Source organism: Alligator mississippiensis, chromosome 2 (assembly GCF_030867095.1).
Source record: "Alligator mississippiensis isolate rAllMis1 chromosome 2, rAllMis1, whole genome shotgun sequence".
NCBI classification, from domain to species: Eukaryota; Metazoa; Chordata; order Crocodylia; family Alligatoridae; genus Alligator; species Alligator mississippiensis.
Genome location: NC_081825.1, coordinates 169,766,394 through 169,824,969, shown reverse-complemented (window position 1 = coordinate 169,824,969; position 58,576 = coordinate 169,766,394). Strand labels below are relative to the sequence as shown.

The 58,576-nt window shown below is 46.2% G+C and overlaps 1 protein-coding gene across 1 annotated transcript; it reads right to left on the bottom strand.

Moving 5' to 3' along the window:
• Positions 1-19,759: 19,759 nt before the first annotated feature.
• MAJIN (membrane anchored junction protein) lies at positions 19,760-46,287 on the bottom strand. Its single transcript, XM_059721311.1, has 9 exons — positions 46,176-46,287; positions 43,879-43,924; positions 42,261-42,336; positions 36,023-36,148; positions 35,470-35,522; positions 30,583-30,728; positions 22,933-22,992; positions 22,281-22,335; positions 19,760-19,849 (listed from the first exon to the last, which is right to left on the bottom strand). The coding sequence occupies exons 1-9, from the start codon at positions 46,271-46,273 to the stop codon at positions 19,760-19,762; spliced, it is 750 nt and encodes a 249-aa protein (XP_059577294.1). The 5' UTR covers positions 46,274-46,287.
• Between the last annotated feature and the right edge of the window lie 12,289 nt (positions 46,288-58,576).

Here is a 58,576-nt window from a genome sequence, read left to right as displayed (position 1 = left end):
TCCTGGTTGGGGGGGGGGGAGAGAGATGAGCTGGGCTGTGCTCAGGGCAGGCAGCAGTAAGTGTTGGGAGGGGGCTCCTGCGAATTTTCAGATGGCTGCAGCCCCCACCTCCACCATAATCCCCTCCCAGCACCACTGCCACCCACCCTGGGTGCAGCCTGGCCTAGCCGGGAAGAGCTCGGCACTGCCCCAGCCTGCCCTTGTCCTGCACACAGATCCAGGGGCACATGCCCTGCCATGCCCTCCCAGGGTGCATGCAGCAGCAGGAACAGCCCCTGTGCTCACCCCTCCAGACAAGTCTCTCTCAGCTCCATCCCGCACTCCACCCTAGCTGTGCAGCCCCTGCCCCAGCCCCACTTCCTCCCTTGTTGTGGGGGCCTCGATCTGCCCCCCCATGCCCCTTCCCTTGTCCCTTCCCCCACAACAGACTTACCAGTTGGACACCACTCTCCATGCTGGCCGGCTCCATATAGGAATCAGGTCGGTATCAGCCAGTATGGCTTGTTAAAAGTCAACCATCGGTATCGGCCCAAAAATTCTCTCTTGGTGCACCCTTAAAAGTATTGAATTTAGGGGTGGTGGATGGGAGGAGATTACAATTTTCTTTTGATCCTAATGTGAAATTTGAGTCTTGACTTATGTTAATAGCACTGAGACGCTGCCTGTTCTGATGTTTGATGCGGCAACCTGTGAGTTTAATAATAAACACATTTCTGGATTCTCCCACTCCTTTGTCACAACTTTTTGAAAGGGAAAGGCAACTTTGAAGTGGTGTTGACTTGCTTCCACCTCTGTCTCTGCTACCATACACAGCTGTTAACAGAAAGAGCATGTATTTATTTTTCCTGGCATGTAGAGAGGTGAGAGATGCATGAAGTTCAGTGTCTGACCATGTACAGCTAGAGCAATTGGGTGTTACTCACAGTGCAGTGAAGTGTTCTTAATAGACTATTAAGGCACTATTTCTCAATCAACAACAAAACTAAATTAAGACCATGGCTTGATTTTCCTCTAGGCTCACAGGAGAGTTCCAGAACAGGATTAACTCAAAGTGAAAGGTGAATGCATTCAAGGGTGTGGGGATCAGATCCTCATTGCTTTAAAGTAGGATAATGCTGCTGGTCTTCATGTATCTGCAACAAAGAACACCAGCTGCAAGTTCTGTGTACATTTTATTTATCCCATTACACACTGCCATCTTTGTACAAAGAGCTGAAAAATTTTTGCCTGTCTTTTATGCTTGGTTTTCTGTCCGGTTTTGCTTATTCAGTCCGTGAGAGGATTAAGTACTATCACAGCACCTGGGAGCCCCACAGATGCTAATCGAACTCCATATTAAGAGCTCTAGTAAAGTGTACTTGTTATGTTGATGACCTAGCTCTCCTTCAACTTTCTTGTAGAGGACAATGTGCGTTCAACTTATTAGACTAGAAAACTGGGCTAGAGGCAACAGATGGAGTTCAGCCTTTTGTAGAATCATTATAGAATCATAGAAAATGAGGGTTGGAAGGGACCCCAGGAGGTCATCTAGTCCAACCCCCTGCTAAAAGCACGGCCATCCACAACTAGATCATCCCAGCCAAGGCTTTGTTTAGCTGGGTCTTAAAAACCTCCAAGGATGGAGCTTCCATCACCTCTCTGGGTAACCTGTTCCAATGTTTTACTACTCCCCTAGCGAGAAAGTTTTTCCTTATATCTAACCTAAGCTTCCCTTGCTGCAACTGGAGACCATTGCTCCTTGTTCTGTCATCTGCCACCACTGAGAACAGTCCAGCTCCATCCTGATCAGAACCACCCTCAGGTAGTTCTCTAGACTAAATAAGCCCTCAGTTTGTGCCCCAGCCCCCTCACCATTTTTGTTGTCCTCTGCTAGACTCCAATTTGTCCACATCCTTTCTGTAGTGGGGGGCTCAAAACTGGACACAGTATTCCAGATGTGGCCTCACCAGTGCCAAATTGGGGGAAATAATCACTTCCCTTGACTTCCTGGCAACACAGCTACCAATACAGCCCAGTATGCTGTTAGTCTTCTTGGCAACAAGGGCACACTGTTGGCTTATATTCAGCGTATTGTCCACTGTAACCCCCACAGTCCTTTTCTGCAGAGCTGCTGCCCAGCCAGTCAGCCCCCAGCCTGCCCTGGTGCGTGGGATTGTTCTGTCCTAAGTGCAGGACTTTGCACTTGTCCTTGTTGAACCTCATGAGATTCCTTTTGGCCTAATGAATATGAGCCAGCAATGTGATGCAGTAACCAGTAGGGCCAATAAAACTGGCATGCAGCAATTGATGCATCTCCAGTAAAACCAAAGAAGTGATTCTTCCGCTTTACTCAACATTGGTGCAGCCGCAGATGGAGTATTGCATCCAGTTCTGGGTGCTGCACTTCAACAAGGACGTGCTAAAGCTTGAGAGGGTCCAGAGAAGGGCCACCCATATAATCAAGGATTTGCATGGCAAGCCATACAAGAAGAGGCTGAGGGATCTCGGACTCTTCAGCGTTAAAAAAAGGCTGAAAGGGGACCTGATTGCAGCTTACTACTATATCAGAGATGTACATCAGGGGCTCAGTGAGCAACTATTCACCAGGGCACCCTGGGGGAAAACTAGAAACAATGGCCACAAAGTCCTGGAAGATAGTTTCAGGCTGAACATTAGGAAAAACAACTTGCTGAGTATACACTCTATAACATCTTCCAGGTTGTTAAGATATTTAACAAAACCAGTCCCTGGACCAACCCTAGGGCATTCCACTTGATACTGGCTGCCAACTAGACATAGAGCTATTGATGACTACCCTCTGAGCCTGATGCTCCAGACAGTTTTCTGTCCACCTTACAGTCTATTCATTCAGCCCATATTTCTTTAGCTTGCCTGTGAGAGACTGTATCAAAAGCCTTGGTAAAATCACGGTATATACTACATTCACCGGTCTCCCCGTATCTACAAAGCAAGTCATCTCATCACAGAAGGCAATCAGGTTGGTCAGGCATGACCTGCCCTCGGTGAATCCATGCTGACTGTTCCGAATCGCTGCCTTCTCCTCCAAGTGTTTCGAAATGGGTTCCTTGAGGATCTGCTCCATTTTTCGTGGACTGAGGTGAAGCTGACTGGTCTAGTTTCCTGGATCCTCCTTTTTTCCTTTCTTAAACATGGGCACTATGTTTGCCCTTTTCGAATCATCCAGGACCTCTCCCAATTGCCATGAGTTTTCAAAGCTGATGGACAGTGTCTCTACAATCACATCAACGAACTCCCTCAGCACCTTCAGGTGCATCCCATCGAGCCCCCTGGATGTGTACACATCCAGCTTTTCTAGGTAGTCCCCAACCTGGCCTGCCCTGCATGCAGATCTAGGGGCATGTGCCCTCAATGCCCTCTCAGGCTGGACCCCCCACCCTCCTGTACTCCCTGGATGAGCTGCTTGTGGCTCCATCCCATGCTCTGCCCTGGCTGTGCAGGACCTGCCCCTGCTCCACTCCCTCACTCACCATCATGGGAGGGTGGGGGACAGATCAAGGCCCCAGCAGTGAAGGAGGGAGTGGGGCACAGGCAGCAGCATAGGCTGGGGGGATTGGGAGACAAGCAGAGGCCTGGGGGGCATTTGCCTCCCGGGCCTCCGCTTGTCCCACTACCCAGCCTAGCCAGGGCCCCACTGCCCCCAGCCCATGCTCCTTGTGCCCTGCTCCCTCCTTCACTCCTGGGGTCTCGATCTGCACCTCCTGCCATCACCCCTTCCCCACAGACTTACCTGGTGGGAGGCTGTGCCCCAAAATGTTTTCTCTGGCTCAATCTGCCTCTCCCCACAGACTGACCTGCGGGGAGGGTGGCGACACATGGTAGATTTTGGGTTCCCTTTTCATTCAAAAAGTGATCTCCTACCCTAAAAAGTTGGAGGCCACTGCTCTAGTGGATGTTCACCTTCTGGCAAAATCACAATGATTGACTTGGATTTGGCCAAGCTGTAGGACAAAAGATAGGTGCATTTTTCAAATATGCTAGGGGGCTTGATCCAATGCCCTTTGAAGTCAATGGAAAGATCTTTGCCCTCTTAATTTCAGTGGGTTTTAGACCTGGCACTGATGAGGAAGAAAATGAACAACATCCAGTTCACCATTCCCCCAGCAACATTTACTTCGGTGCAAAGTGGATGAAAATCACTATCCAATGCATTGGCATGTCACCTGTTCTTCCCTCGTTGCCCCTACATCCCAGCCTGCCCAGCTGCAAACTGGCATTCCAGACCTGGCCATAGCACTATGAGACCAGCTGTTTGTGTCCCTCTGACTATGGCATTGTCAAACCAGTGAGGAAATGGATGGCAGCACTGAATAATGAAGCATCGTTTCCAGGTATGATGTATGTATACCGCAAGGCTCCACTGACATAATGAAATGAAGTGATGACACGATCTGCCTGTCAGTATTTACCATTTAGGGCATAGTTCTTCAAAGGGCTGAATGTTTGATTTCCTCCTCCCACCCCACAATGTAACTTTAAGCAAGTACATGACTTTTACTGAAATACTGACAATGAACACTATAATAAACATTTAACGTTAAACTTTGGGGATGAACTGCAATTAAGTGGGGCTTTTTTGTCACAGACTTTCATTGGAGCAAGGATATCCTCTTTCTACAAAGTAAAGCTTATTTCAGTTCTGTTCAAACCCATACTCAGACCAGGCACCAGTGAACTACTAATACTGCCTTTGAAAGGATCTCTATTCGATATACGGGCTAGAAATACTGGATGCCAAGTACTTGGCACAGAAGGTATATCAGAATATCTGAAAGTCTTATATCCTCAAATGGGCACAAGCAGCAATCCCCTTTTAGGTATTTCTTTGAAATTGTGGTGGGAAACAAATCCAAGTGAAATGGACCCCTTTTTTCCCTTGCAATGCCTTTTTGCATAGTCTCTGTCATCAGTACTGTAGTTTTCACTGATGTGGTTGGAGTAGTGCCATCTGTTGAAAAAGATTGTGTGAATCAGTCACATCATTCATTTACCATTATTGAACTCTGATTCTTCTCTCACTCTATGGCTTTTCCTAGTGTTTTTTCTACAATCGAGCCAAAGTAATCCTGGTGTTTGGAATTCAGACTGGAAAAAAAAGTCCTCTTTGGAGTGTGACATGTCATGACACAGCTGATGCACTTCACAGACATTTCACAGACATTGTCAGGCTGTCATTCCCCAGGGTCAGTTCCCTGCCCCTCCCATGGCTTCAAGTGCCCAGTCCCATAGAGGTTCTCCCCTCTGTGTTTGCAGACCCAGCTCAGGGGAATCTCTCTATAGGGGATTCAAGCATGGACTCCCATAGAGTCCCTCCCTCTCTGTGTTTGTACACTGTGCCCTAATCCTCCCACACATCCACAGGTACACACCATACCCAGGGAGAGGAGTGCAGGCCTAAGATACCATGATAGCACAGCCCCGGCCCTTTCCCCACCATGCTCCCTGGGGCATGCATGCAGTTGGTGCCAGCAATGAACAAAGCCAGGGCTCTGGACCCTGGTGCAGCCACTTGCAGGCTCATGGATGCCTGCTGTGAGCAGCCTGGGCTCTGTCAGGACCACAGAACAGACAGAAGGGAGCTGCTTTTCACCTATAAGGGTGTTCCCTGGGTTTTTTGTTTTTTTGTTTTTTTGAACCAAAATGGCTGTGTTTGCAGTTACTCCTTGACATCACGGAAGGACCTGCCACCCCCCCACTACCTCTGATAATGGTGTATTCCCTGCAACCTGGAGTTCTGCGTTCCTGGAGACAAATTATGTCTATTATAATTTGCCCCAGGCAGGAAAAGATCCCTGTCCATCTCTGAGGGTTCCTTATACTTCCCACATTCACATTCACTTTGGTGTTTATAATCAGCATCATCAGTTCAATGACTAGCGCCTGGTTAATTAACCAAGCTATGTCCTCCATCTTGTCCTTCTCCTTCCTCCTTTGCCATCATCTTTGCAGGGACCTTGCAGGCATCAAAACCTGTCTCTTTGGCATGGCTGGTTGCAGGAGCTGGTGCCAGTGTAACGGAATTCCTCAGAAGGTTGATTTCCAGGAACAGGAAGTTGGCAACAAACAGCAGGCAAGAAATGTGAGCAAGGCTAGCAAAACAGCAGAAGGGAGCTTAGTCAGCACTGGCATCGCTGAGCCCAGGGTGACCTACAGGTTTCTTACCTGCCAGCAATTCCTTTCCAGCCAGTGGCTACCTTCTTGTAAGGTATAGTGGGGATCCTACCATATTACAAAGGAAAGGGGCACCAGCTCTTTAAGACAGAATGTTTTACATGGAGACAAGAAGAGGTGAATCTAAAATATATAAATGCAGCTACAGAGTAGGAGAGGGTCAGTCTAGCCCAGGTAGCAGGGTAGGAAGGAGGTCCCTACAGCACTGTGAGACTGATGACTGAGGAGAGCCTGGGGAGCGAGTTCCCAGGAGACAGTAGGGGAGGGCAGGAGGAAAGGCATCATAGAAAGGCTGGGTTGTGTTTTTTGGAGTTCATGTTTTTGTTTGTCTATTCATGTTTTGGGGCAAAAGGAAGGCACAAGGGAGGGACCTTAGGGCAGGGGTGGGCAAAATGTGGCCCACGGGCCGGATGCGGCCCACCAGGCCATTCTCTCCGGCCCACGGGGCCCCTAAAAAATTTAGAAAATGAATATTTATCTGCCCCTGGCTGCCTGTCTTGTGGCCCTCAATGGCTTGCCAAAACTTAGTAAGCAGCCCTCTGCCCCAAATAATTGCCCTTCCCTGCCTTAAGGGAAATGGGAGGCCACTTAGCTTCCTCTGCCCCAGGGGGAGCCAGGAACAGACAGCAGCAGACAGGGAAGGAGGAGAATGGGAGGGAGGGAAGGGAAAATTCTTACCTGCTTTGGGGACTTTATGTCCGTGGCTGCTGCTTCTGTGGTATGGTCCAAAAGGGGAGTGCAATTGCATCATCACATCCACTCTAGATCTGACTCTGCCTTCTACCTGCTATCATCCCACATATTCATAGTACTCATCCACCATGAGTGGCAGAAAGAGGCCTTTTTGCATCCTGAATTTGGACCTTTGGATTATACGTGCGCTCCATTCTTCTGTGTCCTGGACTTCACGAACCACCTACAGTTGTGTGGAGCACTAGGCCCTTGTAGATCACCCAAGCAACCATTGATGCAGACATGGTAGAGGGAGTCCACAATAGAAATGACCTGAGACCTCCTTTAGTTTCTCTAGATCTGTGGTGTCCTTGGGCAGGAACACTGCCAGCTTTTGATGCAGCGTTTCGTCTGGAGGACCCTGTTGAAAATATTTGAGAGGGTGGCCAGCGCATTAGGACATTTCTTCCAGGCTGCAATGAACATCCGGTTTGGCCTTGGGGCAGAGGCCAAATGTGCTCAGGCCAGTGCTTCCTGGATGTCCATCTTCTTAAGATGTCACTGTCACTGCTCACTGATGGGTCCATAAAACTCAGGGTAGCTTAAGTATGCAGTGAGGCTGGATGCTCAGCTGGCTTCCTGAAGACCTCCTCCACTTGTGGGTCAGTGTGTCCAGGGACACAACTGGAACAATTCTTTTTCACCCATCACTTTCTAGAAACACTTCCTGATGTCCATGAAGAAAAGTCAAGAGAGGTGAAATGCCTCATTATAGGGCAGCTGGTGGCTTCTGGAAAGTCTTTCAGCCTCCCCAATAGTTTGGATGATGTGGCAAGGCAAAGCAGGTATGAAAGGTGGGGAGCTGAATGAATCCACTCCTCATAGCTTTCATCAAAGCCTTAAGAAAAGCATACTGGGCCCCAGCACACCTATTATGATGTCACACCCCAGGTCAGGGCTGTCAGTAGTGGTAGGCTATCAAAAAGGGGTCCCCAGGTCCAAAGCCCCAGCCCAGCTCATTGCTGGCACTGGCTATGTTTGTGCTTCCAGGAAGCATGGTGGAGAAAGGGCTGGGGCTGCACTGACCCCAGCCGCTTCCTCCGTGTGGACCCTGAGGTGCACATGCAGCCACTGCTAACACAGAACCTGGGCTGCTTGCAGCAGGCAGACTGCAAACAGCTGCACTAGGGTCCAGAGCCCTGGCCTGGCTGTGTGGCAGTGGTGGAGGCACATGTGCCTCAGGGCTCATGGCAGGGAAGGGGCCTGGGAAGGTGCAACCCTGGCTTCTTCCCCACCATGTGCCCCAAAGTGTGTGTGCAAGTGCTGTCGCCATGAAGCCAGGCTGAGACTTCAGACACTGGGGCAGCTGTTTGCATAGCTCCAAAATCATAGAAACACAACCATGGACAATCCAACACAGCCCAAGAGCTCACCTCCCAGTCCAGCCCACCCAGGAGCTGAGTCAACGCCTGCAAGCTATACGGATGAATGAGTAAACGTTTCAGGATCACTTGCCTGCTGAAATCAAGTTGTTTCATAATGAGTTTCCTAGTCTCGTTCCTAAACTCAAACACAAGGTATCATCATCCTCCATCTGCCATTCCACCCATTGTTATTGCCTCTCCTTGGTGGATGAATGTGGGCCAGCTAGTCACCCCTACAGTTGCTGATTCTTTCATCAGCTCTGCCATGACAGCTCCTGGAGTCCCTCAGCAGACCTTCAGGCAGAACTGTTGGTTGGCTTGCAGTTTGTTGCTACAGGTGGATTTAAAAGTAATTTTAAATTTTAAAATGCATCAGCAGATGCATGACAAATAGGTCCAAGGAGGTGATACTTCCCTCTCTATCGGGCGCTGGTCAGACCGCAGTTGGAGTACTGCATGCAATTCTGAGCGCCGCAATTCAAGAGGGATGCAGATAACCTGGAGAGGGTCCAGAGAAGGGCCACTCGTATGGTTAAGGGCCTGCAGTCCAAGCCCTACGAGGAGAGACTAGAGAAACGACCTTTTCAGCCTCCGCAAGAGAAGGTTGAGAGGCGACCTTGTGGCTGCCTATAAGTTCATCACGGGGGCACAGAAGGGAATTGGTGAGGTTTTATTCACCAAGGCGCCCCCGGGGGTTACAAGAAACAATGGCCACAAGCTAGCAGAGAGCAGATTTAGCCTGGACATTAGGAAGAACTTCTTCACAGTTCGAGTGGCCAGGGTCTGGAACAGGCTCCCAAGGGAGGTGGTGCTCTCCCCTACCCTGGGGGTCTTCAAGAGGAGGTTAGATGAGTATCTAGCTGGGGTCATCTAGACCCAGCACTCTTTCCTGCTTATGCAGGGGGTCGGACTCGATGATCTATTGAGGTCCCTTCCGGCCCTAACATCTATGAATCTATGAAAAGGGGAGGTTGCTATCCCCAGAAGCCAACCGGGAAACACTATCAGTGGCCAGCTGATATATCAGCAGGCTTAGGCTACCAGTTACAGTCTCTGGCAGGTTTGGCCACCTGAGCAATTAGTCCAGGCTGAGCTGCCTTTAAGAGCCCTTGACAATATAGCCTATGGAAAAAGGTGTTGGAGAATGCACAGCTGTTTGTGTACATACCTGTGGTATATGGACACAGTGAGCACATCTATATGTGTGTATTAACACACAGCAATAAACTCCGGTGCATATAATGCCGGAATTTATTGCTCCCAGGCACTGCATTTAGACGGGAGTCCAGGACCAGCATGTTGAGCTGGGTCAGAGCAGCCCCAGCTGTCAGGGGGTCAGTCTGTCAGCCTGGGGCTGCTCCAACTCAGTTCAACATGCTGCGGTGGGGCTGGCTGAGGGACAAAGATGCTCCAGGACAGGGCTAGCCAGCAGACAGCCTCCCCACTGAAACACCCTCATAAAAAAAGCATAAAAAAATTATCTGCTTCTGCTTGGGGGATTGGAGGGAAGACATGTATGGTGTCTAAAGATCTGTTTTCTTGTCAGCTGCACAATGGTGAATCTGTTACATGGGACTGGCTTATTTACTTACCATCTATTGGAAATGTCTACTGCTTTCCCTGCAAACTTATTTCTACCAAAGTGCATGCATTTATCCAAGGATTGATGACTGGAAACACCCTGAATGCCTATCAGAACATGACAGAAGTCTACAACTTTGGAACTGTACACTGGCATGGATACGGCATGCAAAGGCAACAGATATGGTAGCTGCAGATCTAAGATGACAATTTCAGTCAGAGAGTCACTACTGGTGAGATGTCCTTAAGCGTGTTTTAGCAGTTATCAAATTCCTAAGTGAACATGGACTTGCATTCTGTAGGCACGATGAGCTGTTAGGATCACCACGTAATGGAAACTATTTGGGGATTTGGGAGTTGATTGCTCAATTTGATCCATTTTTGGCAGATCATATGGCTAAATTCAGACAGAAGGGTAAAGGTGAGAAGGGTAAAAGTGAGAAGCCCCACAGTCCAGATTAGGCCTACTAACTTCTTTGAGTTTGATGTCCCCAGTTTAATCAATACCAGTCCCTCCTTGAACACTTACATGCCTGATGAGAATATATTTTTCCATCTCAATTTCCTAAAGGCATTTTGTAGTTCCTTGTTCCTCAGAATAAAAATAGTAGGGCTCAGTAAAGGGTATATAGTATTAGTATTAATAAGTAGTACATAAATCACTTCCCCTCATTTCAACACCTGATACTCCACCCCTATGCATTCAGTCCTTCTACGGTACTTTGCGTTGGTCTTTCATCAGTCCAATGGGACCGCCCTGCCTAGCAAGACATGGGATAGCCAGGGTGAGGGTGTATTTATACCCAGCATTGATCTAGTAAAGGATCACCTTGAGAGGCTGGACGCTTTCAAATCAGCTGGTCCTGACAGATTACATCCTAGGGTACTCAAGGAGCCGGCAGGTGTCATAGCCCAACCATTGGCAAAATATTTGAAAATTTGTGGCACTCAGGTGAAGTACCTGAAGACTGGAAGAAGGCCAATGTGGTAGCCATCTTCAAGAAAGGGTGGAAAGTAGATCCCAGGAATTACAGGCCAATCAGCTTGACCTCAATCCCTCGTAACATTCTTGAGAAAGTTATCAAGGAGATACTTCTGGATAAGCTGGCTGATGGTAACATCCTGAGGGACAGCCAGAATGGGTTTGTCGTGGGTAGGTCTTGCCTGACCAATCTCATCTCCTTCTATGACCAGATGATGTATCACCTGGGCAAGGGAGAAGAGATTGATGTCATATACCTTGACTTTAAAAAGGCCTTTAATCTGGTGTCCCATGATCTCCTCACGGAAAAATTGGTGAACTGTGGCCTCGGCTACACCACAGTCTGATGGCTGGGAAGTTGGCTCTGAGGTCAGATCCAGAGAGTAGTGGTCGATGACAGCGAATCATTATGGCACTCTGTGACCAGTAGTGTCCCCCAAGGCTTTGTCCTTGGACAAGTTCTCTTTAACATCTTTCTCAATGGTATGGACATTGGTGTCAGAAGCGCACTGGCTAAGTTCGTTGATGACACTAAACTTTGGGGCATTGCGTCCACACCCGAGGACAGGCTAGTAATCCAGGATGATTTAGATAAGCTTAGTAAGTGGGTGGACATAAACCTGATGACATTCAATACCGATGAATGCAAGGTACTCCACCTCGGAAAAAAAACCCCACAGCATACTTATAGGCTCAGCAGTGCAACACTTGCCAGCACCACTGCTGAAAGAGACTTGGGGGTCATGACTGACCACAAGATGAACATGAGCCACTAATGCGATGTCACAGCTGGCAAAGCAAATAAAACCCTGGCTTGCATCTATAGATGCTTCTCAAGTAAATCTGAGGATATCATCCTCCCTCTGTACTCAGCCTTGGTGAGGATGCAGCTGGAGTACTGCATCCAATTCTGGATTCTGCAATTCAAGAAGGATGTGGAGAAGCTTGAGAGAGTCCAGAGGAGAGCCATGCACATGATTAGAGGACAAGAGAATAGGTCTTATGAAGAGAGGCTGAGAGCCATGGGACTCTTCAGCCTGGAAAAGCGCAGGCTCAGGGGGGACCCGGTAGCTGCATTTAAGTACACAAGGGGTGTTCATCAGGATCTGGGGGGACGTCTGTTCACCAAAGCGCCCCAAGGAAAAACAAGGACCAATGGTCATAAACTCCTACAAGACTGTTTTAGGCCGGGCATAAGAAAAAATGTCTTTACTGTCTGAGCCCCCAGGACCTGGAATAGACTCCCTCCAGAAGTAGTGCAGGCACCTACTTTGGACTCATTCAAGAAACACTTGGATACTGATCTTGCTGGGGTCCTTTGAACCTAGCTGACTTCCTGCCCCTGGTGTAGTGGGCTGGACTTGATGATCTTCGAGGTCCCTTCCAGTCCTAATGTCTATGAAATCTATGAAACATGGTATCCCCAACAATCACTGTCCCCTCCCCCTCAGCGCCAACACCTGACACTGCTTCACTGATCCTCCCCTCACAGTGATGCCATCATGACACCCCCTCACTGCTCCTCCTCTCATCATAACATTAGTATTACACTCTGTCCCTCACTCACACTGATACCTCACTGCCTCTATTCTCCCAGTGATGCCCTTATGATTCCTCCACCTCACAGCTCCTCCTCTTACAAGGCCCTTAATGACTTTAGCAGTAATTCCTGTATCAAGCTGTTACTTCTGCAGAAGACAAATGGGGCTAATTATCTACTCATGTATAAATGTTATCAAGAGTGCACCAACAAGACAAAAGGGTGAGTAACTATGTAAGGATAAGGAAGTGAAAAAATAATTCCCAAAATGCTTCAGCCATCTCTATTTTCTACAGTTCTGCAAAACATGGGGCAGAAATTGATCTAATAAATGTCTACATCATCCCAGTAAAAATAACTGATACTTCGCTCTTAATAAGAATTTTTATTAGAACTTTGTAGGCTGAAGACATTTTAAATAGTAATATCCTATGCTTGGCACATTTAAAAAACTAAGACACATTCACGCATATTCTTTATTTTAAAGGAAATATAATACCTAACATAGCTCCTTAAAAAAATCCCAAATAGCTGAAGTAATTACTTTCACTAACCAAGAAAGAAACATTTTTAAGTTGTATTTTTGGGGAAAAGGTCCTGAAGCTACAAATTCACCTTCCACAAGAATGAATGTTTACAAAGTCAGTTGCTTCCACCAAAAATGCGCTGTAGTGGAGGGAAGAGTGTGCTGTGGCAAAACAAAGAAAACAGATTATGCTTTCTATACATCTGTGCAAACTCAAATCACCTACAAGAGCTTTTCCAGAAGGAGAAAAATCCTAGAACCAGATACCTTAGGTACCTACAGATGTTTAGGGCTCCACTCTAACTCATGGCATTTTACACAGATGTAACCCAGCACCGCTCCTCCTCCCCACCTCTCTCCTCCCTCCTTTTCATCTCAGCCTTTTGTATTCAAATCACTCTCTCCATTTGATACGCCGCTCTGAGCACGTTCTTTCATAGCATCTAATGAAGTGAACAGGGGTCACGGAAGCTCATGCTAAACATGAAGTTGTGGGTGATAGGCAAGGTACCAAAGGACAGGAAAAGAGCCAACATAGTGCCCCTCTTTAAAAAAAGGCAAAAAGGAGACCCTGTGGAACTACAGAGTGGTTAGCTTTACCACAATACCTGGGAAGTTACTAGGACATACTCCAAGGAAATCCATTTGCAAGCATCTGGAGAATGAAAGCCTGATCACAAGCAGCCACCATGGATTTACAAAGAAAAATCATGTAAAACAAAACTGAACTTCTACTTTGACAAAGTTACACTTAGGTGGATGAAGGGAATGCTGTAGATATAGTGTACCTGGATTTCAGCAAGGCTTTTGACAAAGTCCTATGTGACTTCCTTATAAACAAATCCGAGAAACGCGGGCTAGACAAAACTACAAGGTGGATAGACAGCTGGCTCAACAGCCGAAAGCAAAGGGCAATTATAAATAGATCTGTGTCATAATGGCAGGTTTTCAGTGGAGTCCCACAGGGGTCGGTCCTGGGTCTAGTGCTGTTCAGTGTGTTTATTAATGGCTTGGATGCTGGCATACAAAGCTTCTTGAGCAAGTTTGTGGACAACTGGGAAGGATTGTAAATAAGGAGGACGGGAGCATAATTCAGAAGGATCTCAACAGATTGAAAAGCTGGGCTAGAGCTAACAAGCTGAAGTTCAATGCTAATAAATACAGGGTGTTACGCCTTGGGAAGAATAATAAAAAAATACACATACAAAATGGGTGAAGCCTGGTGGATGGCAGTACTATGGAGAAGGATCTGTGTGCCTTGGCAGATTACAGACTCAATATGGTAAATGTGGATTTTGGATGCATCAATAGAAACATTAGCTGCAAGATAGGGGAAGTGATAGTGCCTTTCTACTTGGTACTGGTTAGGCCTCATCTATAATACTGTGTGCAGTGCTGGACTCCACATTTTAAGAAGGACATGGAGAAGTTAGAGAGGGTCCAAAGGTGGGTGACAAAAATGATAAAGGGTTTGTAAAGCAAGTCATATGAAGTGAGACTGAAGGAGCTAGGTGTGTTCAGCTTGCAAAAAAGAGCTTAAAAGGGGACATGATAGCAGTCTTCAAATACTTGAAGGGCTGCCATAAAGAGGGAAGGTACCTTTTCTCTCTTGTTGCAGAGAGTATGATGTGGACCAATGGCTTGAAGTTGCAGCAAAGTAAGTTTAGGTTGGCTATCAGGAGAAACTGATTTGCTGTAGTGGGACAGTGAAATAGACTGCCTAAGGAAGCTGTGGACTCACCATCACTGGAGATGTTCTAGAAGAGGTTGGACAACCGCTGGTTGGGGATGATGCCTATGTTCTACTATGGGTATTTTCCATGCTTCTTGGCTTTACTGGTTGCTTCTGCATTCCTCTTTCTGCTACATGTGTTAGGGTATTTTTAAGTCTCCCTCAGAGGCACTGGGTGTTGGCTACAGTCAAGGCGGGGGATTTTAGTAAGGTTTGTCAGTGCTTCTGCTAGGACTTAAAGCTGGAGGTTCCTGGCTAGAGGGTCTTACCTTTCTACTTAGGATCAGACTGATTGCCATATTTGGGGTCAGGAAGGAATTTTACCCCATGATCAGATTGGTATGGATTGTAAGGGTTTGGCCTTCCTCTGTAGTGGGGGGTTTGACCCTCTTCCTGGGATTTTTTGAGTTTATATTAACAACCTTTTAAAGCACCAGGACTTTGGGCACTGTGGTCCCCCTGCTTTACTGTGGTAGGTTAGGGCATTATGCCTTGTGTTGATTGTTGTTTGCTAGGAGGTTAAACAATGGATTTGTGTAGGATGGTTTGGACAGGGATGGTCCTGCCTCAGGCAGGGGGTTGAATTAGATGACCTATGGAGAGGTCCCTTCAAGCTCTACTTTTCTATGATTCTATGATAGGTGCTTTATAGCTAGTGTAGTACCTTTTCCATAATTCAAGAAAACCTCTTCCTTTAGACTCCACACTTCTTTCATTCTCACTTGGGCTGACTGGCTGCAGCAATAGCATTCTATTTTCCCACTGGCCGTTTTCTGATGTATTTGGTTCAGCACTATTTTCCACAGGTTCCCCTACAACAGCTAAGAATAAGAATAGATAGTGTGATTCAGGATGAGGAGTACTTACCTTGGGCCAGAATCTCAGCTGGTACCTGCTGATTTTACTAGCAAAGACTCTGGCTCTTGTGTTACCTCTCAGCTCTGTGTTCTTGGGGAACCCTAGCACAGTACGCAGCCTGTCTGACTCATGAAGGACTTCCCCCCCCTCCCCCCCCGAACTGGAACTGATCAGAGGAAGGACTTACAAAGGACAATGAAGATGCAATGGGAGACACTCCTAAATCCCTCTGAACAAGGGTGATAGGAGTAAGGCAACTCCTGTAGTCTCATTTACACCAAAGATGGAACAAGGAGGTATCTCCATTAGCATTCAGGATGGAGAACAGAGATTCCAAGGCAAGGACTGCACTGAACTCTGGGACCAGAGAAGTAGGGGAGCACTGCATGATGGAGGATCTCTGCTCCAAATGCTAATCAACCCACGTCTGCACACAACCAGCTTAGCATTTATCAGACCATTTCTAGTGATGACTCCTTTATTGGTACCCAACACACTGAATCTGCCTGTTTGCATTGCAAGTTCCCTCAGAGTAACAGATGCCCATAGCCAGGAATGATCAGCTCCTATTGTCCAGTATAACAAAACAACTCAGGTATACTTCCTTAAGCCATCATTTACCTATAAAGAAACCTAGTGTTCTCCCTTGAAGCATTGTTGTTTCCCTACAAACCCCCTACCAAGCTCAAGTTTCTGTTCTGGTGCTTGGATCCAAATGCTGTACCAGTTACACTGGGATTTCACCTTCTCCTTTCCTGCCTGGAATACCTCCACTGATCGTGCTGGGGGCTCTGCTTGTCTCAAGCACTCTGGACCTGAAACTGAACAGTTTGTCTATAAGCTCCAACAAACACCTGGAGCCTTGACCAGTTCAAGCTTCATGGAGTGGTGAGACCCCAAATCTCTCTCTCTTTCTCTCTCTCTGTTTAAGCCCACTTTCAGACTTGATTTAATCTCTCTTTCTCCTTCTCTCTTACTCCAGGCATAACCTTATAAACCTGACTTTTGTTGATCAGACTTGAGCTAGATTTCCCAAAATACCCAACTGAAGTCGTGTTATACTGTAACTGTTTTGGTTGTTTTTCCCTGTATGGCTATTACTACTACTATTATAAGTTTCATATACCTGGTAATAAAATAACTTATGGTTGAGCTGTTTGCCATACTCTCTCTCCGAACCTCGTTTACTCTTTCTTCTCCTCGACCCCCCTCACTCCCCATTTGCTCTGCAGCAATGCTTCTTTTACCTATGCCAAACATCCCTGTGAAGCCCCAAAATCCTGTGGGGTCTGCTCATCAAGGGAGTTACTACCAGGACAATTGGGACAACAGATTGGGAAGTGCTGAGCTGTGGCATATAAGGGTGTCAGCCTCTAAATGCTGGGTAACCCTGCCCGCTCAGGTGTGCTCTGTTAACCTGTGTGCATGTGGCTGACTGCATTTTATTGTTGCCCTTCTGAACTGCTGTGCTGAGTCTGTGGCATATGAGGGTGTCAGCCTGTAAATGCTGATTAACTCGGCCGGCTCAGACATGCTGTTCCTGTGCTGAGTCTGTAGCACATGAGAGTATCAGCCTGGAAATGCTGAGTAACCCTGCCCGCTCAGACGTGCTCTATTAGTGTGTGTGTGTGTGCATGCGTGCGCATGAGTGCGTGTGTGTTTGATTCGGTAGCTGGAGGAACCCAGCCCCACTGAAACTAAGCCCTGCGAGGTAGATCCATTGTGGGTGAGAACTTGCAGAAGGGAGAGACAGAGCTCTGTAGTGAAACGCAAGTGACACAAGCAGTACATTGATAGAATTGCAGAGACCCCAGAAACATAACTCTAATAAATGAGCGGACCCCAAAAGAACGGGCAAATCTGGTAACACTTGTAGGGTAAGGTCACACCTCAATTATTATAAAGGGAATGTTGCACTCATTTAATCAGTGCAGTTTTTTAATTATTACTATAACCAATTCAAGCATACTAATCTGGTAATTCCATGCTTACATAAATTAATACCGTCTTTCTTAAGGTCTTCAGGAGCCTGATATTCAAACCAAATTTCTTCAGAGGGATTCTGGGGGTGGAGGGAAACAATTCTGTTACATTTACAACATTGGGTTTTTTCCTCTATTCCTCTATGAGAAACACAGTATAATCATAACTCCGTATTATGTTTTTTCCTTTTTTCTCATCAGCCTGCACTTTTATACTAGATATGTATCTTTAGATGATCAGTTAAAAAACTCAGAATTTAGAAAAAGCTCCATTCTTCCCATTTCACTGTCAGTTTTTTAACTTAATTTTAAGAGAATGGAGACCAGATCTGAATATCTGCAGGGTGCCTAGGAATACCACATGCCTTCTCTGTGAAAGGGTAGAAGGGCAATTGACAGACTATCCCTATTTGCCAGATGGATAAAAAATCCCAGGCCAGGGAAAGATGGTCAGAGGTTATCTGGCCTGGAACAATATAGGTCCAGTTGTGATGGGTCACATTTGCTAGCATTCAGTTCCAAACACATAGCTTTACTACAACCATATAGTCTCAATGCCAAGTCATAATACTGGACACCAGTTTATCAGGATACAAAGATGTTTCTTCAAGCAGTGGGATATTTAAAATGGGTATGGATTTAGCCTGGATTCATCCGGGGGTAAGTTTGCAATTGGTGGAGTTATATGAAACTAAGTTCAGGGTTTGTGCCAAGAGTCTACAGCTTTTTTGAACCAGGGATAGATAACTTTTCATAGTACAACTATTTTGTCTGTCCAGGCCTTCATATGTGAGGCCAGAGGATCTCAGCTATAAATATCTCCGAAGAACAATTTTTTTAGCTGCTCCACTGATCTTTCACTGCTCTTTCAGGCATCATATGCTGCTGAAAGAACGTCTAATGAATGAATGGTCTGTGGGCACCACAACTAAATATTTCCTTATGTTACTTAAAGAATGATCTAAGATGGGACTCTCGGCAGCCCAGAACACAGCAGTCTAAATGTAGGGTGACCACCCATCCCTATTGGGTAAGACAGTCCTGGAATAGGAACCTCAAGTCCTGGTCCCAGGCTTCATGACTCCAGGGCAGCATTTGTCTTGGATTTGCAGTGTTGTGCAGGGATCCGTGGGAAATGGCGGGTTTCTCTTTGCAAGCTGACAGCACCCCTGGGGGAGAGGGGCAGATTGAGGCCCCCACGGTGAGGGAGGAAGTGGGCAGGGGCTGGGGGTGCTGCCCAGCCAGGACAGTGCATGGGGCCAGGGTGTAGAGCAGGACAGAGCCACAGGCAGCTCATCTATGGGACATGGGGAGGGGTGCTGCTCTCCACTGCTGCATGCACCCCCTGCCAGTGGGGCATTAGGGGCACGTGCCTCCCCAGATTTGTTTGCAAGGCGGGGCTGGATATGGGCTGCCCACTGCAGGTTTGGGACTCCCTGCCCTGATGCCCTCCCCCACCAGCCAGAAGCCCCTGCTGCCTGCCATAGTGATGCACACCATGCTGCAGTGGTGTGGAGGGGGCCCATGGCTGGCACTGGACTCCTGGAGGAAAGGAGTGGCAATGATGTGGAGTTGTGCCCCCCCTGCTCTGCTTCTGGGTGGGCAGGGGGCACATGGTCAGTCGACACTAGGCTCCTGGGGGAAGGGGGCAGGGGGCACATGGTCAGTTGGCACTGGGCTCCCAGGGCAAGGGCAGCAGGGCAGGGAGCCCCAAGCCCACAGCAGGCAGTTGACATCCGCCCCTATCCCTGGCTCTGCCCAGTTCAGCTCTGCTTTGGCTGTGCCACAGGCAGAGGTGGGGGGAGGAGGGAAGGGCGAGCATGTATTCCACCTTTACATTTTTAAAAAGTGGTCACCCTACCTAAATGGTTATGATGGTTTGATATCTGCTCATTCAAGGGACAAGTAAGATGAATTAAATTCTTCTATCAAAGATGTCCAACTCCTGTCCTCTGCTTAAAGGGGCAGAGTGAAGTACATTACTTCCTCTAATTTCTCTCCAAAACTGCAGATACCTCAATGTGGTTTGTACCTTGAGGTGGTTTATCAAAGGATGCTGTAATAGAAACTGATGGTCTTCACCTGGCAAAGGAAACCTCCTTCCCATTCTTGTGTGTAAGTGGAAGTGAAGACGATAAAAGATAAATAGCCCTCACTGGGTCAAAAAAGACAGAGCTGAGATGAAGAACCAGCTTTGGTTTTGTCCATAGTTATAAACACATTAAATAGGGATTCAGAGGTTTCTAGTGTCAGGACATCCTACTTTCAGCTAGTCACTGTCTGTCCTTCTTCTCTAGTTCCTGAAACGTTCTGTTTGTCATGAGAGAATCGTACAGGATGTCTTCAAGATTCTCATTCCATTCCTTAGGTGGAACAGAATCAAAGATCCAGCCCATGGTCACTGTGTCAAACAGCTTGCAAGGTTTCCCACTGGGCTGAAAACTTGGCAGCTGGATTTGTAGTGGCAGCATCAATTGCCTCAGCTCCCAGTGCTGCAGAAATTAACACTGCTACTATTTGTCATGCTGTCAAATTTCCAGTCCCATGGGTCACATCCAGAGAGCAAAGCTGTGCAACCTGGGGCTGGAATTTTGGTAGTGAGAAATACAGTAGCTGCCATGGTGCCTGAACCTGTGACAATTATGCTGCAGTTGCCCAATTTCTGGCCCCGTGACATGACTAGATGCTGCAGCTCCACAGGCTGGACACAGTCCATTAACTGGCCCTGTACAATTCATCCAGCCCAAGGACTGGTTCGGCACAACAACTCTGGCCCATTTTTGCACTGATTCTGAGGACAGTATCATGATCATGACCAGACCTCATTTGGGAGCCTTCAGGAGGCCTTACAAGCATTGCAGAATGCAGGATCACAAAAAAGGGCCCTGCATAAGGTCCCTCTACATGTCAAGACCTGTGGAGAGAAAAGACAACTAGAATTTTGAAGGCCAGGAGGACAATCTTCCAGGTTTGTCACTGAAAGCTGTGTCCAGACAAACAGGGGTGTATGCTTGCAGCAGCACAAATAGTAGCAACACAAATTTATGCTGCTACTTTGTGCCACAGTGCATACCCCTGCATATGCACTTTGTTGCGGCACACATTGCCCTACTGTGGGCAAACTGCCCAGTCCCAGCTCCTCCCAGCTCCCAGCATACTGGAGCAGCTGGGACATAAATGGAGCATGGAGATGCTCTGGCAGTCTCCCCCTGGGGAACCAAGTCTCCATTAGTTATGGTACACACTACTGTAATGTGTGCTGTGCTACTTTTTCTCTTGGTGCCTTATTTTTTGCTACCTGGAAATCCTGATAGTAAATTTTGCATGTTTTAATGTTCCATGTGTGCAGTTTGTGGTGCCATGAACCACACACCCCTGCTCGTCTAGATGTGGCCAAAGATCCTAAGTTTACTCCATGGTGGTCACAGTTTGTGAAAAGATGCCTATGCAGGTGCAGAAAAATTAAAGAATATCAAATGTTTTTATTAAACAGTTCGATAAGTGGACATTTATTCAATGAAATCTTTTCACTTGAATAACTGTCCATATACACTCTTTTGCTGACAGGGTTTCTGGTGAAAAGAGATACCAAAGTCAGGCACATGAACTTTTATAGCTGCAGTTCTGAGAATCTGGGTTTAAGGATACAGAGAGATGAACAAACTATACCAAATTAAAAAGGTCTGAACAGACTTACTGCCCAAGAACTGACCCCCAATGCTTGGTGGGGCCAGTCCAATTCTGAGGGAAGTGGCAGCTCAGCTGAGGCAGTTCACCCCTAAATAAAATACGTTTCTGCAAGCTTCTACTTACTGTGGGATAGGAGCAGACTCATGAAACATTACTGCAGAACACCTAAGCCTAAATCCCATTTATTTTCATGTGCACGGAGGCCCTTATGGAGTACTATTACTGCAGGCTTTGGCACTTGCACATATTTTGGGATTCAGCATATGGGAAAGGCTGGAAAGCGGTCAGGGAAAAGTCTCTCATGGGACCCTGGGCAGAAGTGAGGTGATCATTTTTATCCAGTGCACTCTCCAGCCCTCCCCTGGAAGCTGGTAGGCTGAACAGTCAGGAAGGGAAGATATGTGGTCACACAGATGATGCAGAGCAAATATGGCTCAGTAAGATGTATCCTGCCCTGGAAAGGAGGTTGGTAAGGGGGAAAATGGACTGTAGCTGAGGGCCCTACTGCCCATGGGGTAGAAACAAATTACAGTGTTGTATAATCTAGTGGTTTTTGTTAGACTTGAGGCACATCTTGGAAAATGCCAGCTTTTAGTTTTCACTTGTTTTTTGTCTACAGAAAAACAGCAGAGCAATTCTTCTGTTGGAAAGAATTTAAAAGGACTACAACAGGTCAGAGTCTTTTTAACTCAAATTCCCATATGAAATCTCTGGGTTTATTCTATAAAACGTTTGCAACACCTAGTACTGCTAATATTGCATGGCACCCCACAGCACCCTTGAAAAGACACCCCAGGGTGCTGTGACACCCTGGTTGAGAATCACTGGTCTAGCCATTTTATCAATTGGAAATTAAATGACAAGTGCAATGTGCCAGCATAAAGAGAACTAGAGAGCACACTCCCCTCTCTAGTTGCGGAGTACCCTGAACCCAGGTTTCTTACACCTGGGCACCTGGGCTAAAATATGGGAGGGCTCTCTCCCTCCTCCACTGTACTAACATGCAGTAAGTCCTCCACCCTGCAACATTCAACTTGATTTTGTGTGTTCTTCTGTTTTTTTTCCTAAAAGATATGAATTCTTATGAATGATGTTGTATCTTACCCATCTGCATGGACTGTTTGTCTCACTTGTATTGTGAATATCTTCAGCTCCAGCCCTAAAAACAAAGCAAAAGTATAAGGACTGAAGTCTAAGAAAAGACACAGAGAATTATGCTATAACCAGCTACAACTACAAATATTTAATTAAAGCTAAGTTTGATATTATTTTGTCTTGTACAATATATACTTCAATTTTAAATTTTAATGGTGAGCTCTGATTTTGATTAAATATTTCTGATTCGTAAAAAAATGAAAACCTGAAAAAAACATCAGTGGAGTTTTTCACTGAAACCTTATAAAGAATTTAAAGAAAAATAATAACAATAAAAATGCATATTGTGACGGAGTGGAGGAAGGACAAGAAGAATTGTACCTGCAAAGCCAGCACAGAGCAGTGAAACAGTGGCGAGAAATGGTGCTGATTAAAAAGATGAATGCTGGGGAAATCCCAATGCCACTGTGGTCACACTTTGTAAGCATGTGCTGCTGCCACTTGACGGGAAGGAACCCCGTGCTCGGGTTAAAAGCACCCTGGTCCATGGAGATGGACAGACCAGAAGTGAGGTCCGGAAGCCCCAGAAGTGGCGAGCAGTGGAGAGCAGCCTGTCGGCAGCAAGCCCACCAAGACAGCTCAGAGGAGCAGAGTGACTTACCGACAGGATTGTCCTGGCGGTTGGGAGCAGATGCCTGGGACCTGAGCAGGGACATCGAACCTGAAAGAGAAGATAGAGACGTTAGTTGAGAGGAGTTGTGAGTAGAGTGGGGCAAGAATAGCTCACAGTGGACCATTCTGACCGTGGATCCTTAGGTCAGCAGGGTCTCACAGGACAAGGACCAAGTGGTCCAACTCTGGGCTGAAAGACTGTAAGAAAGAACTAAGATCCGGAGTGATCTTTGAATTGTGTATGGTTTTGTTTTATGCATTATCTACTTCAGAAGGCACTACAAGAGAATATAGTCTTCGTACCCATAACCATCTATTTAAGACCTCAGAGGTTGGCATAAGGTGGGGTGTAGGGGAGGTTGAGCCCCAGAAGACAGTGCCAGGGCTGGATTAAGTACAACATGCATTAGGATTAAGAGCTTCCTCCCAATTTATATTTAAGAACAAGTTGTGGCAGGAAAGAGTGGTTGGTCTTACTCCAGTTCCAGTTATACAAGGCTAAGAACAATCTGTCTGTCCGTAGGGGAACTGAGACTGAAAGAGATCGAGTGAAAAAATTGAGGTGCACCTCACAAGATAGGCACGGGTGCTTCCATACATATATACAAAAATAACATACATTTAATTTTTTTCTTGGAAACAAAAGTCATTCTCCGATCAGCTTTGGTTAGAAGGGAAGACTCATGCAGAACATGAAACTTAAGGTTGTAAGCATCAACAAATATTCATTCTTTCCTGTCCTAGAGGCACGCCTAAGCCTTGGAAATTACCCATTTCTACATAACTCAACCAACCACAGCATTTATTTGCTGAATGCTTAGCTTATTTTATTTGGGTAAAAGATCCCAAGCATGTATGTCACTTCAGAGACAATAGACAATCCAATATGCTGATTTTTAAAAAAAAATACAGCTCATGAAAAAGGACTTTGAATGTGATATTAGAAACAGAATGTTTATGTGCACTATGATAACTGCAACATTGAAAATAGAGGTTACAGTGGTTTTGTGCAGCTTCCATAACAGCTCCATAGTGATCTTGTAAGAGTTTCCCTACTGCGAGCTCCACCTCCCCCCCACCCCAGGAAAAATTCTTAAAAAACAAATGAAACATTTTCTTTCCCAATGAAATGCTTCATGAATGGCCACTGGAAAAGGGAAGTCTGTGGTCAGGTTTAATGGTAATTATGCTATGAGACATTAAAAATTCTCACTTTTAATTAAAAAAAATTAAATTCTCACTTACATTCCTTCACACATCCCCCACCTCCTGTCTCTACCCATTGTCTTCCAAACTTCCACCCATTTATATTTTCACAGATTTCTTGTTACACTTTAGTTTCTTTTCTCTCTTAGAGAACTCACAACAGCTGAAGAGACAGTCTCCCTATGCCTGACAAAGGGTGTTTGTGCTGGAAAGCTTGAAAATAACTTTTTTCCAACTATTTTAGTTGGTCTAATAAAAGCTATCACATCTATCAAAAGAACCTTGCCTACATATGTTCTTAGACCAACACAGCTACAAGCAACAACCCTTCACTTTTAATAAAAGCATCTGTGTTTGCTTGTCAGCTTTTTTGCTTGGATTAGAATACCAAGTGTTTTGTCTGGAAGCAACCTTTAATTCCTAGCCATGTCTGACGTGACAGCTAACTTTTAGGACTTCTAAAGCAAATTAAGGCCCTGGATGGATGTTCTGTTTTGAAGCACTTCAAGAGACCAGAGCTTGAGAGGTAAGGCAGGAATTCCTGCTCTCCAGTTAGGGGGCTGAAAGGATTCCTGGCATGCCATCAGCTCCAGAAGGTCCTGAGGACAGCCAAGCACACACGAGAATACTTATTAGCTGTCCATCATGCTCTCCCTCCCTCTCCTGATGAGGCGGGTACATTAGAGCTGCAGGACTGAACAATCCCCTATTGTGGCCCTATTATGCAGAGCAGCACTGCTGCATGTCGCCACAGCAATTTTTTAAGTCCTCAGGCAGGGTGACATGTGGAGGATATTACACACCTGTACAGCACTTGAAATGCTTTGCATCTGAAAGTGCTTCAAACTGGAATGGAATTTGAAGTGTTTCACATGTACCTCTGTCCATAGACCTAGCAGTTAATCTTTGAGTTTTGTTAGGCAGATTGAATCTAAAAGAGTCCGAGAGTCCCACAGACTTTAATTGAGTTACGGGTTTTATAGACTTTGAATCACACTTGGTCTTGCAAGGAGTTTAGATGCTGTATGCTTAGCTCTGTTTCTTTAGATGCCAGTCTGTAATATAATGTGTGGTAAGAATGTTCTGTTTTCAGAAGATTTCATCTAGGAGATAGCTGCTGGAGAGCTCATCACACATGATAATTTTCTAACAGAAATGATGTTGCACCTGAACTTTATTACAATGGCCACAGATAAATTAATCTGGAAGCTGGTGGTTGGCTTAAGGAGCAGGAAGAGTGGCCCAGCTACATTTAATGAGGGACAATTACATTTACATACAGGGACAATTTTGAAGCAGCAATGCCTGGAGAGTATTGTGAAAAGCAGCAGATGGAAAGCCCAGAAGATACATACACACATAATTGCTTAGAGGTCATGTGAAGCACTCTGCAGTCCAGAGCAGGTAGAAATGGAAGAGGATCAAATTCAGCAACAGGAGGATAAAGCAGAGTTCTACAACCAGTTGGTTATGAAAAAAGAATTAAGGAGCTTGGATAAGTTTATGAAAGAAAGAGAATGATAGAAAAGGGAGTTTTGGCTCTCCTGTCAGGGTATGGGATGCATGGAGTTGTGCTTGCAGTCCCCGGGGTGCAGTGTGGAGGGGAGGCTGCCTGGTTATCCCAGGCTTCTAGATTTTGCTCTTTGCCACATGGGGCCAGGAGGGACTTTTTCCCGTTTGCTGTGAGTGTCAGGGTTTGCTTGTTTTTGTTTTTTTTATCACCTCCCTCAACAGCATTGGGCATTGGCCACAGTCAAAGTTGTGGATTTTGACTGTAGGGAGCCAATGTTCCTTCTGGGACTTAAAAAATCCAGAGGTTCCCAACTAGAGGGTTTTGCTCTTCTGCTTAGTTAGAGACTGTAGTGGGTTTGGAGGATTCGCTCATTCAAACATACAGTCTTTCAGGTTCACTTACTGTCTTTTCCACTATCTTTATTCCTCCAGGGCAAATTCCCTCACAGCAGGAGGGAACGAAACAACTCAGTTCATAAACCAAATGCTTATATCACATAGGGTCTTCTTCCACACCCAAAGAGAGTCTTCAGGCAAGGTTCTGCTGCCACCTGCCCACTCTCTCCCTTGTCCCTCCGGTCTCTTCAGTAACAGGAAGGTTCACTCTCAGTCTCTCTGTTGCATTCATGGTCCTCTAGGAGACAGGAACCCCTAGCATGATCCCCGGGCTCCTCCACGAGCTGACCCGCTGGCTCCATCCCACTCAACACTCCACTCTTGCTTGCAGCTCTCCAACTTTCAGCTTCTAGCTCACAGCATCCAGCCCACAGCCCTGTTTCTTCCTGACTGACTCTGGCTCTGTTCTCTGGGAGCCCTTTTAGCTGCCTGGATGCCAATTAGTTATCTGTGTCTGCTGGTCCTGTTCCCTAGGCAGTCTATAATCAAGTTTTGCTACCTGCAGCTGAGCTAGTCCTCCTTGCAAGCCTAAAATCAGTTGCTTGTTGGCTGCAGCCCCTGAAAGCATACGGCTGCTATAAGCTCCCTGAAAACACACAGTCTGTTAGAGAGACCAATCGCCACATCTGGGATCAGGAAGGAATTCTACCCCATGGTCAGATTGGTGTGGAGGATGAGGGTTTTTGGCCTTCCTCTGTAACAGTGGGCATGGTCCCCCTCCTTGGATCTGCTGAGCATATTTTAACAAATTACTTCCTATCCTTGCACTAGTAGGAGGACATCAAGAAGCAAACATTTGTTTAAAAAGATTTAGACATGCTCATCCTGATTTGACCAAGGACTTGGAGTAGCTGACCTCCTGAAGTCCCTTCCAACCCTACTTTACTGTGAATGCTACTTTTCTCTTCTGTGAAAAGAAGATAGTTCCAACCAGTATTATATAGGCCTGGTGCTTCAAAAGAATTAATTTTCCTAAACTGAGTAAAACTGTGAGTGAAAGAGATTATGAAAACAAAATATTAGACAAAATATGAATAAAAAGTAGGAATTTTGAAAGAAGACTTTTTGAATGTCCCAAACCAATCCCATCTTTAGATGGGCAAGAAACACTTGCCTGGCTATCTTTAGCTACCTGAGTGGCATTTTGGACCCCACACATCCATTTTAGATCCTCCCCCCTTTTGGGAAGAAGCAAAACTCTGATTATGTCACAAAAAAGATGCAGCAGAGGAGGTTTTGTTCCTATCTTATAGCCCAAAATCCTAGTGATTAGGGCACTTGCTCAGGGACCATGTCTGGGGAAACTCTTTGAGAAGATCATCAAGGAGCACATCTGTGATGGGCCAGCATCGGGGATGATGCTCAAGGGCAACCAGCACAGTTTCATTAGGGGCAGGTCATGTCAGACCAACCTGATTGCCTTTTACGATCAGGTCACAAAAACATTGGATGTAGGTGTCACCGTGGATGTAGTCTTTCTGGACTTCAGCAAGGCCTTTGACACTGTCTCTCACCTCATTCTCATTAAAAAACTAGGCAACTGTGGCATCGATGCCTACACGGTCAGATGGACTGCTAATTGGCTGAAGGGTCGTACTCAGAGGGTGGTGGTGGATGGGTCATATTCGACCTGGGGGGAAGTGGGCAGCGGAGTCCCCCAGGGCTTGGTCCTTGGGCCCGCGCTGTTCAATTTCTTTATCAGCAATTTGGATGACAGGGTGAAAAGCAACCTGTTCAAATTCGCTGATGATAACAAAACCTGGGGTGAGGTGGGCACGCTAGTAGAGAGGGAAAGACTGCAGCAAGACCTGGATAGGTTGCAAGTGTGGGCTGACAAAAACAGGATGCGTTTCAATATGGACAAGTACAGGGTGCTGCACTTGGGCAGTAGTAACCGGCAACACACTTATAAGATGGGAAACTCCCTTCTTGAGAGCACGGAGGCAGAAAGGGATCTTGGAGTCATCATTGACTCCAAAATGAATGTGGACTGACAATGCGAGGTCATGGTTGGCAGGGCTAACCGGACCCTATTGTGCATCCACAGGTGCATCTCAAGTAGGGCCAAGGAGGTGATCCTCCCCCTCTATGCGACACTGGTCAGGCCACAACTGGAGTACTGCATCCAGTTCTGGGCACCCCACTTCAAGAGGGATGTGGACAACATTGAGAGCGTCCAGAGGAGGGCCACCCGCATGATCCGGGGGCAGCAGGGTACAATGAGAGGCTACGGGACCTGAACCTGTTCAGCCTTCACAAGAGAAGCCTGAGGGGGGACCTTGTGACCAGCTATAAACTCACTAGGGGGGACCAGAAGGGTTTGGGGGAGACCTTGTTTCCCCCAGAGCCCCCCAGGATAACAAGAAATAACGGCCACAAGTGTTGGAGAGTAGGTTCAGATTAGACATCCGTAGGAATTACTTCACAGTTAGGGCGGCTAGGATCTGGAACCAACTTCCAAGGGTAGTGGTGCTGGCTCCTACTCTGGAGGTGTTAAGAAGCGGCTCGATGCCTACATGGCTGGGGTCACTTGAGCCCAGTTTCTCTCCTGCCCAGGCAGGGGGTCGGACTTGAAGATCTGCAAGGTCTCTTCCAACCCTACTTCTATGATTCTATATGAGATACTCACTGACTGTGCAGTAGCATCGTGTATCAGGAAGTGTGATGTGACGCTACTTCACAGTAGTCACAAGGTACTACACAGTCAGTGTCACAAAACAGCCATTCCTTGGTGACTAAGCAATACTGTGCAGTTACTGCACAGTCATTTAATACTTGTTTATATAAGTACTAAATATCTCGTGTAGACATGGCCAGGGAGTGGAAGACTTGGGCTCCAAAAGTGCTCTAACCACCAGGCTGAGGCATAGGCATTGTTCAGAGACCCTTCCCATCCTCCTGTTGAGGCTGGCCCACTGGGCAACCAAGAAGAGAAGATAAATAGGACCAGGGTATACAGCAGGGGCAGCCAGAGGAAGCAAAGCTTGGTTAAATGGTACTGCCCCAGGAGGAAGGGAGCTTTGGGTCCTGACCCCTGCCCCAGTAGGGCAGAAGCTATATCACTGATATCTATTCTTTTCATTAAGGACTGTTCAATGCAAAATATAGAAGCACCATTAGAGACGGTGGTTTGGACACTTGCATAGGGAATGGCAGATCTGGGTAGCTTCTAGGACAGGCTGGATGAAGACATCATCCAAGTCTAGTCCAGTGATGCTGAAGCTGGGCCCGAACAGATAGCCAGAGTCCTGAGGCCAGAAGAACAGGATGCAAAACATAGTATTAATTTATTTCAGTGTTGTGGATGCTCCCCTTGGAGGAGCAAACCATGGTTCTAGTCCCTGCTCCTGGGTTATTCGTTGCTTTTAATCAATGACTATCTAAATGTGCAGTAGCACATTTGCATGCTTTTTTAGTGACACTTAATGTGCAGCAGACTATTTTAATGTCACGGCTTATGTGATGCTTTAATGTGCAGAAGTAAAATAGTCTAATGCACATTAAAGTGCACATGTAGATGTGCCCTATTAGTCTTAAGTCAGGCAGAAGTTAAGGTAGGGTGATTAACTTGAATCCTACCTTAGAGGCAAACTGGTTTAAAAAAGCATGAACTGTTCATCTCTACCATCCAATGAAGTAGGTTGTTGCCTATGAAAGCTCATGCCTTTCTGAAACAATTAATCTCAAAGGGCATTTATACATGTTCTCCGGCCAGGGGGAGAGAACTGGTCTAATTAAAGTACCTGAAGCATCATGTATATCAGTGTCCCCACACTGAAAAATGGTAGTGGGGATGCTTTAACTAAAGCTCAAATGAGCTGTTATACATGTGATGCCAGAGTCTGCTGGAGTGCAGTAATTACCACTCTTCAGCAGACTTGATTAACTGAGTCTGCTCCAATGTGCTGTAATTACAGCATGTTGGAGCCACCTCACGACACATCTAGAGGCACCCTAAGGTGCCATCCTACCCCACCTTATGCATAACCCTTTTAGTCAGCGGCAGTTCACTCAGAGTTAGTCAGAGGCAGTTGCGCTGCTGCAGGAGGAGACAAATTAGACTGGAACTCAGAGACACAACATGATTGCTAGTTCACCCCTTGCTACCAGCCTTTATCCCTGGAGAAGAATGATTTTCCTTTTAGCGTTGGTTCAGTTCTGCTGGCTGGTACATTGCTGTGGGCAGAGCCTTGTCTCTATACAACCACATCCACCTATACAGGAGGATGTGGATAGCAGCCCCTTCTCCTCTCTGAAAAACTACCCACGACATAGGTAGGCAACACCAGGTATAAAAAAAGAAACGTTATGACTGCTTACTCCTCTCACATGGGTACATAAAGCTTCTTACTATCTCACTGTTACTGCAAACAACGTTGCTGAAAAGTGCTAACTCTGGGGGGAAAATAGAAACGAAACAGCACAATGCATTAAATAGCAATGAAATTAAAGGGAGGCCCATAATGTATTAAAACTGTAAGCATAGACTTTTGTGGAAATATTAACCATTTCCTAGTAAACTGACCTCTCCACACATGGCTCACTCTGTGACAGCTCTGTTGGGTCCTCCACCCTCCTCTGCCTCCTTGTTGCTTTTGTTTCAGTGTCTTCTATAATTTCACTTCTATTCTTGACCTTTAAAACATTTAAGACTATGTTTTCTCCCTTTTGCTTTTAACAAAAAATAATTTTGTAAAGAAAGATAATGAAATGATTAATTTTAACAGAGTTCAAACATTTTAAAACTTTCGAACTACAACACAGGATGAAACATACAATATTAATGTACAGACTACCAGCCTCTTTACTCATATTTCTAGCTTCTGTTGTGGTGGGAGACAACAAAAAGTTATTGTCATATGGAATTTAATATTAAAAGAAAGCAAGCTACTTGAGACATTTAAATGCTTAAAAATGTAGATGTGTAATTTTGAAAATCTTTGTTGCAGTTGTTCTGCACCTTCAGGTGCCTAAATGCCCTTAAAAATCTAGCCCTAAGGCCTCAAACAGCAAAGGAATTCAGAATAACTTTAACTTCTTCCTGAAATATACCATGTAGGTTGGTATTTTAGAAAGTTACTTCATTACTGTAAAATATTTACTGTAGCACTGACTCAACTGATGGAGATAATTAGTGCAACAGGTCAATTTCAAGGCACTGGATCTTCTGTGGAAGAAGTCCACCTGAAGCAAGTGGGAGCATTCCTGAATCTCATTAAAAACTTGTCAAGGTCAGTAGAAAGACTTCCATTCTCATTAGTGGACTGTGGATCAGGCCCAAATTACTTAAAGTTCATTACATGCTTATATGCCTTGCTGTACTGGGACCTAAAGGAAGAGAAATATCAGATTTGTTGTCTTGTTATTTTGTGTTTCCAAATATATGCATTCCTGGCAGCATGTTTTCCCTTTTCTAACCCATGCACTATAAACCTTAAGTAAAAATATTACTTACAGATTTACAAGCATCCAAATGTGCTTCTTTTCCTGTAATATTTAATATATTTAATATTTAAGAAGGACCTTTTTCATTTAATTTAAAACAATATAATGTCTGCATTGCATCTTAATTTCAGGGAACTAGGTAAGAGCTATAGAAACAACTTAGAGACCATTTTGGACTTGCATACTGAGAAATGGGTGTATACTTTGTTCTTTATACAAACAGCATCAAGCTTTCAGAATGAGAACTCTAGCCTGTGAAGGCTATATCATGGAGCAATGGAAGCAACTGATTTTCATGAGCTAGCTGAGGTCTGCTACTGAAAAACATTCATGTAATACAATCTAAGAAAGGGTTCAGCATAAAACTGTTATATTCATAAACAAATGCTTTTAAGGTGGGGGAAACATGGGAAGGATACTGTATGGCAGGGGTCATCAGGGGACCCTATCATGCAGTCTTCCAAAGTTCCTTTCTTGAGCAAGAGGACTAATACACATGGAAATACACATGATCTTATGGTCCCTTTTGGCCTTAATTTCTATGAAATAAAAAAAAAAAAAAGAAGGAAAACAACACAGATGTGTTGTTTGTTTGTTTGGTTTTTTCTCCATAGAAATTAAGGCCAAAAGGGACCATAAGATCATCCAATCTCATGCTTATCACAGCCAACATATTTCACCCTGGGTATATCTACATGAGATGCTTTACTACACAGTAGACTAATCTACTGTTCAGTAAAGCGCCACCATGTAATCATGTGCAGCAGCTACTGTGCAGTAAATTAGTCTACCACACAGTTAGCTAGTACCTGTAAATACAGGTACTAAACTAACTGTGCAGTAGTTACTGTGCAGTAGTGCTTGTGTAGATGCTGACCAGAGAATCCCTGCCCAGCCAGGGGCTCACTGCCAGCTGCCCCATGGGCAGGACAGCTTCCGGTTAGCCCAGGGGTGGGCAAAATGCAGCCCGGGGGTCAGATGCAGCCAACTAGGCCATTCTATCCGGCCTGCAGGGCCCCTAAAAAATCTAGAAAATTAATATTTATATGCCCCGGCCGCCTATCATGCAGCCCTCAATGGCCTGCCAAAACTCAGTAAGCGGACCTCCGCCCAAAATAATTGCCCGCCCCTGGGTTAGCCCCTGGCTGGGTTGAGATTCCCCACCCAGCTGGGAGCTCACTGCCAGCTGCCCCACCAGCAGAACAACTCCTGCCAGCCCCTGGCTGGGCAGGGATTTCTCGCCCAGCCAGGGGCTCACTGCCAGCTGCCCCACTGGCCAACTGGGGCAGGGGGCTGGGAAACAGCTGCAAGGGAGGGGACACTTTCCCATCCCTGGGGCTGGGAAACAGCTGTCCCCCACCCCGCAGAACCCAGACTTGACACTAGTGCCCCCTGCCAGCCTGGGGCTGGGACCCAGGGGAACCTAGAGATCTCCCTGGCTGCCATATGGCAGGAGTATCCCTGCCCTAAACTGCCCCTATTGGGAGCAAATTTGCTCCCAACTGGAACACATGTAGATGGGCTCTCACAGAAAGGTTACTGTGCAGTATTTTACTGTGCAGTAAGCTTTCTGTGCATTAATTGCAAATGTAGACATACCCCCGAAACCCAAAACTAGATCCAAAGAATTTAGTCAGCCCAAATATTAGTGTTCAAAAATTAAAGTGTCCCACTAGCCCTGGATGCCCCTGCCAGCTATCAGCATGGGCCCTTTTGCTGACATCTTACTCCACTGTTCAATGCACCACTATGTGATAGTAGTGCTAGACCAGCATCCAACAGTCCACCACCAAGCAGCACTAATCCAGCTTTTACCCCAGTGCCACAGACCCAGTTGTGCCCACTACTGCCTTACTTTACAGTGGCAGGGCTGCATCCCCTTGTGAAGACATCTCAGCCAGACTGGCTGCTCCATGGTAAAGGCTCAGCTCAGATGAGCCCCTCTCCATCTTATTATAGTGGAACCTTAAGGGTACTGCAGGGGGTTATCTTCATTAGGCAATAGTACAATAGCCTCAGGGTACAAGACACAGCCTAATATTGGATATCCTTTTTAGGGAAAAATGTCCTTTTATAGACTGGAAAATACAGCAAAACTTTGCCATTGTACTTGGATTTTGGATCCTTATAGCAGAGGTAGAAATGGGATACATACTAAACATATGTCCCTCAGCTCCTGGAATTTCATGTGAAAAATGGTCTTCTGTAAGATAGAAGAGAACTCAAGTCTGGAAGTGATCAAGATAAGCTTCCCATCAGTCAGTCTGAGGAGGCAACTGTTCCCAGCACTTCCAAAAGCTGAGTTGGAAAAACCTGTATTTCATTCCAACATGAAGAGACTCCTTTCATAGTCTCACAAGAAGAATTCTAATAGGACCTTCTTCCCTTTCATATTTTTTCAGTGTTTGTTAGCTAGGCACACTGGGCACGTCTACACATGAAATTGGCATGTTGCAATAAATTCTGGCGCAGTTCTTGCCAGAGTTTACTGCTCCCAGGCACAGTGTTTACATGTGTGCCTGGGACCACAGCATGTTGAGCCAGAATGGTACAGCCCTAGCTGGCAGGGGGCTCAGGGAGTCAGCTTGCCATCCCAGGGCTGCTCTAACCCAGCTCAGTGTGCTGCAGAGGGGTGGGCTGGGGTACAAGGGTGCTAAAGTGCAGGGCTAGCCAGCAGGTAGCTGTCTACATGTGCATTGCAGTGGAGTAAATAGCTCTACTATACGCAAGGATAGTACCTGTATCGGGCAGTACTAACCTACAGAGGTCATTAGTTTACTCCAGCCTAATAGCTCTGCATGTGTAGACAGTGATGCTTTACTGAAGAGCTAATCAGGCAACTCAGCACTAAGCGTCTCATGCAGATGTTCCCACTAATTTCAGCATGCTGTGACATAAGTGCAAAAGGGTATGGTCCTAGAGTTCACTCTGTGCAAGTCTGAAGACTGAGGTCTATCATGAGTGAAGAATCTCACTGGTAATTGATGATCATTTGTTCTCAGTAACAAAACCCTATCGAATTCTGTCTTTCAGCAACAATAGTGTTTCCTTTGCTGAACTTGAGTCTCAGTGGGTGCATCTATGCATGCATTAACACACTTTTTCTGATGCACATTAAATTCAGTACCTGCAATGTGAGGTACTACAGAAATGTGCCTAGAGCTCTCCCTGGCCACTGCAGGGGGCCAGTGCAGGGTCAGAGAGGGTGGGAGCAGACTGCTGCCAGAAGCAGCAAATCCGCTCCCAAATCCCTGCACCTATAGATGCCTGTCCAGGGTGGATTTACTCTAGAGTCAATTATTTTAGAGTAAACCCACCCTGCAGCATTTGAACATGTAGACGTGCCCAGGGAGGTGCAAAACAGAAAGATCAGAGGATCACCAGCAAATTGTGATACCTTGTTCCAGGTGAAAGAATTACTTCATGAGCAATGCTTGGTAACTAGAAATAAATGTCTACATACAAGCAAAAGAACAGATCTTTCTGTCAAATAGACCAGCTTCTTAGGGTAATCCTCTCTATGAGTCTGTACTGGATGGAATTGTGGCTTACAGCTTTCATACACCTTGGCTACCACTAGTGACCTAAGAGTACAGAATTGTTTACATCTCCTACAAGAAATGTATTGTCTCTTACTGATACTTTTAAAAAATTGATGCCCTCAATGCTAGGGTCTCCTCAGACTCCTCAGCTGGTTCAAGCAAGTCTAAATTAATGGGCAATGGAAATCTAGGCCTAGCATAGCATAGGATGCCTAGTACTTTGCGCGACTTTACTCATTTTACCTCCATTAGAATTTAATCTTTATCTCCTAAGCACCAGCAACTTGCCTGACCCTTTATTGCAGAATCAGGTGTCCAATAGTGATACAATAACTTTTAGTCTAAGATTCCAACAGCAGTGAAAGAGCCTTTTGATACTGAGTAGGCAGTAGTCCAAAGAACAGCTTCAGGGTAAAACAGCATACCAGATCCAAGAGATTAGGTTTGGCACTGATGACTGTGCTGTAATTTTGGAAATCTCTTTAAAAAAAAAGCCGAGAGAGAAAGAGTACTGCTTCAAGATCAACACAGATGGCTATAAAAGGAAACGAGGTTGCAGAGGATGAAATTGAGCAATCCAGATCTGAGAAAGCCATTATTTTGCCTGAAGCCTGCCCCCCCTCCGCAAAAAAAAAGTCAAGGCATCTGTACTGAAGCAATCCCATCTGTTGAGAACTAATCTGTCTAATTCCTCTGAAGAACAAGTTATTTCCCCAAATCACCAGAAAGTAAGGTAGGATTCTCTCTAGGTGGGAGAAGGGAAGACAGATCAAAGCAGAAGGAAGATTCCTTGTCAGTCATTTTCTTAAGAGAAAAATCCAAATTCAATTGTTCCAGAGAACCAGGATTTGTCAATGGCTTCTCTTCCCAGCCTTGAAGGAGGACAACACTGTTTTATTTACTTGTGACATTTAGACCATGCTGTATCAACATACATTTGTTTAAAAACTTTGTTCAAACATAAATTTATAAACTCACGGATGAAAACACTTTGCTGAAATGAATTGCGTTCCACATACATAATGCAAACATAAGGATACGGATCAAGAAGTTTGTCTCCGTGCTTGAATCTCAGTTTTGACACTCTCTCCCATTTACTTAAATCTGGATAATGGAGTTAAGACTCAAAACTTCAGCCTGGAAATTATATGCGAAGGATAGGAAGCTGCTGGCTAGAGCTCAATTCAGTGTTTCAAAAGTGTACCTTTATAAAAAGTGTATATAAGATCATGTACAATATCCCATGGGCTAGGGAAAGAAGTCACACATAAACTGGTTTAAGTGATCAGAAACTGGTTTAAACCTGTAACTGAACAAAAGTTCAGTGCACATAAACCAGTTTCAAAATGGCTGAAACTGGTTTAAAACGAACCTGGTTGAATGTAGTATCAGACTTAACTGAATTCGGTTAAACCGGTTTATACAACTTCTGTCCCAGACCTCTTCCTGATTCAGGTTAAACCAGAGTCCTTCAGCATCCTAGCATGCTGTCTGGACCGGGCTGTGCTTTCTGATCCAGAAAGTAGGGCTGGCCCTGCCCATCTGCTCTCTAGCCCAAGCAGGGACATGGCGAGACATCAGCTGGCATGGCCCTGTTAAGGCGAAGTGGGGGTAGGAGTTAATTCCTCCCTCCTTCCCGGAGATGGTGGCTGGGGCTGGCAGACTCCAGCTGCACTATGGGAGGGGGGGCAGGAAGGGGGTTCATTCCCCCTCCACCAGGGGACTGCAGCTGGGGCAGAGCAGCCCCACTCCTCTTCACCCCGCTTGCTGCGGGGGGGAGTGGCTCTGTATGGGGCTGGCTGGCCCCAGAGGAGGACCCTTCCCCCTACTCCTCCCCCTCTCTCTGCAGGATGGGGAGGGTGGCCCTGTTTGCTGCTGGGGGAGTACTCTTTCCCCTTCTCCTCCCCTCCCCGTCATGGGGCGGTGACCCAGGGCTATTCCCAGTAGCTGTGGCTCAGTGATGGGGAGGATGAGCCCTGTCAGTGAGCACAGCCTGGCCCAGGCAGTGGCTGACCGGACACCGGGCTACCCAGGCCGGCTTGGAGGTGCCAGTAGGCTTGGAGCCCAGCAGCCGCCCAGCACGGGGGCTCGCTGTGGACCCATGAGCCCCTGCAGCGCCTCTGAACCAGCTCGGGTAGCCTGCTGCCTGGCCAGCTGCCGATCATGTGCGCTGGGCCAGGCTGCACTCGCTGACAGGGCTCAGCCTCCCTGTCAATGAGTCGCAGCTGTCTGGGATGGCCCCACCCCCACCCCTGTGCCCTGGCCCCGCCATGTGGGGCTTTGTTAATGTCTGTCCCTTGCCACAGAGTTGTAACCTTAAGAGAAAATAGAATAGTGTACAACAAGCAGCTTGCACTTACACTGCAGACTTCAGGAACTTTGCTTACTTGGCTCTAGTTTTGAGTGCCACACTCACACATTAAGATGCTAAGCTCTTCCACTGCAACTCTAGGACAGTGGATCTCAGTCTTTTTTAGATTAAAGGTGCCCCTCATTAGACTCAAGGCACCCCTTGGAAAATGCCAGTTCCTAGCTTTTACTTGTTTTTTTAACTATGAAAAAAACCCAGAGCAATTCTTCTGTTACAACGAACTCAGAAAGACCACAATAAGTGAGAAGTTTTTTGATGCTATAGATTCCTATTTGAAATCTCTGGGTTTATCTCATGAATCATGCATAGGTATTTGCACATCTAATAGTGCTAATGCTGGATGGCACCCTTAGAAGGATTGTGCAACAGCTCAGGGTTTAGAATCATTGCCCTAGGAATAAAGCCTAGGGTAAGTCACTGAACATTAACACAGTCTAATTTTTATTTGAAATGACTGAAGTTTCAGAAGACAATCAAATGTATAGAATTGAATGGTTCAGATTGGACTAATGGGATGTTTTTCCCCCTTACATACACTAAGCTTCAAAGCATTGAATTGAATACATGCGGATTCCATTCCTAGTCCCCAAACTCATCCTCAAATTATGACAAAGTCTAGATGACCTATGAAAGAGGTGAATAGAGGTAAATAGACGGATTCAGGTGAAAATCTGAGACATCTTTACATAGACATTTAGGGCAGTGCCAAAGGGGTCTATATCTTTACGAAATACAGCGGAGTGGAGAGCCCTGCCATCAAAGCTTGAATTTCATTCACCCTCTTAGGAGAGACCATGGTCACTATGAATACAATTTTCATTGTATTCATGTCTCATACTTAACAGAGAAGTAATTTTAACAAGTCACCAAACAGTCAGATATATTAAAGACAAAAGGGCAGTATCAAGAACTTAAGGAGGTTATCAGAACTGTAGCAAAAACGTGAACTAGACTGCTTTAGAAAAAAGTAGAGGAAAAAGAATTTAAAAATATAATGTAACCCCAAGCAGGACAATGACACTTGAAGTTATGGACAGGGAAGCCCAAATTCTGTTACTGTTTGGTCAGTTCAAATGGCAGTTTTCCAGCATATGAATAACATTTTTGTTACTTATGTAGTTTTCAATTCTATTACCTGTGTAATGGGTATATGTAAGCATCTACACAGCTACTGCACATTTTCAGTAGGCTACATGCCATCTGGGCATATAAGCAGTGCCATACACATGTAAACTGGGTGTGCATACCTCACAGAATTCCCCCTGGAAAAAAACATGACCATGGAGATTTGGAGGAGAATAAGGATTCTCCCATGTTTCAGCCCCAAAAACCTTTGGCTTGCTGAGTGTTTGTCTGGTGGGCTGTGTGCATTTGAAGTGCGTGCTCTGAAAAGCTGGAAGTGTTGCTAGCTGAGTGATTGCTGGTTCCTGAGTGATTGCTGCCTGTGCCTGATAGAAGCCCCAATGAAGGGACGGCAGCAGTCCAGGCCCAGCAAGGTATAAAAGGAGACTCCCTGAACGACCAGGGAGCCAGCAACCAGGGGCTGCAAACAGGGTAAGCAGTATGCAGCTCAATTTGCTGCCCTGACCCCTTTTGAGGGGAGAGCCTTTCAGCTTGGTGTGAGGAAGCAGGAAAGAAGGAACCCCATTGGGGCCAGTGAGCAGTAAACAAGCCAGCTTCCAGGCAAGTTCGCTAGGGAAAGTGTGCTTAGAAGAAGCGCAGTAAGAAAGAGAAGGCAGATCAAGAGATCCCCAGCCCCGCTACCCCCATAACCCTGCCAGTGCCCCTCGATCCCGACATACAGCCCCCTGCCCCCCCCGTAGCTACACTGCCCACACTGCTCCCACTTTCATATGCACACTCTCTCTGTCTTTCTGTGTCTCTCTTACCTGCAAGCAGCTTGCCGGAGCCTGTGCGCAGAGCATGTTATCCCTGACAGCCAGTCACCTTGCCTCTCTCCTCCTGGCCCCAAGCAGCCAAGCTGAAAGTACCCATGAAAAGCCAGAGGCAGGGAAAAAACCCGGACATTTGCTCGCATTTTAAAAGCCCACCCAGACAAGATAGGGGGCCAAAAAAAAAAAAAAAAAAAGACAACACATTTGGGAAAACCCAGATGTATGGTAACCCTAACATCACAATGCCAGAGCCACTGCCACTGCCTCTGCTTGCAGATATGCAGCCAAGAGAGGGAGGAGCACATTCCATTGGCAGAGGAGGACAGAGGACAGGCCTCACCAAGGTGGGAAGGATCAAGACAACTGCCACCAAGAAGAAGCAATGGGTTGCAGGGGTTGGAGACTCCTTTCTGCAGAGAATGGAGGGAGTCATCTGTTGACCTGACCTGTTCTCAGGCAGTATGCTGCTTGTCCAGAGCCTGGATCCAAGATGGCATGGAGGGATTACTGAGACTCATCTGGCCTTCTGACTACTACCCTATGCTGCTTATCCATGTGGGCACGAATGATACTGCCAGGGGAGACCCTGCATGGATCAAAAGTGACTACAGGACTCTGCGTGCAAAAGTGAAGGGACCTGGGACTCAGGTCATGTTTTCTTTGATTCTTCCAGTCAAGGAAAGAGGCTAGAGGAAGGCTAGAGTAAGTGCATTCTGCAGATCAATACCTAGCTGTGCAAGTAGTGTTGCCAGCAGGGCTTTGGCTTCTTTGACCATGGGATGTTGTTCCAAGAAGGATTGCTAGCAAGACATGGGATCCACCCAACAAAGAGAGGGAAGAGCCCGCTCAGCTGCTGTCTTTGGATGGGAGGGGGAGAAGGCAGGGGAGGGAGGTCCCTTCTGGGGTTCTCAGCCCAGCAAGTGGGAGTGCAGGTAGATTGGAGCCCCTCACCTCAGAGTTCACCTTACACACACACACACACACACACACACACACACACACACACACACACACACAGGCTGTCAAATGAGTAAAAAATTTGATTGTGATTAGTTGCCCGATTTAAAAAATTAGTCGCAACTACTTGCAATTTTAATCACACAGCTAAAACTCAAAATGATGCACAGAAAAACTCAATTATGCAGGTACTTTGTATGGTTGGGGGTGAGGGTGGGTTTGGGGGTGGGGATTTGTGAAGGTATGGGGGGCTGTGGGTGTGTGGGGGGGGGTTGGAGCCTGGGGAGGTTGGGGCCCTGCAAGAGAGTCTGAAGCCCAGGGAGGGGGGGAGCCCCACATGCCCTGGCAGGATGCTGGGTACTGTGGGTCAGGAATGAGGGGCAGAAGCAAGGCTGGGGTGGGGGCTGTTGTTTGGGAGTGAGGGGCAGGGCACAGGCATATCACTGCCACCCCACAACCATATTATCCCCCAACCCCACAGGTGACCTCTTCTTTGAAACTGGGAATATGGTAACCCTACAGGAATGCAGCCCAACAGCATGTAGAGCAGCACCCAGCAGGTAAGTCTGTGAGGGGCAGGGGGGCAGATCTAGGCCCCCATGGTGGGGCAGGGACTGGGGCAGGGGCAAATGGGACCCCAGGGCTCAGTCATGGGACAGAGCCACAGGAGGCTCATCCATTGGCATGTGGTGGGGGGCACTCCCTGCTGCTGCACGCACCCTCAGGGAAGACGTGGGGGGCATGCACTCCTCAGATTTGTGCACAGGGCAAAGGAGGGCTGCCCACTGCAGGCTGGGGCTCTGCACCCTGCTGCATTTGCCCTGTGAGCCACATGATGCCATATTGTGCCTCCCACCACTGGATGGGCAGGGGACACATGGACAACTCACAGCTCTGCGGCAAAGGCAGGAGAGTGCAAAGCCCCAGCTCGCAGTGGGCAGCCCACCTCCACCCTGCACACAAATCCAGGGGGTACATGTCCCCGGTGTCTCCCCCATGAGTGTGTGCAGTGGTAGGGAGCTGCCCCCCCACCCCCCGGGCCCTCTGGATGAGCCTCCCGTGGCTCCATCCCAAGACTTGCCCTGGTCCCAGGGTCCCATTCACCCCAGCCCCGTTCACTTCCTCACCATGGGGGCCTCAATCTGTGCCTCTGACCCTTCCCTCTCCCTTCCCCACCCCTTTCCCTCCACAGACTTATCTGCTGGGTGCTGCTTTACATGCCACCAGGCTGCTTTCCTGGCCATGTGCATGCTGTAGCTGTGCCCTTGCATGCCGGGGTGTTCAAATTCAAGTTCCATGCTGGACTATTCAAGTTCCATGCTGGACATTGTTTTTGGCTTGACTATTGATAGAGGGAGCATGAGAGTCCTCTCTCTAATGTGTATAGCCTACCCTCTTTCCTGTACAATAATACTACTACCTACAAGATCCAGCTGCAGAAGCTCATAGACAATTCTAAAGCATCCCAAAAACACCCCTATACTCCAGTGCTCTTCTCCTGGTGCATCATAATGACAGGAGTTGCAAAGAACCAGAATTCTAAATTACAAAAACCCGTAAGTTTCCAGAATAAATATAAGTGACCAAGATCTTCGAAGTCTGAGATGTCAAATGGAGAGGCTGCATGCTATGGGCTCACTGTTTTCACAGAAATACTTTTTACTGTTATAATAAATGTAAAGAGAGCATGAAAATATGACTGAATGAGGGGCCACTAACTGGAAGAGATTGAGAAACACTGCCATAAAATAAAAATAAATAAATAAATACATATTAAATAAGTATAAACATAAAAGTAAATATCAAATAAAAATAATGTGAATAAAGGCAAATATGATGATAGGTCTTCAACTCGTGTAAAATTACACAGCTACATTGACTTTACTATCAGTTCATTCAAGCTGAGACTTGGCTTATAAATTCTATATACTGATACATATTCATATGGAATTGAACATCCCAAAAGCAGGGGTGTTGAATTTGGAAAGGATACATGGGAATATAGTGAAGTGTTCTGTAGTAAATGGATGTGTATTATCAAGATTTCCAAGGATTACTCGAATGGCTTCCTGCAAAATTAAAAAAAATGGAGAAATATTAAGAGACTATGCAAATTACCACTACTGAAGCTATTAGAATGGACAGCTCAAACTAAGGTTTCCAGGTGAGAAATGTTTTCAGTTACATGAAGTCCAGTAGAGTTCCTAAAGCAATCTACAGTCCAGGAAATGTTCTGATGAGCTCATGCATGTGCAGCTGAAAAGGTAAACCCCACACAACAACAGATTAATTCATCATAGAGCTGATTTAAGATGCCACTGTTGAATCAATGCAGGGACATTTAATAAATGCTAAAGAAGTAAGGTAATGTGATTTTAGATTTCAGACCCCCCTCCACCCCTTTTTAACTAGAAAACCATGTCTAATTTCCCCCCCACCCCGAAAAAACTTGTGCAAGGTATTTTATATATTTTTCTAAATAGTGAACTAACTAGTCCTTGCTGCTTACAGACAGAAAGTTTTCTTTCTGCTTATTTTATGAACCAAATTAGCACTTTTTTTAAAAGGTAAAAAGGACTACATCGTCTGTCATAAATTTCTGAAAAGAGATGCATTTCATCAGCAGAATTACTAATGCTATTAGTGGGCTCAGAAGCAAACAAGATTAAGCAATGAGACTAGATCCCCCTGTAAGGAAAGGCTTTTCTTCAATTTAAGCAAATTTAAAGGAGGAAGAAATATGCTGTTGTGACCGAGCATGCTCAAAGAACTTAACTTTGGTAAGAAAATGTAAGCTTTGTGGGTGATCTCTTTTACTGGACCAACTGCACAGTTGGGAAGTTTTTGAAAGCCTGTCTAAGCCTATCTCTACCATGCAGTTGGTCCAATAAAAGATCTCACCTACAAAAATCCTTTCCTCGCACATATTTCCTTGACTATCATCTTAAAACATCTTTTCAACATGAAGACAATGTAAGCTGGTTGTGTTCGATTTCTCTAAGAGGAAAACTTATTCAACTTAGTGAAGCTGTGTATTGTGTATGAGTAGAGAAAGCTAAATATGCATTTGGTTGCTTGTTTTAATACATTTTTCTCTAAGGGCTGGTTTCAAATACTAAGTAAGAATACATTGTTTTAAAAAAGCTGTGGGCCAATATTGCTAGCCATAGGCTCCTGGTCAAGTGCTGGTTTGACTGGCTTTTGGACACCTGCAAGGCAAAAATGGCTGCTACACACTAGCCTAGTCCCATAGTGAAAGCATGGAAAATGTTCACTTCAAACCTAATAAGGGTAAGAGGCCCAAGCCAGAGTGGGTGCCTTCAAAAAGGTCAAGATGGAAAAGTACCTCCATAGCCTCAGCATTTTATATGTATCAGGCAGATTTAAAGCAGATTTTGAACTGTATTTAAAGCAAATTTTGAACTTCAAGATTGCCAGGCTAGCATTTGTATTTGGACTGAGCACTTTAAAGTGAAAGATTTGTTTCAACTACGTAACCCCTAGAACACTTTTTCTTTTAGGGATATTGGTATTTCGTTTGTTAGAATACCATTTGCCCCATAATGAATAGGATATCAAAATGAGCACAAGCATTCTGCTTCATAACCTACCTCTAGTTCCAAGGAAGTATTTTCACCAGTGCCCATGCCATCACTGCTATGAAACCAAAAACATAATTATACGATGAAAAAGATGGCATTTCAAGCACTGTACTTATTATTACATATAGGACATTATCACTGTACATGGAGAGCATGCAGCAGAATCAGATGAATTCTTATGAAGGTCAAGAATCCAACAGCCACTGTAGTTCTTGATACGTTGTACACACAACTTCTTCTCTGGGGGCTAAATCTTATTTCATAGTATGCCCCTAAGTAGCATTTATGTAGTCACATTAACTTCATTTTTTGGCACTTATGTACAGCTTGCATGCTTTTTCCATCTATGGAGAAATAAAAGTTCCCTACATGGATACCTGCCAGAAGTAGAACAACAGAGGATGACCTTCTCACCAATAAGCTCAATAACCTATGGTGAGAGCTTGTGATTAGGGGGCACATCTACGTGTGTAATTAATGTGGTCAAATAAGCCCCAAAGCTTATTGCTCCAGAGTTTTTTGCTCTCAGGTGCACTGTTTGAACATGCACCCAAGAAGAAAAAACTACAGAGCAAATTACTCCAGAGTTTATTCGTTCACACCACATGGAGCCTGGTTGGAGCAGTCCAGGCTGGCAGAAGACCCAAGAGATCAAACTGCCAGCCAAAGGCTGGGCTCCATGTGCTGCAGGGGGGCTGGCTGGGGTTCGGGGTGCCTCAGTGGAGGGCTAGCCAGCGGGCAGGCAAACCCAAGGCTGCTCCTCTGTCACAGTGTCCTGTGGAGCCCCCATCCTGAAGCACACTGTGCCCCAGCCAGGCACAGATTGCAGTGTGCCTCAGCAGGAGGGTCTGCAGCACATGGAGACGGGGGACCAGCCCTGGGCTGACTGCTCCCCTATCTCCATGTACTGTGGAGCAGCTGGCTGGGGTGCAGGGTGCCTCAGCATGGGGACTGCCTGCCCACTAGCCCTGCACTGAGGCACACTGTGTCCCAGCCAGCCTGGGTAGCATCTACACATGCACTGCTGAACACAAAAAAAATCCTCCACAGCAGGGTAGAACTTGTATTTAACAAGACTGTCCGCTGCAGTTTATTAGTTTTATGCACCCTAATAGGGCTTCACATGTAGATGCCAAGACATTTACTGTGCAGCTAATTGATCAACTGAGTAGTAAACCTTTTGTCTAGATGCATCCACAGAGCAGGGGACTGAAGTGCAGGGCCCTACTTATCTAAGGGTGGTTTTAACCTATACCTCCTGCTTCCCAAAGGGCTCTGTACCATTCCTCTGAATTTTAAGTTGGTTCTCATGAAACACTCCCAGGGCTAGATCTAGAGACTGCCCATGCATCTCACAAAAGTCCTGGAGCCCCTTGAAGTCATCCATGAAGATCAGTGTAGTAAAAGGACTCATGGCCTGCCCTGGGGAGAATGAAGTCACAACACAGACCTGCTACCCTTCCTCGCTACCCTTTTGTTGCCTCTCCCCTGGCTGAGGCCAAATCTGGATCATCTGAGATGATATAATTTGCCTTTCTGGTAAATGAGAAGGTAGTCAAATGCAGGCTTTTTGGAGGAAAGTTTCACACTCCAGGTAGGCTATCAATAGGGTCACAGCTAGAAGGGATACAAAATGCTGAAGTTGGGGACATACAGTGAAATGAGTCACCAGTCTGTCTCACACTTCTCAAGGATTCTGACTTTATGACTGGGTCAATACTGGGCTTGAGACAAACCACTACAGGTTCCCCAGGTAAGTGTACAGAGGTCTTGTATTTAGCTGTTGCCCATTTTCCAGTGACAAGTTAAAAAAATAAGATATTTCCTCCAATTCTGCTTCTCAGAAGGGTTGAACTATTTTAGCTGGATGTTTCCCATTAAAGTCTGTACAAGGCACAACATAAAAGTTTTACACTTAAAAGCACTTAAATTTTGGCAAAGTCATACACATCTGAAAATATCTTAGACTAGAAAATGTTAGGCCATCTGATCTAAAGGCATACCTACCAGCACCCACACCACCAACAATAAATAATACCTGCAGACATGCTCAGGTTTTGTGGGACAAAAGAAAAATATTTCAAAAAGTTCAAATTCCTTTCTCCAGCCACTGTTCAGCATATCCAGACTAACTTGCCCAGAAAATGACTAATGCAGTTTGAGTTCCTTGAAAAGGTTGGTATTTATGGACTCTCACAAAAGGCTTGATTTAGACCTTGAAGGACAATACCCACTTAATGTAATTCCATGCAGTTGTAGGCTAGGGCAGGAATATTGTTAACTCCTAAAATTAAGAATCTACTCACCTGATATTGCCATATCGGATTTTAAATTTATATACACTTTTGCCTGCATGAAGAAACCTTGTTTCAGGCCAGGGGCAGGTAAAAGGTTTTAAAGACATAGTCTTCAGAACACCAACCTAAATAACAAGAAAATTAATATTGAAATATTAAAGCCTGCACCTATAATCATACCTGTCATAGCAGGCAAAAAGAAACATTACATATCACTTGGACAGTAGCAATTCTCAGCCAAAGTGATGCAGAACACAGGAGTGCCATGAGAACCTGCTAAGGGTGTCCCTCAACATTATCACTGTTAGATGCACAACTGCCTACATACGATTCAAGAAATAAACCCAGAGATTTCAAATAGGAATCCATAGTATCAAAAAGATTCTGACTTGTTATAGTCTGAGTTCTTTGCAAGAAGAAGAGCTGCACTATTATTTTTTTTAAGTCAAAGAACTAAGATCTGGTAGCTGGCATTTTCCAAGGTGTGCCTTGAATCTAAAAAGATGGAGAACTATTGCTTTAGAGGAAACTGTCAGATCTGTATCCTGACATGCCTTTACCTTAACCTCATAATTCTGCTTATTCTTTGAAATTTAAAGCCTAGGAAACAAATGCCAGCAAAAGGTAGCATCACCTGAACATATAAAAAGAAAACTGAACAAAAAGGAACAATGGAGTGCCACTACAGCGCTGTCATATATGTATTTTGGTTTTTTTACAGGAATCTGAATTTCTTGTCAGGACATACCATTTAATATTAGTTTGAGTCCAATATCAGTTATGCACTCACTGATTCTTGCCTGAAACATTAAAAGAACTGATTAGTGCATGAAAATTAAGTTTGATACTATTCTGGGTTTCAATTTCTGTGGTTTTAAGTGCTACCATATCAAATTGGCTAAATACTTGACCCATTATTCTGATCCTTGTTGGCCAAGATATGTTCTGGCAGTGACTTTGAGAGCTCAATTTACAATTACCAACTGTGACAGGTCTCATGGCCACAGGGGCAACCATGACACCCCTTAGTGGCCCTGGAGCTCCTGTCCAGCTCATACTCTAATACCACTCTCCCTAGATTGCTTGCCTTGCTCTTAATATTAAAGGTTGATTAAGGGAGACTGCCAACAGGCCTCAGAGTGAAACTTCTAATAATTTCACACTGGGTCTCTCAATCCAGCCCTCAGGCCTGATAGGTTCCTCTCAGCCTGACTAGACCCCTGTTCAGGGGTTAACATAAAACAAAAGCCACTTGCCTGCAAACAGTCTTTCTCTGCCTAGGGAACTTGCCTCTGTTCCCAGGCCTGCTGAGTTGTTTAGCTAAATCCAGGTCCCTTCAGGAGCCCTACAGCCAGGAGCTCCTCACTTTGTGACTGTTGGGGAGAGACTCCCTGACCAGTGCAGGTTCTGGGCTTATATAGGTCCAGCCTGAGCCCTCTTGGGGTCAGGTGAGTCCCTCATTAGATCCTCCCTGCCACCTGCAAGCATCCTCTCAGGCTACTTGCTCTCATAAAGGAGCAGGCACATCTCAGTGCCCCACTACACCAATACATTAAAAAATTGCCAACACTTGATACTGTTTATTGGTGCAGAGGCTAACATTTTTTGAGTCGTAATCTCAGAAAGTCATCTGGACATCTGAGCATAAAGTATTGATAGCTAGTCATCAAGAACCATGATGCAAAGCATCACAATTTGACAGAATCCAGTTTGATCTCAACATACAAGATCAAGTTTGCTGCCTAATCTGGACTCATTATTATTTGCGATGAAGAAGGGGTAAGAGAAGGACAATCTTTGATAATGAAAAACTCTGGTAAGTCACTTGTTTGGGGGGGGTTGTTTTGTTTTTATTTTTTGTTTTTTCAATTCTGATAGTCAATGAATAATCCTCAAAGCTACATTTTTACTTACTAGGTCTTTACTGACTGACCTTCTGGGGAATCAAATCAAATATGAACTACATGACATTTTCCCCAGCCCTTGGATCCTTTCTGTGGCTCTCCAATCCTGCAACCCCACTGCTGTGTTTTGTCCCACTGTGGGCACTTCAGCACCCTAGAGAGTCAAGAGGAGAAGTGCCATGCCTAGAGGGGCAGGTGGGCAGGACAGCGCAGTGCAGCCTCAGGGGCAGCGGGAAGAGCAGCTGTCCACAGTCTGCAATGTGGAACATGGATGAGCACACAAAAGAACCATGCAAGGTGCCCAGAGCCACTGTAGCTGCCCAGGGCAAAGCCAGCCCTGGCCCTCCCACCTGAAAGGCTCCTCCCGGTTTGGCCCAGCCAGTAGAGGGAGTGGCATATCCCAAGGTCACACTCACAGGGCACCCTCCACCATGGGAGGAGTCTGGATGCGGGGCGGCTGCAATTGGGGGGGTGGAGGCGAGGGCGGGAGAGGAGAGTTTCCTTTGCAGAGCATGTGAGACCACTTGGCTATGACTCCAGTCTGCCCTCCGCTCTTCCCTACCCGAAGCATGGTTGAAACTGAGACTCAGATCGTCATCTGCTAGAGTCACGGACACGAGATCCCCTTCACCATGTGCAGTTGGTGCCGCTGCTCCAACGGCCATACAAGGGCGTTTGACCGACTTCTGTCTTCCTTCTCCAGATGTGGCTATCTACCTGCACCTATGCTGAACCAGGTTTTCACTAGGCCTTGGACTCCCTGTTCTGCTTGATGTTCATTTTGAAAAATTCTTGGCCCCAAAATCCTCTGTAACACCATGACATTCTCATTTCAGGCTATTGCCGTGTTAAAAAATCACTCAGTGATTCTTGATGTCAGAAGTATTTTTTCCTTTGGATTTTTTTTACCCTGTTTATTCCATAGAACCATAGATAAGTAAGGCTGAAAGGGACCTTAAGTGGTCATCTAGTCCAAACCCCTGCCTGAGGCAAGATATTCCCTATCCAAACCATTCTATACAAATCCACTGTCTAACCTATTAGCAAATCTACACAATCAACCCTGACACAATACAGGACATAACACTAGCCTGCCATGGGTAAAGCAGGGAGAACAGCAGCCAATGTCCTGCTTCTATAAAACATTGTTAATATATGTTCAAAAGATCCTGGGTAGAGGGCCATGGCCTCACTACAGAGTAAGGCAAAAATCCCCAAGGTCATACCAGTCTGACTCTGGGGTAAAATTCCTTTCTGACCCTAAATTTGTACTGAGTCCTTTGTGCTATTAAGGTAGTAGAAACAGACCTTCAGATAGCTGTAGATTGTTCCATGATACCTGCCAAGGCCAGCTTTATTAGCATTTCTATACAGGCAACCCCACTTAACGCCGTTTCACTTAGCACATGTTCACTATAGCTCTCATCTTAAATTGATACCCAATTCTACTTAGCGCTCAGCAAGTTTTGTTATAACACTGGCAGGCATTGTACAGCTGGCACTGAAACTGACACTAATCCTGGCAGCCCTGATTCTGGTGATTTTGGTGGCTTTCGAAAGTGATTTTGGTGGCTTTAGAAAGTGGAAAGTGAAAAGTGAGAGTTGGTTTCACTTAACGCTTAGTTTTTCAGGAACCAATTAAGAGCGCTAAGCGGGGGTTGTCTACAAAAATATCACGGCTTCTAACCTACAACCTTGTTATGTCTCGTTTTAACCAATAGTTTTCTGCTCATGACTATTTAAATAATAGTAAAAAAAAGGGGAGTTCTTTGTATAGTGAGTAGGGCTTCCTTCTAGAAGAGAATAAAATGGATGGTCTCTGCTGTTACCAGACTGACGCTTGAATGCAGGGTGCACCTGATCCAGCTGGCCCTGGGACCAAGCCATTGCAGCAGGAGTTAATGTGGAACCTGACACCCATTTTTATGTGAAGCAGTGATTCAAAAACTGAAATTCAGGCCCTTCTTGCACCTTACACTGTGAACTGCACAAATGTTGATGAGTGTTAGTGCTACCTCAGTTTTGGAGCAGTCACACTGCAGGCCAGCAGGGGCCTGGAAGACTGAAAAATAAGAATCCATCCCCCCATTCTGGGCTCCTCCCCTGCTTCCCCCACTCCCTCCAGCCCTGGCTTTCCCCTTGTCCCTTGGGGTGTGCCCCACTGCCTCCTGCCTTACTTCCTTGAGACTGCCCTCGTTGTCTGTCCTAGGGGAGCAGGCAGGGAAGGGTTAACCTGCCTGCCCAGCCCCACTGTTGCCAAGTTCCTGTTTTTCTGGCCCAGAGAGCAGCAGTGCTGGCCAAGCAGGCAGGTTAGCCCTTCCCTGCCTACTCCCCTAGGACAGACAACGTGGGCACCCAAAAGTAAGGAGGGAGTAGGGTAGAGGGAAGTGAAGGGATCACGGGTGCTGGGGAGGATGGGAGGGGGAGCAGGTGTAGTCTAGGTGGCTGTCCCTTAATGCAACACAATCTGGGTAGCATGGATCAGAAATAATAATAGAATCATAGAAAAGTAGGGTTGGAAGGGACCTCAGAACGGCATCTAGTCAAAGCAGGACTGACCCCTAGGGCACTCCACTTGATACCACCTGCCTACTAGAGATCGAGTCATTGACTACTACCCTCTGAGCCCGGTGATCCAGCCAGTTTTCTGTCCACCTTACAGGTCATTCATCCAACCCATACTTCCTTAGCTTGCCTAGCAACCTCCCTGGGAGCAAGCCCCACCAGCTGCTACTCTGCCACTCCGCACTCCTTTCCTGCCTGGGTGCAAAAGCTCCTGCAGGGAAGGTGCAGGCTTCATGGGGAGCTGGGAAGGGGTGAGGTTCTCCTCCACCTCCATTCTGATGCCTCTCCCTTAGGCAGTGCGTAGGGCTTTTGCTGTACTTGCCCACCTACCCCTATTACACTACTGTTGGTACAGTGTGGAAAACACATTGACAATGGGAGGAAAATGCTTGGGCACAAATAAAAATGAATTTAAATGAGAGATTGATTTGGAACCTCATTGCTTTTGAAGTTTCACAACTCATTTATTTGCTTCCTTTTTTCTGGTAAGGAGAAGGTGCTACTTAAAGGTAGCATTGGGGAATAGCAGCTGGGGAAGGAAATAAACTGTTGTGGAACTGTTGCCTCTCTCCCTGTTTCAGCACATGGAGGTTTTCTTAGCTTTTGGAACATAATGTAGATTGAGTTAGACAATTATGATTAATACAATGTGTCATTCTAGTGGACCCAACAAAGCTGCAAAAGAAACTATTGGACTCCAAGCCAAAGTACTCTCTATTCAAATTACTGTTGACTCAAATGTAAGTCTGAAGTCGTCTTTTAGGAGGAAATCTGTTAACTGTAGTATGGTACTTTAGCAGTTAAACAAAAGCGTAGATCTTCAGAGAAGTCTTTGATTTTTTTTTTAGCCTGATAAATCAGTTGCTCATACCGTTGTTGGAATTTGTTTTGTTTTGTTTTGTTGCCTAAACTATACCTAATCTCTCAACGGCAGAAACTACTTGGCCTGTAGAATAAAATGTTGATATTTATGCCATGAATGGGATTGTAGAATTTTACATCTCAAATGTGTTTTGTCATCTGTAGGTTGGGTTTTTTTTAATTAATCTAACGTGGGAGTTTTCATTGGAATCTGTGGAGATTCTCTTAACCTTTTAAATTTTTGTTGAAGGTGTGAAGCAAAAACATGTCACAGCTACTCTAGTGGTTAGAGCAGTCCTTCTCAAACTAGGGTGTCATAAGAACCTCTTAAGGGTGCCATGCAGTATTAGCACTGTTAGATAACTTCTACCCTTTCATCCTCCTGTAGCAGACTCCTTCAGCTGCCTGGGGACAGAGTTGTCAACTGGTTGAAAATGTTACAGCAGCCCTTAACCAGTGGAATATTAATGAAATTAAATAAAATAATGATGTGTTCCTTTCAGCAGTTTTACTTGGATGAGAACTTTGGAGGCTTTGGCAAGAGAGTGAGGGGAAAGCTAATACTCACAGAACTGAAAGAGTTAATGAATTTTAACAGGTAGTCAACAGACTTAAACTGACATATGAACTATTTTCATAAGTCCTTTGAAATGTGTCTTATCCTCTTTATGTACACAGGACTGGTTAGGGCTAGAAATGTCTTGGTTTCAAAGGTTAGACTGTGACCTGTTTCTATGGCAAAGATCACATTTGGCAGCAAATTTCATGACTCTGGAATTGTAGGAGGAGCCATGGATGAAGCCTCCAGGGGTAGCTTGGACTAGGGGTTGGCAAGGTTTTTGTGTTGACTGCCAAAAACACCCGCAGCCTTGACTTGTAAAATGTTGGAGTGCCAGGGGCAGATGGCGGGGGAGCCACAAGGCACCCAATCCTTAGGGCAGTGCAGCCCCAGCACCTTTCCTGCTCTCTGCCCCAAGGTGTGCATGCCAAGCAAAATGCCTTTGCGTGCCACACTGGCACCTGTGCTGGGGGTTGCATAGCTTAGACTATAACTTGCCCCGTTTGCCCAGTGGCCATGTACAGCCCCTTTGTAAGGATAGAAGATACTGAGCTGCTCGTTCCTGGCATATTCTTTAGAGGCTTCCTCTAGACTGGGGCCAATTGATCTGTCACTGGGGACTGCAGGGTTTCCTATACTTTCTGCTGGAGCAGATAGTGCTGGCTACTGCTAAAGATGGGCTGTCAGACTAGATGGACCCTACTTAGTCCCTGGGTCTTGTGGCCCCACTGGTCTATATACCTCTCTGTCTCTGAAAGACGCAGCGGTGGGTGGGGTGCCCAGCAGCAGGTTAGGAAAGCACTTACTCCCCAGCCTCTGAGAGTGGCACAAACAGGACTCCCTCATGAAAAGCTGCTGGAAGTTCAGCAGGGGAAAGGCTGCTTTCCTCTGTTCTGCAGTTCATCTGGTAGCTTCCTTGCCAGTGGCTTGCTGGAGAGGGCCATGGGGAACTGAAGCAAGGATGGGGCAGAAACTCATGGGGAGGATGGTGAGCCTTGCTAGAGGATTTGTAGGCACATCTCATTGCTCACACTGTGTATATCACCTTCAAAGGGACTGGAAATGCCCATAGACCTTAGAAACACGGCCTTACTCTTTTCTTTCTCATGCCACCTGAACGCTGCCACCTGGAATGAGGCTTCCTGCTAGCATCCACAATGAACAGTATCACTGGCCATAAACCCTGGCCCATGGGCTGCCCTCGAATCTGTTCTGTTATCACACACAAAGCTCAGAGGAGGTCTTTACCTGCTCCTCACTGGCCATGCAGTGCCCAGCATGGACTTGTTCATTTGATCTTGCCAACGGCCCCCAGCATCTCGCAGGAGGTATCTATCACACCACAGGATTGAACCTGTGATGCCATGTGGCAGCTTGCAAGGTGGTGAGGGTGTAGTGAGTTAGGGCAAGGAGGTGTTTTTTCCTCTGCACATGACACTGGTGATGCTGACCCCGGGAGCACTGTGGGATAAGCAGGCAGGCAGAGTAAGTGAACTCATGGCCCCTTGTCTAAGGTCTGCTAATTTGCGCAGGCAGGGGTGGCCATCGCAGAGGACAGTCCGGTTTTCTGCTACTCTGCCCTTTATTGGTATGAAACCCAAAGCCTTTATGTCCTCTAATTTTCTCTAGAGGACATAAAGGCATCCAGTTTCGTATCAATAGAGGACAACTGGCCTGTCCTCTGTGATGGCCCCCCTGGCGGAGCCACTTGTCATTTAGTCAGTGGTAAGCCAGGCAGCAGCCCCAGGCAATAAAAGCAGCCTCAGAGCAGTGAGCCAGCTTAATTTCATGAAGGTCCCGCACTCCTGGCCCTAAAACTCACCTGCCCTTGCCCCACCACAGCCTGGCAATCGCCGTCCTCCCTCGTGTCCCTCAGGAGTGGGGCTGTGTGCGCCCCCCTCCCCCACCCAGTCACTGTCCCGTTGAGGCTGCGCCCTCCCCCCCTCACACCTCTCGCCTCAGGCCCGGCTCCCCGCCACGCTGTCTTTGTGGTGGAAAGAGAGCACCGCACAGCTAGCATGGCTAGTCACTTCATTGGTTTTGAGCAGGGAGCCAGAGAAAAGTAAAGATGGTGCCTGAGGAGGCTCACAAAGCTACAGCATTCAAAGAAACAGTACCACGACCTGGGCATGACAGCAAACTGCACCCAGCTGGAGGGCCTGGTGGCAACATGGCAGGGCTACTTGTGGCAGGGTAGCTCCTATAAAACACTGCGAGGTTGAAACCTCCAGAATAAGGTGAGTATAGGGCACCTCAAAACCCTAGCCCCCCACTGCCTTGTGGGTACTCCTGGGTTGGAGAAAAGCAGGACATCACCCTGACAGAAATGTGCCCTCACTGAGGCATGGGGCGGTATCTCTTGCTCTCTGGCAGAAGCGACAACCATCCAGGCACTAAACGTCTGAACTTGGTCCTGTCTCGGCCGGGCTGAACCGACTCGAGGTGATTCAGAAATTACTCGTTCATCAGGGCGGGCTGGTGAATAGAGAGGCTGACAAGGCTTAATGGTTGCAAAAAACTTTACTTACGTCGCGGTGGCTGCGACGGAAACGGTTCGGTCTTCTGGACAACAATGTGAGTTGCTCCAGCTGGCGAGGCCAATGCCAGTAAATTCGAACGTAATTCAAGCCGGCGGGAAAAGGGTACGTCTGGGACTGCGTTCGGTGACGGGAAGAAGGATCAATAGGTGATCAGTCTATTGACCAGCTAGCCGCAAGTCGGATCTCTAAGAGGCACTCTGCAGCATGCTCAAAGCTCTTCGACTTGGGCGGAAGTTGCGCTAGTTTTTAAACGGCCAGCAAGCCAATTACCGGCCGCCACGTGAATAATTTAGCACTGGCCAATAACGGGGCACGAATTTGCATCCGAATGGCGGAAACTCTTTGCACCGCGCATCTCTGTGCTGCAAAGAGTAATGCATCCTGCAAAGACAGCTGCAAAGTGGCAGGAACTCCCTCCTGCACGCGGGTTCTTTATGCAGCAAAAAAAACCTCGCTGTGCAAGAGGCTCTCATGTGTCAAGAAAATTCCACAGTGCCGAGGCACCAAACTCACTGGGTTATGACATGCCCCCTTGCCAATGGCACAACTGGAACTTTCGACACATAAGCACATCATACGGCATCTTTGTTAGAGGATTCACTGACTTGGCAAAGCCTTCGCAACCAATATATATATATATATATAAATACATAAACAAATAACTTTGAACACATAACAACAACTGCTGATCGTCGTCTGATTGGAGAACATTCCGCTTCGGTCCGTCTTCTCCTATAACAGACAATGTCAGTAAACACAACAAGTCTTGAGCAGATGGGTTCTTTGCCGACTCAGTGCCTACCTCGCAACTATCACTTTCTGGAATCAGGTGGTTGTGGATTACCGCTTCTGCTGGGGTCAAACCTGTGAAGAAAACAGAACAACAAGACAAAACACAATGAGAAAGAATCATAACTGGCTTCACTGCAAGGATACTGGGTGAACGTCGGAACGGCGAGTCATCCAGTTGTGATGAACAACAATAGGGGGACAATCCGGCTTCTCTTCCAGTTGGACAGAATAGGTATTGGGATATTGTCCCGGCCGTTGAACTGTCCCTTTGTGAACTTGTGGATGAGACTGATGAGGGTGAGGTATTGAAATCCACACTAACTCGTCCGGTTGGAACTTGGGCTCCCAAGGTGGGGGTTTCTGGACATTAGCTTCGTCCCATAACGGTTTAGCAGTGTTCAGCGAAATAAGGACATCGTGATTAAATTTAGTCCAATTTTTAAACGTCCCCCTCCTCTAAGGTGAAGCTGCTCCTTGTATAGACCTATGTGTCTCTCCACAACGCCACTGGACTGCGGATGGTACGGCAGATGAAGATGCCATGCCACATTGTGAAGACGAGCAAATTTATCCAGAGCATTAGAGTTAAACGGAGGTCCTCCATCAGACTGAATTTCATGAGGGGGTTGCCAGGTGGCAAACACAGCAGTCAAGGCAGCAATAACAGCAGTGGCATTGCTTTTTCGTAAGGGAATTACCTGCAACTGTCTGGTCCCCAAATCAACCACAACTAATCCTTTATTTGGTGGTTTAGACCCTGGGAGGGGTCCCAGTAAATCTACCTGCCAAACTTTTCCTGCCTGAAACTGCGAAGAATCGAAAGCTCCGATCTGATGCTTGGTTTTATGACACTTCTCTTTAGCACATGTCTCACAGGCCTGAGCTACCTTTTCCCAATCCTGCCTGGCTCCATATGAGTCCGGCTCTGTAATGGTTCGGCACCAATGTTGATGACAAGCCCATGGTCCTGGGTGACCCCAATTTTCGTGAAGCCACGCAAGGAATGGATTTGCTTCAGGATCAGTGGTAGATGTGACAGGCAAGGCTATGTCGGTCCGGAGTGGATCCTCCAGGAGCTTATCGATTACCTCATGCACTGGATCAGTATCTGAACGATGGGACTTAGTGTGCCTAATCAACGGAAGGCGTACAAATCTAGTTAACGTTCTCCAGATGTCTCACCAATCATCCAAGTTCTCGGTGGGAAAAGCTGTGCCCGTAAGGATTTTGTAGATATACTGTGAATCAATTGCGATGATCGGAACTGGGAGTGTATCGTTATGATACATCAAACAATGCTCTAATACCTTCAGGAATCCTAATAATTCACATTTTTGGGATGAATTATCATCTGGATCAGCTTGAAAAATTCCCTTATCATGACAAGCTTTACAGTAGTATCCATAGCCTCCTTCATGTCGGGAGGTTCTGTCCGAGGCCATCCACGCTGGGGCTGAAGTTCCATACAGCGTAGGAACCTTTTCCTCATCTTCTGGGCTTGGATCAGGTACCGTGTCTTCCAACCTCCAACAATGCCAATTATAATGGTGGGTTAGTACTAGCGTATTCCAGGTCTTAGACTCCCCTTGAAAATGTGGGTCGATTCTTCCCGCGTCCAGCAAGGGTAACAATGTGGCACCAGGAGCGCGTAACGTCCCATGCCCCCTTGCTAACGGCTCCACCAGTTGTTCAGCTAGGAGAATCTTTCCCATAGCTCCATATCGATGTTGCGCCGCTTGAAGCGTCTTGTGGGCCGTGTATACTAACTCATCGCGGGGTTGTGCACGACAGCCCACACGATTGGTGGTGAATCCAAGGGTTACGGTCAGTGACTCACCCATATCAATGGCATGGAGTTGTGTACCTTTAACCGTGGTTAGCAGGCGAAGCAGATTCTGCTGATCCTTTTTCGTCCAAGGCGTGGACTTTCGGGACTTGTCACGAATCTGTCACTGTAATTTAGCGAGGAGTGCCAAATCACTGGGTTCAACATAATGTCGATACCAATTTAGATGACCCATCAGCTGTTGAAAATGCCTCTTAGTGACAGGGTGGAATGTTTTTAGCGTATCGATATTAGGACCCTCATGCGAGACTCCGTGGCAGATGGAACCGGTGTATCGAGTGCCAAGGAACGTAATGTCATCTACAGGATGTAGGCATGACTTTTCCTCGTTGATGGTCCATCCCTCACTTTGAAGGTGAGCAACTAGTTGGTTTACTACACCGGCAACTACAGAGCTATCGCGACCCATGATGGCAATATCATCAACATAACTCCGAATTTTTAATTCTTTTTCTGGGGGAAGAGAGTGCAAGGCTCGAAAATTCTTCAGGGTGTTATTCATGGCACCAGTGGCTAATGATGGAGCGTTGCGATATCCTTGCAGACAAACTGTCCACCTGTACATGATGCCATCAATACGCATGTTCAGTATTCCCTCCGGGTCAGTTATTGGGATAGAAAAGAACATATTTTTCAGATCTAATGTAACTCCGACCCACGGACTTTGCTGGAACTGTGCCATCTCAAACATACACTGTGGCAGAGTAGACGGATTAGGTTGTTGAAGTACCTGACAACTTTTATTGACTTCTCGATAGTCCACGACAAACTGGGCTTCATTAGGCTTTCCAGGTTTCGCAACTCCCCATCCTAATGATAGGTAGGTGCTGGCTGTTACGGTCTTAATACAGCCTCGTCGCTCGAGTCACTGCAGAAGGTTAATAAGGGACTGTTTTAGAGAATCCTTAGTTGGGATTGGCCGATATCGCCAGGTGGAAGTGTCACGAAGCGTTGGTCAATGCCAGTCCTGCTCTGGGATAATTATGGGTAATGCCTGTAGCACTTGTTCCCTGAGGTCAAGCGTTTTTATCCCCGGGATTCCTAAAATGTTGATGCCCCCTAGAACAGCTTCTAGGGGATATCGGTGGTCCTGAACCCAAAAGTTGACCTTCGTTGTGACGGCGATAGCGTTAAGCCCTTGTACCTTGATTGTCTTGGTGGTCTTTTGATGAGGTATCATTGAGGTAATCACATTGGTCTGAGCTCCAGTGTCAAGAAGGAAGGATACCTGTTGTTTGTCATCCGGATCGGTAGGGTTGTAAACAGTGAGTTCAGCATATGGTCGAGAATCAGTAGGATCAGGTCTGAGTTGAGGAAGGCCGCCGGCGGAGCCGCCGGCCATT

Excerpts from the sequence above, each read along its gene's own strand:
- MAJIN (XM_059721311.1), bottom strand. The coding sequence starts at position 46,273 with ATGTCTTTAAAACCTTTTACCTGCCCCTGGCCTGAAACAAGGTTTCTT. Across the intron at positions 35,523-36,022 it reads TCAGCAAAGTGTTTTCATCC|ATTTCCAAAATTACAGCACA; the intron begins GTGAGTTTATAA and ends TTTTTTAAAGAG. Across the intron at positions 22,336-22,932 it reads CCGCCAGGACAATCCTGTCG|GGCTGGAGCTGAAGATATTC; the intron begins GTAAGTCACTCT and ends CTTTGTTTTTAG.